This window comes from Platichthys flesus, chromosome 1 (genome assembly GCF_949316205.1).
Source record: "Platichthys flesus chromosome 1, fPlaFle2.1, whole genome shotgun sequence".
NCBI lineage: Eukaryota > Metazoa > Chordata > Actinopteri > Pleuronectiformes > Pleuronectidae > Platichthys > Platichthys flesus.
The window spans coordinates 4,102,222-4,160,468 of NC_084945.1; the positions used below are offsets into that span (position 1 = coordinate 4,102,222).

The window sequence follows — 58,247 nt, forward strand, 5'->3', positions numbered from 1 at the left end:
GACGTTCACTGTAGTGTACGTATGATATGACGGAATCACGTTAGTGCAAGCACTCCCGGAACCCATAGAGAATGCATTGCAGGGCTTGCAGTTTGAAAAAAAAAGCTTTTACATGAAAGTCAATGAGAGCGCTGGGGGCGATTTCCAGGCAGGCTGAAATCGCCCATAGCGCTCGGTTGGTATGAAACACAACTGCTCAGAGGAAAACAGGCTTAATTTTTTACAAAATGTATTGGTTAGCATCATTATCACTAAAAAATATATACATATGATATATTATTAAAAAAAAATATTAGGCATATTATCTTTTTTTTTTTTTTTTTTTTTTGACTCAAGGAGGGCGGCGCCCTATCGCCCTCTATTGGCCGGCCGCCCCTGGCTTTGAAGAAACACAAACAAGTCCAGTTTCCAGTGTTCACATTTACTTTAAACACCACTCTGATGACTGAGAATCTAAACAGTCACATCTTTGAAAGCCTCACTGGTCCCATGAGCTAAGACCTTCAAGTGTGTGATGCATGCTCTTTCTTTTGCGGTTGAGATTTAATGTTTATCAGATTTGTAATCAAGACAGAGGGGGTTTATTGAACTACTGAATGCACTCATTGGCTAATACTCAAAATGTCAACACATGTAATGTTTGTTAAATAAAGTCGTCAGCTCCACATTTCACTTCTGCAATATGCACGTGTGTGCAGCGAAGTATTTTAATCTCAACAATGTGCAGCGTGAACCACGGTGGTTCATATTGACAACGACTCCTGAGGCTCTGAGACCAGATGTGAACATGTGTTGTTTCTAAATTTCCAGCCTTCAGCTATTTAACCACTGGTTGTGTTTATGCAGATTTGACTTTTGTGTCGACAGATTTCTTAAAACTCTTTCTTTTGTCAGGTGTCATTTCACACGAATGGGGAAATGACTGTGCAGCATATTGTTTGCTTTTTGTAAAGTTTTGCACCGCATTTAAAGTTATCGACCAATCACTGTTGATATAGAACTTATAATTCACAAAGCAAAGCCAGAGAGTTCCTTTAGAAAGAGTATTTTGAATCTGCATGTTGTGTATTGGTCTTGCTCCTCGTGTGTAAACATTATTAGATATTCATTTGAAAGTTATTTGCAATGTTATTGTGTACAGATGACTTGCACATTTATTTTAGCAAATATTCAAACTCAGACACATGATTTGTTTGTTCTTGCTTTTTTTCCCCTCACTTTTTTTAGGGTTAAAATTTCATCTGACACTTTGTAAAATTGGTTTTGAAAACAAAACACGGTGATATTAACTTCACCAGGGATTTCATATTTGTGTTTGTCTGTTTATTTGATTTTCACAAAAGTTGAAGAAACTATTAAATTTAACTCAGATCTTGGCAGATCCAGGAATTTTAACATTATGTGATGTCGATGACATTTTCAAAACAGGGAATAATTCTTGAATATTTAAATTTGGGAATAGGTTTTTACATTTGTCCTTTCATCAACCCTCCGTTCTTTCCTAATGAGGATTATGATTTCATGATCTGCTTTGTTTTGTTGTTTTAGCTGCGAGGCTTGATTGAATTTAATTGGACGGTTGCACCTTGGTGGAGGTACGTGCTCCACTCTGTGTCGTTTTAGTTATTCTGAGATGTCTCGTTGACGGTATGGTGATGTGGCAGCATCATGCTATGGGAGCCCGGCGTCTCAGCAGCCAGAAGAAGAGAGGGACAGACAGGAACGGGCAGGAAACACACAGAGGACTTTGAAGAGAACCCGCTCCAGAACGGAACCCGAGAACGCTGGCGACCATAACGACTCAAAGCAGCAGCCGGGAGGAAACGCCCGGAGAGGCCTCAAGGTCAAGTCCCCATCTGTGACCGAGCGGCCCCCGGCCAAAGCCCGGACTTGAACCCCCGGAGAACATCTGTGTGGAGGCTTGAAGATGGCAGTTCGCAGCATCTCACATCCAGTCTGACGGAGCTTAAAGAGGATCTGCCGGGAAGAAAGGGATAAACTTCCCAAATCCGCGAGTGCTAAGCTCATCGAGACGTATTCAAGGAGAATCGAAGCTGTGACTGCTGCCAACCGGGATTCCACAAAGTCGGCTCTGATTAATGTAATTTTCGGTTTTAAATTTTTAATAAATCCTCATGCATTTGTAAAAGCGTTTTCACTTTGTCACGACGGGTTATTGAGTGAAGATTGATGGGCAGGCATTTCAGTTTTATTGGTTTAATATCTACAACTCTGTAAAGTGTGCAGAACGTGAACAGGTCTGAATACTTACAGCAGCAGCGAGTTGGGTTTGCAGCGATTTGTGATATAAGTGATTTATTAGTCATTTCCTGAAATAACTGAATAAGAATCCACCTGCAATCCATCACGCTGCAAATTTTTTCTGTGCAACCAGCGAAAGGAGAGATGTTCGGTTTGTGTTGTCTGACTCAAGATATCACATATTAGGGTTCAAGCAATAATGGATTTTTGAGGGAGAGATTTTAATGAGAATTCATCAGATGAGATATTCAGTTATTAACAAAAACACAAACTATTCGGATCATTTAAACCTATTAGACAAGACTGATGAAAGAATAATTTGAACACAGTTTGGAGAAAACCTGTTCCTGAATACAAAATGTCTGCTGGTACTTATGGGCCATTATATTTGACACCAAAGTAATTCAGTGTCAAATCCTCACAATTAAAAACCACAGTACAAAAGATCTTAATGAAATTCAGCCTCCTGGTCCCATGAGAAGATCAAGGAGCCAAGATCTCATGTGTCTTGAATCCTAATTGAGGGATATTAATGGATTAAGAACTTTTTTGGGGGTGAAACTTTGACTCGTCAAATCTTTCTTAATATGAGTCATTACAGATTATTACAAGAATTATTGACTAGACATAATCTTACCACTTAAATCACTGCTGCTCGGCCGCAACTCAAAAATTAACAATAAAAATATACGATAAACAGCTGCAGGAGATTTTAAAGTAAGAGTCATTTAAGGGAGGTTGTTAAAAATGAGTGAGTTAATGAACCACAGTCACAGTAGATTCATGGTCCGAGCGTTATTTCCACTTATCATGAATATCCTATATAATTTCCTGGCTTTTGAAAGTGAGTTTTAATATCACAGTCTCACCCGTGGAGAGAACGTCAGGTTACTCGTCAAGTGATCAGAGAAAGAACTCTAAATGTATTCAGAATCACAAGAGTATGGCCCAGAAAGAGATTGTTTAGCTTTTTTCACATTATAATACACGGATTCATGAACAGCACATTGGAGTTGCAGATGAGACAATTACCAACATTATTTTCCGACCCTATCTGTGTGTGTGTGTGTTTCAAATATTTCTCATGTTGTGGGGACCTACACCTGTTTACACCTTATTGGGACTTAAGGCAAGACCCTAACTAAATCCAGGTGAAGACTTTTTAAGTTGAGGGTAAAGTAAGGATACTACTACTAGTAAGTCTAAAGGAAATGAATATAAGTCAATGTCATGTCCTCTGAGGTAATTGAGACATGACTGTGTCTTTTTGATTCATTTAAATATCAAAATTTCTTTGATGGTTCAAAATGTGTTTTATAATAAACGGTTCCCACTTTGTAAATATTGTTTGTGTCAATATCCAAATGCATGAATTGAATATTTAAACCGTGAAACTACAATTGTTTTGGTGAAATCTCAATTCATCCAACTCAAACCCTTAATAAGACTGATGCAGAAATCAAGAAATGTCTGGTAATGAAACTAAAGATGTTTACAGACATGAACTCTGGAGAGTATCCGCACAACTGGGTCCAGACATTTTCTCTACTTTGACTTTCACATATGAGGAACTCAGCAGGAGATTTTCAGAGACAGATTTGTTTACCACAGGGAAAGTCTCTGGAGCTTTGTGGTGAGCGGTTGCTCCGTTTCTTGTTACAGTATATCGACACCAGCATCGGCAAATTTGAATCTCCTGTATCCAAGTTGACTTCATCATTTAGTGTCATTTACGTGTGAGGTTCCTCTTCTCTGTCCGGTGACATTTGTGTTCTTCATCTTTAAGTTTTGTGTTCATCGCATGTTGGAAATTGCATCAGCTCCAGTGAAAATCCTGTTATATATTCACAAGGGCTCACTCCAGACATCTTCACACTCGGGTCGCTCAAGATAATTTCCCTCAAAATACGATAATTCTAAGCTTCTGGTACAAAGCTTCAACATTTTGTCCAGCTCATCGTCAGTTGTGTAACTTTACTGCTTCACTCTCACCACTCACATTACATCAGATCTTTACGTCTGCAGCAGGAAGCTGTTTTAAAGCAGAACCTAGGAACTCCTGCCCAGCAGCAGCAGCAGACAGACTCAGTTAGCAGAGGACTCTGTTGTGAGGCAGCTAAAGAGACATATATTTCCCTCAGGATTTAGTGTGAACCCAACACACAGCTTAAGGAGAGCGAATATTGGTCTGAACAACAATGACAGGTTGTGAGGTGAGCACAACCACACTGTTCCAGCTCTATTCCCCTGAAAGCAGATACATTACTGTACAGAAAAGTACCCGCTGCACCGGAATGCATCTGCTGCTGCTGCACAGTGTTATCATCCAGCCCATTGAATCTGTTTAAGCTGAAATAACTTCAAGCCGAGCACAGCTGCCCGTGCTGCAGAAGCAACCCACCACCTTAATACCCGTCCTAACCGTCCACAGGCGTTATTTACTCTGAAAAAAAAGAAATAAAAACATCTGCATTTGAAAAAGAAACCGTCACAGAGAGGAAGCTCAGTTTATTTCTCTCTCGTCATCAAAACTAAAGAAAGGCACCGATTCCAAACAGCGCCTGGTCTGCCCCCTCTCCTCTTATCGCTCTGTACTTTCAGTTTGACCTGTGGGTGGAAAGGCTGAGACTCTTGAAGCTTTAAACTCTGTAATTCATTTTTCTATTTAGAGCAGCACTTTCCTAAAGCACAGATGAGTCCGGCTACACCTTCCAATAGCATGCAATGATACTGGAGATTGTTAGAAGTTCACAGATTTGGTTTGAATTAGGTTGTGAGAGCTTGAAACTATCAAACTTTTATATATATATCATATATCATTAATCGTCTGTATTTACTTTTTGTCAGTGCGAACTAATAATAAATCTTTAGCATTTTGCTCCTTTAGAGACTCAATCGTTCACAAGTTAAAGTTTGATTTTGATATAAAGGAACATCGTAGGTACTTTATTTGATCTTTAGAGAGATCTACTATTTTACTTTTAGGTTTTGGCCAATTCATGAGATTTTGATAAAGTCTCGGCGTCTCCTTTGCCCAAATTGCGACTCTAAATTACACCTCTCTTTCGTGTGGAGTCTTAGATTACAGTGATTTCTCTGAAACTGGCCTCGAGGTGCTCATGCGTTAAATTGTCGCCGCCCATCCGGCTCTTTGTGGTTCTCTCTCACCCGACTCACACTCACTGAGATGTTACTCACGCTGTCCTCACAGGGGTTACAGGGGAGCGCCTGCTTCTTCTGTGTTGTGAATGGTTTCCTCTCCTGATTATTTTTGGAAGTGTTCAGTCGTCTCGGATGACTTCATCACAACAATTAAAGCAACACCATGTAACTGTCAGTGAGCGACAGCGCCCTCTGCAGGCCCGTGGTGATTTAGTCTGACGTTGACATCGTCCCACTGACTGAACTGGAACACAACTGAACGCTGGATATTACCCATGATGCTCGACTTCCTGAACCAGAAGAGCTGCAGCTGGATCGTATCCAACAAACTCTGTGTAGAGTTCTTCAGGTTTCAAACGTTTCCTGCTGAACACTGGAGATAAACTCTGGTTTTTAATGACTTCCAACGGATTTTTAACTGAGCCACAGTTCAGATTTACAATTCAACTTGCTGGAGCTGATTCTGACAATTAAAGCTGAGACTATCGGTCAGTTCCACACAGGGGGTCGTAACCAGGAGGAGTGGGAATGAAAGAGGCAACGTTGCGTTGTGTTTGTGTTGTCGTGTTTTAAAAGTTGTGATGATTATGGGCTATTGCAAGGCCAGGAGGTGATTGGATGAAGCTGTTATAGTAACACACAGATTTTTCGTTTCCCTGTCAAGAAGCTCAAACATCCCAGTCACCACTGTAAAGTCTCTTTTTACTTTTAAAACTCTGTCTCAAAGAAAAGTGCACACAACCCTTTGAACACGTCAATCAAAGGAAGCCTCCGTCTGCTGGGAGTGAATTTGAAATAACTGAACTGACCTGAAACACGACCTCAGAGCTTCTCCTTTAACCTCACGACTCATCTCTTCATGCTGAAGGATAGAGGTGAAGAATTCCTTATTACTCCTGATAGAATTTTAAATTAGTGAAGTGAATACACTTTTCTGTTCACGACGGCTGCAGAATCAACAATGACTCTGATCCTCTCAGGCTCTGCTTCATGTCAATCAATCAATAAAATTTTATTTGTATAGCCCATATTCACAAATTACAATTCGTCTCATAGGGCTTTCACAGGGTGTGACATCCTCTGTCCTTCACCCTCAGCAAGAGTAAGGAAAAACTACTAAAAACCCTTTTACAGGGTAAAAATACGTAGAAACCTCAGAGAGAGCCACATGTGAGGGATCCCTCTCCCAGGACGGACAGAAGTGCAAATAGACGCCACGTGTAGCACTGAGCACTCACATAGTCCACCTAATCCATTAAGATGAATCAATATTAATTGACTTTATTCTTATATTCAATATTGATGTGTGTGTCTGCTCATTCATGGAATACTCTGGGTACTTCTCATGCCTCTCAAAAGTACAGAATTCTCTTTAAAGAAATTGTTTGTTGCTGAGCGAGATCTCCGGCTGATCTCATTTAAACACATGTTCAATTAAACTCAGGGATTCAGACTCTGCTTTTGTATTAACAAGAGCCTGTCACTCACTTATCTGCTGTAGCCTTGTTTGCTTAATTAGGCATTAGCCTCGCTGGTCAGTTTGCACAAAGAAAATTTGCATCGCTCTTACAAATACACTAATGAGGTGGGGAAACAAAAGCCTCCAGTTCTTTTGGTGATGAAGGAAAAACAAGATCTGCTCAGTACTGAACTGCAGAGTTTCAGCCGTGCTCCTGAGCTGCTTTCAGACGTGAACTGAGCTTTGAGGATCCTATAGAGTTTCGGTTTTCACTAAAAACAGCAGAGTGGTGCAGCCAAATACTTAAATACGACAAAATTATAACAGTAAGACTGAATCAGAACGAGTCTGACAGGGAAAGCAAAAGGTCTGAAACTCTGTGCAACACTCAAGGCTGTGGGGAGTTGCAGATTCAGGTACGTTAATAACTGTGAGCGACGCCTTTCACATTGTCATTTGATACGTCATTATAAAAAATAGTGATTTAACACTTTGAGCAAACGAATGGGAACAAAACAAGCATGTAGTAAAAAACTTCTCTGAGTATGAATTCATCTAGATGTTCATATCATATCGATGTTTAATCATAGTCTTGTAAAATGTGCTTAAATACAGTTGATTCACAAACTGGAGGATGTTTGCAGTGAACTAATTTACAGGAAATTAAAACACTTGCTCTCATTATTACAAATCTAATTTTAAAAACTGTAAACAAGTGTCTTGACAAGGGGGGGGAACAAAAAGAAGGTCAATCCTCAACACAATACAGAATAATCACAAATAATTAAGATGGGAAACAAACAATTAAATGGGATAATAGAATCCAAACGACAATAGAAAGCAGCACATTTAAGTTTGGTATAACAACAGATTGCATAAAGTGCCACGCAAGAGCAGCTAAACAGATTTGAAAACCCCTGATGCGGAAAATTAAATCACATGGCACGTGTGTTTGTGGGTGGGTGTGTGTTTGTGAGTGTGGGAGGCCGAGTGTGTTGATTATAATTCAATCTTCCATCGAATTCATTTGCATTTCGTGTTTATCATGGAAGTCTTGTTTCTTTCTGCGTTCAACATGAGATGCTTTGACAATGACTATACATGCACACAGAGGAAATCACAGCCAGGAGCTCGTCTCCTCTGTAATCACAGTGACTTCAGTAGAGAAACAGGCAAACGTGAAAACAGAAACATGTGGAAGACCCGATCGCAGAGAGAGGCTTCAAGATCTAAAGGTGCTCAATCAAAAAGAGAACCGGAACAAACAACAATCTCATCAAAACATGAGGTTTGTGTGGGAGGCGGCTCCTGGTGGATGAATGTGGGGGACGTCGGACGGCTCAGGCACTAACAAGTAATTACACGTCCACAAAAGACAGAGTAGCCGAGGGAACCACAAGTCTCTACTCCTGGAGGTCAATGAGGTCGATGCTCAGCAGCCTCCACCACCGAGCATGAACCAGATGGAAAAAGGCTCAGAGCCGGGGCAGGTCTTTTCATGCAATTCCTGGAGGGGACACTGAGGGGACAGCAGGACGTACTGTTTATTATATATATTCACACTGTGTATATATATATAGAGAGAGAGATTGAGACCAAACCACTGCAAGGAGAGGAGGGGGGGTGCAATCTGTCAAAGTTTAAGAATGCTCTAGTTTGTGTCTGTAATTAGGAAAAAAGCTTTCAGTGTAAATTGTATTACTATTTAAAATGATGTAGGCTCTATCATAGCTTGTGTTTGCAGTGACATTTGGGTGTGGAGGGGGGGGGGGTCGACTCTCTGGACTCTTAGAAATACTTCATGGTGAATGACCCACTGTCGTCATGGATTATTAGAAAAACGATTTCATGTGTTATTCTCTTTGACAAAATGGCAGAGTCCTTGGTCAAGTGGGCTCCTCAGCATTAATGTTCTCCCCTCCACTTATCCAGGCTCCTGTTGGGTGCAGGTCAGCTGATCGGAGAATTTCACGGCAAACCGCACACTGAGGGTTTCGCAGGGCTCTTGTGTCGTTCACCTGCTGGGGGCAATCTGCGTCTACCTGATGAGGTAACCGTAGCCTTCAGCCAGTGGCGGTACTTGAGTGTTTGGACCCTTAAAAGCAACACGCTCCAGTTGATAAGTCGGCAGCGGTGACAAATCACTGCCCATCGGCTCCCGGCTCCCACCGTCCCTCCTCCAGCCTCCTCCACAACCAGCGTGGGCTCGGCCTGCCTCCGCCCCATGAGCTGCGTGATTCTAGTTCCTTTTTGTCCTCAGAGAAATAGCCACCATGTGGACGTGGCCAGGAGGCCTCTGCAGCTCATCAGGTCGGCCATCAGGTCGGCCATCAGGTCGGCCATCGCTCGCACTCTACTAGCAGAGGCTGATCGGGCCATCTTCTCATGAGCTGTCCCCAAATGTCTTGCTGTGACTAAAGCTGCTGTCAAACAGCCTGTATGAGAACGAGAAGTCACTGCCTACATTTCCTGGAACATTATCCTGCCAGGCCCTAACTAGAATGAGTGACTTCATGTGAGAAGCAGGAAGACGTCCAGAAAAATTCAAATGTGCTTGTTTGGAGACGTTTTTAACACAAGGAAGGAACCAACTCATAATAATACAAAAACCTGAAGATGGAATAGTGGTGGCATACACGTAGAGGACGCCAACGGAGATGTCAAACTGGACAGACAACAACATTTGAGAGTTTCCCATGTTGGCTGATGACGTGAATTCCACAGTGAAATTATACATCATGTCCTGCCTCCTGCGTATTTGAACGCATCGGACCAAGACAATCTCCGGAAAAAGTTCATGTCTGAAAACAGCTCACAAGAGCAAGACCAAAAGCTTTTTGCAAATAATTCATATTAAATTCAACGATGAAAAATCGGCGCGGGATCACAGGTTCAAAAGTTCAATTTATTCATCCATAAAAAAATCATGGGTATTAGAGTGCTACCATTCAACAAACAGGGAAGTGCAGGAGAGAGAGAGAGTGTCACTTAAACAGCAGAGGTGTGTTCCATAACCAGGGAAACAGCATCAGCGTGGACACGGTTCCATCCCCGAGATTAACTGACTCATCATCTTAGCCATTAAATAACTAATCATTCCGCAGCTATTAAAAAAGTCTGATGCATGTTCGGAGGCAGCGTCTCATCTGCTACTTCCTGATTGTAATCAACTGATTATTACTTATTACTCACAGAAGAAGTAATAACATGTCCTATTAGAATTACTCAGCTCCGGCGTGTTCACTAAAACACAAAGACTAAATAAATATCCGTCCTAATGTTCAGCTCCTGGCAAGAGGACAAAGAGACAACGTGGATTTATTCCAGGTATAAAGTATGTTGATGATCTAAAGGGGGAAATGAATCATTAACAAGTAGTTTAAGGATATGAAGCTTCCTGTGTTCAGACGCGTTGTCTTGTAGTCCTGGATCTGACATCGAGAGACACAAAACAATCCGGGTGATCATTAAATATTTATGTACAAATCAAAGTTTCAGCCCTGACGACTCAAAAAACCACTCCATAAAAACTCATTGTAGGATTTCTTGATGAAGATAGTGTGCAGCGTAGGTCTTAGATCCACACCACCTCCTCCATGGTAGTGGATGAGACACAGAGCAAATTACACCAGTAAACCATCATGATTGACAACTCGAACACACAACTGGTCGAGCTGGTGTATCGGCTCCAGGATATTGTGCTTTCAATTCGGTATGGTGTTAGGAAACGTGTATTTATATAAAGTCTATGCTATGGACGGTTCCAGTTTGTTGTAGATGTATAACTGAACCACTAAGTTAAATAAAAGACTCTACAGGTCCTATGTGAAGTCTCTGCCACGTGAATAAACCCTTTTTATTATTAGCGTTGTGTTAACATAATATTCAGTTTATCCAGACATTTGTCCTACATTAAAAAAACACCACAGTAATCGCCCTCATCACGGTAAATAATGATTTGACTCATTTATAATCATCTGTTAAGTCCGGTAAATATAAATGTAATCGCTCGGAGGAATCAGACCTAACTGAGGGAAACAATATTAGCGCCGTCACTTCCTCCGTCATAATCCGCTGCCCACATGTTTGAGGTTAAAGTGGATTTAAACTCGAATAACATTCACTGCCATTCTCTCCATGTGCATCACCATTAGGGTAATGGTGTTCAGCTCATATGGACAAAAAATGGATTTAGCATCCATTAGCTTATTAGGTGCAAAATGACATTATCTCGCCTCAATGTGAACTCTGCAGACGCCACGCGGGGATAAATTATCCCGTCGAGCGGCGCCCGCTGATCTGTCAATCAATCCTCTTATCAGTCTGTCGTCCCCAGAGATGGAAATCAGCCGTTCAGTTAATGCTGTAAAGGAATGGAGGTTTTCAGTCTGATCTGGGCAGCGTGCTGCAGGAAGGCTTCGTATAAATGAGAGAGATATGCTCAAGTATTCTGGAAAAAAGATAAAAACCGTGCAAGGACTGTAGATGTGACTTTTGGTCAAGTGGTCCGGAGTTCAGCCTCAGTTTGCAAAGACCAGACACTGAGCTCAGAACTCTATGTTTCTTGAGTGTTATTGGGACTTCATCAAAGGAATTATTATAATTATTATCAAGTCAAATGTGATATTTATCTTAAGGACTCATCGATTAATCTGCACCTGCCATGAAGTGTCTTCTCCAAACAGTCAAACTCAACTGAATTCCTTTTTAAATGATAAAACGACTAATTAAAAAAGTTGTTATCTTGTTTTAACTATTTCACTTTAGTTGTTATCATTTATTCAGTTTTAATTTGTAGGTAATTTCATAATTTATTTTTGCAAAGCCTCTTTAATGAATCATGTTGTGCAGTTGCGATAGCTGCATCAGATGGACTCTGGCCTGTTGCAGAGCTTGTGGGACGGACAGAGTTTACTCGTCCACTTACAGTGTCCCTGTCCCCGCGCTGCAGTAAACAACACCCCGACTGTCCTCGGTTAATCCGGCTGTTGTGATAAACTGTGGCTGTTTGAACAGAACCTGCTGCTGTTGATGCTCACCCAGCATTACCACAGCCACGTGTTCTCCCCACTGCAGAGCGGGGGAGTTACTCAGACGCAGGTTTCACTCTCTGGTTCACTGTTCAGTGTCTTGTTCACAGACTGTAAATAAAAGATGGACGACACGTCGACACTCCACCGTCCAGAAAGTGAAGCCCAAATATCCCGGGTACAAACGCTGCCATCTTGCACCGAAGACGTAATTTGGAGTCTTCGGTGTTCAGCAGATGGAGCCGCGGTAATGTCCCATCTGCTAACATGGAGGAGGCAGCGTTTATGATCTGTAATGCAGCAAGCCACCAGGGGGCAATCAAGAAGCCTGTTTGTGGTTTAGCTTCTTAAGAAAGTTACATTATAATAATTATATTTCCTGAGGGGAAGATCAAGATTGTTGATAAACTGTTTTTTTTGGGATTCTCAGAGCTCGTCTTGGTTTAAATTCTCTATTTAACCTTTAAAAATACGAGTTTAGATTATAAGTACGACGTGCTTTCATTATTCCATCCCACAGTTAATGGGTTTTGTAAATTTGGTATTTTATGGCTGCAGATTTTCCACTGAATCCAAGCATGTGAGGGATGGTTCGACTGCGTGGCCTTGAAAGGATGAATGAGGGAAGGGAACGTGAGTCTCTGAAGAGTTAGCTCCTCGCCAAATTGGAATCTCCTCTCTCCTTGCTTCATTATCACAACTTTCTCTTGGAGGTTAATTAAGGGGTGGGGTGGGGTGGGGGGGGTTGGCAGAGGGAGAGAGAGGGAACAAGACCCCACTGATGGAAATCAAATGAGAATGACAGGAGTGGGAGAATGGAGGAATAATCGGTTGTCTGATGAATGCTTACAGTGCCCTTGATGAATGGCGCCAGTGCCTTGGCAAAATGGACGAGGGGCGAGCGAGACAAGTGCCAGGGACAAACCAGGGGAGAAAGGGAGTAAGCCGAGTGTAGGAAGAGCTGGGAGTAAGTAGAATGAGCTTAATTTACTGTCCTGAGTCGAGGCCCCCCACTCCTTCACTGGAAAACCACACAGCACAAATCAGCCTGTGCAGGAATTGATTCTCTCTCTCTCTTTTCGCTCAGGCCCACTAAGTTTTGTTTGTCCACTGTACACGAGGAGTTCACTGAATCAAGCAAGGTAGAGGTCAATGCTTTATTTTCATCTCTGATTAATCTGCTTTTTAAGTTAATCAATTAATCTCCTTATCTGGAAAAATACATTAATTTCCTAACTGTGAACTAGGTGACGTGTTCAGATGACAAATAAAAACCTAAAGGTTCTTAAATAACGATATTTACAAATCAAAAAGGGAAATAAAAAAAAAATTTTAACATCTGAAAGACGGACACATGATTATTTACCAATTAATCAATTAATTTCTAGTAACTATTTTATCGAGTTAAATCATAACAGACCAAAACAAACATTTGTTTTTTGATGGTAAAATAAAATGAAGATGAAATAGCAAATGTAAATCATTGACAGATTACAAACTGGAGTAGCAATCAGTAAAACTTACACCTCCTCCAAGGCCCGACTTTAACCTCCAACCCCCTTAGATCCAATCGAGCCGCACCAAATTGCACACGGTCATAAATATCAGTCCCCAAAACATGTCATCAAGATCCATGAATTATTTCCCTGGCAAAAATAGTGAGATTGTTGAAAAGTCCCACGTGTCACAATGTGATCTCCTGCTAACTAACACAACACAGAGGGAAACACAGCATCACCGTGATGGAGGTGAAGAATTACAATTTAATCTTTGTTGATGATCAGTTAAATAAAAAATGCCATAACCATATGGGATGTTTATAAATTGCTCAAATGCCAAAAAAACAAAGAGGCAACCCACTGTGACCTCACCCACTGGTTTGTGAGCTGTGCGTTGTGTAGTCTTGAGCTTTGTGCAGCGCCATCTTGTTTTTTTTTGTTAAACCAGAAGTAGCCACATTTGGAGAAGTGGGGGTGGAGCCTGACAGAGAGCTGGACCACCTCCATCACCTGCCAGCTGCACCCATTGGACGATACTAGCTGTCAATCACATGATATCCACACCAGAAAGCTTTATCGCCTCTTTGACTCTAATTTAGATTTTAATTAACTAAATGAAAAACATGATGTACTGAGTAAGACTTGAAACTAGAGATTGAGACCAGAACCTCATTCGGAAAATGTTTACTGACGTCTGAATTGTTTTCTCCCAGACTTTTATAGATGCTGGTCATTCAAGAAAATAAAGGAGACATTAAATCCTCACGACTAAGTGGGTAGAAGTATTTACTGAGTAAGTAAGTACGTGTTTCGGTATTTTTGACTGGAAAATAATCCTTAGTATTCATTAAACTGACAGAAAATACACACGTACAAAGTTTATTATCAACCCCTTCAGCCGCACGTTCTCCCAGTTAGTCAAACAGCAGGAGTGGAGAACAATGTTTGTCTCTCTCTCTCTCACGCTCCACCCACTCTCGGAGGTCAATCAATCACTTTGAGTTTCCCTTTAAATCCTTTGTGACAGGTGACCTTGCAAAACGGCTTTTGTCAACATCTCTGCATTGTAATTCATGCTAAACGCCACGGCCAGGACTGCCAGTGGAGCATCATTCAAATAAGCCATCTAATCTAATACAAAGGTCCACTTTATTAAATAAACCATGTCTCAGGGCTTTGTCTGAATGGAATAAATTCTCTATAGCAAAGAAAGGGGGGTTGTTTGAGGACACTGGTTTCAATGCAGCGGTTTTAGGAGTCCGCTCAGGCCTCAGGGTGAAGCTACGCCGGGTTCGAGGACATGATAAAAAGTCCATCGTGGCACAAGTCCAGGAGGGACACCGGCAAAGTGTCAATGCCTCCGGGGTTGGACATTCAGGGGAAAGAACCAAGGTTTATACAACGGGGCTCGGTGGTCACATTTACATTTCCTAGTTGAAACGTGATAATAATAAAAGGGTTGTTTGTCATCGTGAGGGAGGGAGGACGAGAAAGAGAGAATGAAAGAGAGGGAGGAAACAAAGCAGTGGCTTTTGTCCATGATAACAAACGTGTCCCCCCCCCCCCCCCCCCCCCCCCGGAGACACAATGCCGTTTGAATGGCATCACAGCTCTGTTTACTCGCACTTTTCCATAGATTGGATTTCGAGGTATTATTCTAATCTCCCCGCGGCGCAGATCTACAGAAACGCACAATCGCTGATCAAACGGCAGCTGTCACGGAGACACAGAGGCGTTTGCAAACTTGAGGAAACACAATAAGAAAAGAGAGAAAACACGCAGGAATTAAATGGGCATAATGTTTACAACAGATGAAAGAGAAAGAGAATACAAAGAATAAAAAAGGTGAAGACAGTTGCATCTAAGAGGACGGTTTATTCAAAGACTGGAGAAATTACTTAACAAGCACCTGTGATTCCCAGGAAACTGCTTCTCTGTCCACGTTTAGTATTTTCTATCTGAAATAAATACACGTCCAAATTGTGAAGTTTATCTTTGATACTAAATAGCTGTTATTATAAAGCTGTCGTGCAATTTCATGCCAAGTGTTCAGCCTGCGCTCTCATATCAGTTTTTGGCATGTGCATCATCTCTGCAGCATCTATGCGGTATCACTGCAATCCTGGATAAATGTATATTTCCCTGCAACATAATGGCAGATGTACTGTAAAGTCTTCTTTATTTTGAAATTGAAAAACCCTGAGGGAGACGTCGGTGCTTTTCAGCGCCAACCGCGTCACCTGCTCCCAATTCCCTAATCAGCTCTCGGTACACACATCATCATTTCCTCTCCGTCCCTGTTTCTATTGTGCTTTTCCCCGGCTGCAGCTTTTCAGCCTCTCTTTGTCGTTTGCTTTGCCTGTCCCTTTTTGGGATTTGGTCTTTTGCCCGCCTCACGTGTCCAGGCCCTGACTTCACCTGTCATTTCTCTTAACCTGGCCCTGACCGAGCAGAAGGGCTGTCAGTTTTTCCAAAAATCAAGTTGGAACGGATTTGACGCGACACACAACGCTCCAGGGATTTGAACCCTTGACTTTGCTCTGCTCCTCGGCTGCTGCAGGTGAGCCCACAGATCTGTAACACTCATCACTTTCTCAATCAAGCTTCGGTGTCGTGATCGTCTGCTCGGGACGGCTTTGCCTCCTAGCTTCATCCTTTCTCATAGAAAAACAACGTGGAATTACCGACTTTCTTTATTGATCGGTTACGAGACCACGCAGGGGGTAAAGCTGACAGTGATCGCCCCCTGCTGGAGATCAGGAGACACACCACGATCAGACGGTTTGATTCGCTTCCAACCGTATAGTCGAGCGTTTCATTTGAGGTCAAATACGTGTTTTTATCCCCCAAGTTTGGATGAATATTTCAAAAGTGACGACCCCACCGCATCAATGAATTATTAGTTTTGAACAATTTGGAGTTGTCTTAAACAGTGGAGCAAACAAAAGACAAACCAACTGTAAGTAGACACTACACCAATACAGAAACTGCAAGTAACTCGACATCCATAACTTCAGTAAATATTGAACTACATGTGTGTCCTTTGCAGGGTTCATTATTATTTTTGTGTCTTTTGGAAATGTCTTTGTTGTCATCGTGTTGCTGTTTATTTTTTTGTGTTATTGTGCTTGTGTGTATTTGCAGCACATGTTTCCTTAATGTGCTTCTTTTGTTTGTCGTGTTTGAGATCCGATACACTGAGCTCTTGGGGCCAGCGTGGAGTTTTCATGATAGAAGTAAAACACACCAACAATATCAAGTATTTATGTCTATCAGTTGCAAACCTCCTCGATTATGAGAAATTTATGAGGAAGGAGTTTGTAACAAAACGTAAAAACAAGCAGATAAATGTTCCTGTGTCAACTTGAACCTCAGAGAACTAATGTCCAGAAACTTTCCCAGAAGTAAAAACTCCTCCTGCGTTTTGTGATTTGTGTTTCGTCCGCTGCGCAAAAGCCCCGAGAAGATTAGACAAATAAGTGAACTGACATATCAAAAACACACAAAGCTGGTTCCTCGTGTTATTTGTACACACAACCCTCGAGTGTGATGACAGCGGCACTACAGGGTTTTTCTTTTGGGCCGCTCCACCTCCATTATTATCGGTCCCCCAGTCTGCGAAGCAAAACACAGCTGCTGCTGGTTGCAGATCACAAACACATCACAGGGGGATGGTATTAATATTTCTGTGTTGTTTTATGAGGCAGGAAAAATAAGAACAACTATGTAGAATCTAATTTTTTTCAGCAGGTCACAGAGACGGGCCCCGAGTGTCCCACTTACAAATGGTGGAAAATTATTAAATGCCACTTTGTGAATCATCATTAGTCGGAGCTGAAGCCGTGACTCATTCAGGTGCCTTACAATAACAATGCTTTTCAGGTCACTATCCCCCCCCCCACCCCCCCACCCCACCCCACCCCCCCCGCAGGATGAGATTGCAATTTGTTGCACCGCTGGTTTGAGTTGAACAAAGAAACGCTCAGATGCATAGATCAAAATGAAAGACATCAAAGGGGAACATCTGAAGTTGGGCCTTTTAAAACATTTCATCAAATTTCATCAAAAGAAACTTCAGCAGCTGAAGCTCACACACACACACACACACACACACACACACACACACACATACACACACACACACACACACACACAGATGCAGGAAGACACCGGGAAAATGACAGCACTGCAAAATTGTAATAATGGAGACTTTTTAATGGTCTCACAGCCCATAATGATCATCATTCATCTTGGGGGGGGGGGGGGGGGGGGGGTTAATGAGTATAAATCACCCAGCTGTTAATTTGCCATGAGCCGAGACGTCTCCTTTAAAACGTCTATTTTCAACCGATAGTTAAGATGAAACCACTGATCTCTGATGAGGACTATTAAAGATAAAAATAACATGAATCAGTCAGAAGATGAGACTGATTCCAAAGTGTCCATCAAACCCTCATGACTTAGGTTAGAGAGGCTGGATATTTAACAGCCAGAGCCCAACAGCCCCCTTGTGAAACATATTCACAAGATCCAGATGTTGGACCAAAAATAAGAGACACTCAAATCAGTGTCTGACTTATTTTTTTTTAAATCAAGATCCGGGAATTGATCTCAAGGAAGATGTCAGGTCCTTCTTTTATTTGTGGAATTAAAATCCAGTCGTTTTTACGTAGTCTTTCTTTCAAACAGATCGGTGAAAACAATACAAATGAAAAAAAAAAAAAATGCAACCAGGTTTATAGGAATTCAATTAAAAACTTAAAATAAGTGCACAACTTTTCTTCACTAATTATTCTGTAAAAGAGAAAATGTCATATCAAGAACATAAACGCAGATACCGATATGTGAGAGGCTGATTATGACCAATATTATCCAACAATCAATAATCTGGCTCCACTGATTAGGTGGGTACAGATTCAGGCTTAGTAGTGGGAAGTTTAACATTAGTCCTATTTAAACAAATGTAGTTTGACCATGGGAGTGAACAGGGAGGTTCTGTGGATGATGTGGATAACCAGTTGGAATCTCTGTCGCGTCACTGGGGAACAGAGGGTTGTACTTGTATTGTGTCGTCGCGTTGGAGCCGTAAAGAGAAACACAAAGCTGCCTCTGCTGCTCAGATACAGGAATCTTCTCTTTCTCCAGAGATCCCAGTGGATGAGCCTCAGCCCACTCAACGTGCACCAGTCACTTACATCCTTTACTGGGAACTATGGTAACAGCTAAAGCAAGTCACCTGCCCTTTGCTATGAGACCCTCCATTAAGGATAAAGAGCAGGAAACAGCCTGGAATCATTATCATCATCATCATCATCATCATCATCATCGAATAGAAGCTGAGTCATTTCCCTGGAATCTTAGCACGACAGTGTTTATTTGTTTTTTAAACAAATAAACCAAAAGCACAGTTTTTATGTTTTTATTTGAGGAAACTCTTCTCTGCTCATTTGGAGACCGAGCTGCTGCTGGAGAGTCTTTATCTGAAAGTTCAGCTGATCCTCTGGGGACGGAGCCGGTGTCTCTTGGCTGCTGATGCCAGTGTGACCTTTAGCAGCAGGTTAACTGCAGCGTAGATTGCAGCACTTTACTGGTGGTCTCTGACAAACTCAAATGTGGAGGAAAAACCCCACATGCATTGTTTTAGATAATAAAACATGCATTTATCATTTTATATCAAATATTCCTATTAACTTGAAGACATCTCCTCCTCGGAGGGCAGGGTCTTTTCAGTATTGGCCCACATTTTAATTCTATAAGAGCAGTGCTCATCGATCCAACACAAGAGACACAGTAAGTTGTATTGGTTCAACTCTCATCTGTTCCTCGAGTAAAGACTGATCAATATTAAACTAACAAAGGAATCCTGCAGTTCTGTAAAGAAACCTGCAACCAGCGGGTCCAGAAAAGAGCCTGTTCCACACAGCCGGGTTCAGAACAGGCACAACACAAGGTTAATCAAATCTTAATCCAATAGGAAATCCCCTTAAATACATGATGTCTTTATTGTATCTGTTAATTCTTTTAAATCTTGAAACATGAGATGAGATGAGCAGAGAGAATGAACCAACAAAGTTTCAGTGCAGCGTTACAGAATTAACATGAATTAGCCACAGTCGATATCATCTAATCCATGAGGCGTGAGCAACAGTCAGCGTCGGCTATACATGACAAACCTAACAATAAGGCGACCTGCAGGTTCTCAACACTGCCTGTTGCTCACAGTAAAATAACCAGAAGATAGATATGATCGGAACATTTAGTCGACCAGTAACCGGATCTGGAATAAAACCCAGTTAAATCGGGTTTGTTGTGTCTTTCTTCAGACTCTTGTGTGTGAGGAAGGCAGGCGTCGCACAACAGGTCGCACAACAGGTCGCACAACAGGCGCATGACACCGACAGAAGCGACAGTCAGGCCTCATCACCTCCTGAAATCTGCCACTTCTGGAGAAAACATGTGATATGACAGCTGCTTCGTTTGGAGCACACAAATGAAAAAATGAAATGGAAAAAGTACACGTCTTCATTTGTAATCTTTCATTTACCTTCCGGTGATAGTGAGGTCTTGTATTTCTTCTCTATAGAACTCCACCACCGGGGCAGATCCATTCAGCTGTACCATCTGCAGGTGAAGGCGCTGGTGAGAGCTTCTCCACCACATCGTTATGCTGGGAAGTTTTAACATTGAGGTAAGGACCAGGACAAAAATCTGACATGTCTGTTTACTTTATAAGCATGACACAGTTTCCATGTGATCGAACTCACAACCCTAAACCAACTAAAATGTGTTTGAGTTAACTCCACGACAAGAAGGGGAACTGGCTGGTTTTTTATAAATTGATTCACTCATTTCATTTCAAAGCTTAACCAAAAAGCTCATACTGGGGCCGTGGTTATAGATCCAGCTAATGAGTGAGTCCACATCAGAGCATCAGCAGGAGGTTTAAGTTAATCTCCACCGTTATCGGTCTGATCACAGTCGCTGATGCAAACAACACAGAGCTGCTGACAAACATCCAGCTGTGCAGAGTCCAACCTTAAACTAACCTCCAACTCAACACGCACTCTTATCACAGCAGCTTCAGCAGCAGCAGGAAACGGGGGGGGCCAACCTCTTTCTGTTTGGTGCTGTGTCACCTGAACCAGACGTCAGCCTAATGCTTCTCATCCTATGACAGGTGAAGGTCTAAAGTCTGTTCAGGCCCAATGTTTGACCTTTACTAAGGTCACGGATACAAATACATCAAAATAAAATAGTGAATAAACAGTAAATAAATACAATCATTGGGTAAAACAATATGTACACAAGTCTGAGACCACTTTCCCATTCATGTGACCCTGCTAAATGTACTAAGATGGAATGCCACTCAGTAGAGAACAGACCTCTGCACAGTCTTCTTGATTTCCAACATGCTGCACCAAATTACACTTTGACAGAGTGTCACCCAAATATGCCGAAGGGTGAAGATCCAAAATTGAATGGGTTCTTTCTTGGGTTATGTCCTAGCCTTCCAAAAGATTTCACGTAAATCAGCTCAGTAGATTTTTGAAGTTCTCCTTCAGATAAACCACAAAGAAAACATACCCCCCCCCAGGCGAAGTCAAAGGTACATTACAAAGAACCATCTGATACGGGAGCAGGAAAAAAACACAACCGGACCTCTAAGGAAAACATTTTTAAAAGACTGAAAATCCTTTAAAAAGTAAATTCCTTTTCAGTTTGTTTTTGTTCCTCACAGTCGTATTAGATTGCTCGCCGCCCTCCTCTCGTCCAACAGAAGAGAATGGCTGATTGCTTTGGGCCGGACCAAGTCCCACAGAGTAGCTCAATTATTGACTTTGCTAAGTCAACCTTTAACGTGCAAATCCAGCTCAGAGTCTCGTCCTCGCGGTGGCCGAGGCCCCGGTGAAGACACGCGTCCGGCTCCCGGTCCAGCAGACATTAATTCCTCTCAAGCTTCACACTCAATTTAGCCTTGAATGTTCCTGTCAATACGGCTGAGCCCTGGAATGAGAAGTGGTAAATTATACAAATAACCCCTTTAATAGCATGAAGTGAACCCGCATGGAGTGAACCCGCCAAGTGAGCTGGAAGGGCAAGTCCAATCATTTGTTTGTCACTATTATAAGTTCCTCATCCACAAAGGAACAATAACAGAGCTGGTTGAGACATAATAAACTCAATATGTGTCTGCAGCAGGAAAAAAGGAATATCCAGGGATTGTGTCAATACTCAACTGATGTGAAATGAAAAATAAAATGTAGGTCAGGGTTAAATCACAAGCTGCTGTGACAAGAACGTCCTGCGTGAATCACTTCCACCGTCCTTCAAACTCAAGAATCTTAAAAATGATTGTGTATATTTTCTGTGGATTTTTTTGTCCCAGGCATCAAACTCCAGCTGAACCGATTCACTGCAGGAACACAAGTTCAGAGATGATATTTGGTGTCAGACGCTGAGCTCGTCGGTCGCCACAAGCAAACTCCAACCTCGGCACAGCAGCCGCCATGGAGCCACAATCTGGGAGCTTAGACTCGGAGGGGCCCTACTTGTGGAGGCCGGGCTGCTGAGGTTCGGGGGGGGGGGCGGGGGGGGAGGGTGTGTTCTTGCAGCAGAGTTGGCAAACTTGCCCGGCGGCGTCCAAACCACCGTGCGGTCATTCCCCAGCTGGGAACCTGAGACCCCAGGGGGAATAAACTCTTCAGTGAGCTGGGATGGATACACAACAAAATCAAACTAACCCCAGCCATCCAGCTGATAACGCAGCGGCAGGCCGAGGCACATCAGCTGTGGTGTGGATAATCAGGAACTAATACATATTAAAATCCCAGCACCTCGGGCTCGGTGCAGGCAAACTCCTCGGGTGAAATATGGCGACGAGCAGCAGACACCAGGAGGAGGAGCCGAGCATCAGGAGCACGCTGGAGAACAGCAGCTCAGCAGCGAGGAGGTGATGATGACGTGAAGAATACTCGACATTTGTCACAAGGAGCCGTTCTGCTGAGTTTTTAATAGTTCTGCACTCGTGGCTGGATTGTGAGGAGAAAATAATGAATGTGACAAGCTAATTTGTGTGCGTGACAGAAGCGCGCTCAGTTTCGCGATGAAGCAAATATGAATTATGTTAATAGGGCAATGCGGGCGTCATGTTTACATCCCTGAAGCTGAGTGAACGCCTCTGTCTGTGCAGGACCCCAGTGTCTGCAGGAGGGGGGGGGGGGGGGGGCACACGCTCTGAAAGCAACAGCAACAATTCGCTCAGAATTAAAAACCTAATTATTCAGATTTCATTACAACATTAATGAAACGATAAATAGTGCTGATGATTGCTCCCCATCAGGAGGAAGTTGAGGGAAACACAAGTTATAATGTGTGTTTGAATCTTTGTGTAGACTTTGGTGTTGTCTGGATTGTGGGGGTGAGCAGGTTTGAGGATAATTGAGGTTTCACAAACCGGAAATTTGTGTTAAATTGGGTTTTTTAATCAAGTCTAAAAATAAAGATTGTTTTTTTTTTTTAATCAGGCTTTTACGTGATGTGGTCTGAATGTGAAAAAAAATCAATAAACTTCATTTAGTACAGTAACACAAGGTCAGTTCCCCAAAGATGCCGGAGTTTTTTCATCCTGATCCAAGAATTATTCTCTTGGAAATCACTTCATACTCGAACTACTGACCTCACATAGAAGAAGACATAATGAGTCCTATTAAATGATTCCATTCACATTGCTGTTCTCATGTTTAAGAGCACGGTCGGATGATGACTCAGCACATCCTCCTGCTTGAATCCACGACTAGCATCAGGGAGCAGCTGGTCTGAGTCCGGAGAGAATCCAGAAGCTGGTGAGTGATTCCAACTTGGTGCAGATCCCAAATCAAAATCTGGATCTAGTGAATTTAAATATGGTTTAGATAATAGACTGTTGGACCTTGGTGGAGAAATGAACTCCACAGAGTGGGATTGTAGTTTGATTATTACTTTTACCAAATAACATTATTTGGGTTCATTAAAAATGCAGTTTACATGATGGTTTATTATGCAGACTAATGACTTAATCTGGTTAAAATCTGATTAATGGTGGGGAGGGGAGAGGAGTGAGAACATCTGGGACCTGAACAGGTTCCAGTTTCATTCGGTAAAGACCCTTAGATAAAGTTTAGCGACTGTTTAATGTCAAAATGGCTGCCGTGACAAGGGTCCAACAGAAATGACTGTAACTCCAACAACATGATCAGTTTATGTGTGTCAAACGGCAACCTCAAGACAATGAATCTCCACCACTGAGACCAGTACAAGTTGGAAGACAGTCGTCCCTAACTAAAAGCATTGAGAGGTCACAAACAACATGGCCGTCGACTTTAGTGCCAAGAGAAAAAAGAACTCACCTGTGACACAAACTGAAGCAGAGGTGGGTGAACATGTGTTTCTGAAGCTTTCCATGTGAGCGGCTGTGATGTGGAAGCTCCTGTTGGATCTGGAGTTTCCTCTCATCATGTGAGGACCACGAGCAACAGGTGAGTGTGACCCGCACTCTGCACTGAAGTCGAGTTCAGGTTGGATGGGCTTTAGGGGCCGTTGATAAATCCCACTTCCAATAAATCAGACCGCTGCATTAACTGCTTCAATGTGTCGGGACCCACAGACTCCAGATCAGATATCATCGCTCCCCTGGACAAATAGCTCATATCTCGTTTATTGGATTTTCTTATAAGGATATGAATATATTTTTTAATTATATTTTCTCATTAGCTCCTAAGTCACGCCTCCATGTCCACTGACTCTAAACAAATATTGATCTGTATCATTACCCTAGATAGGTCAAAGGTCAAAGGTCAGTCCATGGCTGCTACCTGTGCTGATTATCTTTTCGATTTGTATGTAAAACATAGTGAAAACACAAGGATGGGACCATTCAATATGTGACTGTTTTGCTTTAAAGTCAGCAGACATATGCATTTATCATTTTTTAATTTTGTAAATTCAATATTAATAAAACAAATGATTTCAGCTCTGATCTTCACCTTAGAAATAAAAAAAAAAGTCCTTTTCATCCAATCTTTGCAGAACTTTCAAAACGTTGGCTGATGAAACTAAGCTTCAATGAATGATTCATTCAAATTATTGATGAATGCGTCAATCGCTTTTTCGAATTCAGCCTTTAGAAAATACACGATAATGTTTCCCACAGATTCCCATTATGCAGCTTAATTAAGAAGTGGTATATAACGCAATAAACTCACATGAGCGTCTAGTTTATCTGGATATTAACACAGAGGCAAAGGGCACATAGTTAAACTTATACAATTAGAAATCAATCCATTGATACTTTTATTTATCCCTCAAAATATATATAAAATGCTGAATAATGTATTTAACTTACAGATTATTTAAACATTTATTCCAACATGGATTTACAATTAAAGAATTTCAGTAATTTTCTTACAGTCTCCTAAATCCCAAGAGTATATGGGTACAGAGATGAATATTAAAAATATGAATATAAATATCATGATAGAAAAATACAAAAGTTTCAAAAGTTGTATTTGAATTCAAATAGCTGTGTTTTAGATGTACTTACTTGTTTTGAATTATCTTTTACCTGTGATTATCCAAACTTATAATCTAAACTCTATCAGATAAAAAAAAGACATGTTGAGAAAATATATTATGTCAAAAAAGTTAGTTTATTCATTAGTGAATAACATTTTGATTATATTCGTATAAACAATTAAACAAAATAGTGTCGGACTGAATGAAAGAAAACAGAAGTGTTGTTCTCATGAATGCACTTATTTTTTGAAGCTCAGATAGAAGAACAGAAATCTAAACAAACACAAGTCAAACCAGCTGCAGCTGGTGCACAGTGTCTGGAATCCAGTTTATTTATGCAGCAGACATCTGTACGGCGTATTTCTGAGAAATTTGTTTTCCTATTTTTCTGTAAATGATCAAAAACACATCCAACATTAAAACAGCTGTTCATTCATCCTGCTTCTTAATGCTCTGTATCTGCTTTGTGAGCACAGATGACGAGAGAAAGTGACTTGATGACAGTAAACAAGGTTGAAGGACCTGGTCATTGGAGGACAAAATGTGTAAGAAATCCACAAAAGTCAAGGGGGGGGCGGGTTGTTGTTGTCCCTGCAGGACCCAGGGAGGGAGCCGCACAACAGGCTGCAGGATGTGTTATTGTCGGCTGCTGCTTCGGCCTCATGATTCACCAGCGTGTCTTTCGTTTGTTTCTCGGAAACAATCACGGCTAAATCAGATTTCATTCACAGTTGAATCCTATCAGGGGTTAGTTTCAGGAGTGCAGGTGCTAATATGCGTGTGGGGGCTGGAGCAGGAGGGGGGGGGGGGGGCTGTTTTGCGTTGCACTGCACAGTTTGTGCTGTTTGTCTCACAAGAAAGTGTATCAATAGTGCCACCACATGGAAACTCAGTAAAGTCTGATGTGTTCCTGCAAACCAACATTTCCCCCCCGGAACAAAACACGGATTCTACCATTGGACTTGAATTAAAATGAAAAGGAAACCTACTGTATGAAGTTTGTTTGAGTTGTCAACGTTATTTTCTTTAAGTAAAAGAGAAGACAGACCCAAAAAAGTGCTATAACATCAGGTTTATGTATCGTAGCAGCAGGCAAAGCAATCGATGCATCAATACAATAACAAGTTTACAGAAAATCATCCTTTGCAGAAAATCTCTACAAATAAAAGCAAATTCGCTTCGTAAACAGGAAGAAAGCAGCGTTCCAGTGCCAGCAGCTTTCGACTGTTATTCGCTCCATCACAGTTCTGAGGGTCCTGACTCAGCTTGGTCTCATCCAGCGCCTCCCACAGAGGTTCCTCAGTCAGCACAGTCTGCATCCGTGATACCTCGGACATCTGCCGGTCTCTGAACTGGTTTTTGCAGGGAAGCCAAAAGGGTCGGAAGTGTCAGCGTGGTGCCAGAGCTTCATCTGGAGGAGCTCATCTGGTGCTCCTCCTCAGGCTCTCCACGGTCTGCAGGAAGGAGCGCTGGGCTTGGTCCTCCTCCAGGGTGGAGCAGTCCTCCTCCTCCTCCTCCTCCTCGATGATGCCACACTGCACGCAGCGGAGGCGTGGCTCCCGCCGTCCGGCCCTGCACACGCACGCCGTGGCCAGAGACTGGGGGAACTCCTCCATCACCAAGGACAGCAGATGGGCAGGGAGCGTGTCCATGCTGGTCGCCATGATGAACGGTGGAAACAAATGATGAGCTGTCGACAGTGAAGGATTTAAAGCCCTTATGTTTGAAAGATCTGCTGTTTCCTGTCAGCTGCTCCTTTGCTGTGGGACAGATTATGCAAAAAAAAAGTTGAAAAATGTATAAAAGATTAAATCAGAGCTGTTTAATATTCAGTTCTGAGGGTTCTGCTCGATTTGAAAGATCCTGTTTTGCTCCTTTTATCCAATTTGCTCTTCGCACAGTGTGTGTGTGTGTGTGTGTGTGTGTGAGTCTGATCGAGCTGTGGACTCCAGCACCACTGAGCTCCTCTTTATATACATCTCTGCAACCCACTCCCTTCTTCCTTTGGGCATCCCTCCACACACAGAGCTCCTCTTCCCTCCCACAGCCTCGGCGATGACACATTTCCGTAGATTCCAAACCAGCGCGCCGGAATGATCTCCCAGAAACTGTTGGCATGGGAACTGGATGGTGATGCTGGGGAGGGAGGAGGCGGAGGAGAGACGAGGAGGCAACACATTTGTGGGAGCTGTGAAAAAGCACCGTAAGAATCCCTGGAGGAGGTTGTGGACTTTGGTTTGTGTTTGGCTACATCACAAAGATGACACTTGAGATTAATACAAGTTAAACACTTTTTATAGTTTATATATGACTCTAAATTCAGTTCCAAATTAAAACTAGCACTGGTTTCTTACACGGTTTCTGCAAGTTTCAACAAGTTTAACTTTTTAAGACCAAGATATGAAGGTGTCCTATCCAGGTCCCTGGATTACCTACACTTCCTCATAAGTGAAGATAAGGGGAAGTAGCCGAGTACAGAGTATCCCTTGTTACGCCACGTTATCTCCCAAACCACAGGCTAAGACAGTATCCGTAGTTTTTCCAACATCCAGATTCATTTTGCAGGTGTTTGTTTGTAGTTCTATTACAGCGTTGTAATAGACTGCATGGCTGAGAATAAACTACAACACACAGAAATGTTTCAAACTATACACACAAGTAGCTTTAAATGAACATTAACCATAGTCAGATGGACGACATGACAACTCCTCAACTAGATCACCACCTAGTGGCTGGCAGCAGGATGGCTCATAAGTCCCGCCTCCTCCAGGTTATTGACAGCTAAGACTGACTCACTATTGGTCGAGCGTATACATCAACAAGATGCAGACACCACAGCGTCAAACCCTGATTGCAACTGAGCAAACTCCAAATACACAAGATGGCGACGGCTGTATCTGGGGTAATTTAGCTTCATTTCTGGAAAAAGGGAGACACGTCGTCCATCTTGAGTCTTTGACAACAACATGATTAAGACTTGAAGATATTTAGGACCTAGTCTCAAATGTTTCATCATATTTAGGACATTTTAAGACCTAAAATTCAATGATTGAAATGTAGACTTTTTACAGCCCCTTGGAAAACCCTATCTTATCAGGCCTCAGTGCAAAACGGCCTAAAAGTCGCCCCTTACAAACTGATTTAAAACACAATAGGTGACAATAAGAAGGCAGATGACGGCGTGAGGTTATTTGAAAAGCATATTTATTGTAGACTGGATGGACAAATGCAATTTTCCAATCGTCAGTACATAACAATAGCATCCAGATATTCAGCTTTTCTGCTTCCCGGCTTTAAGGAATCAACTCTAATGTCACTGCTCCAAGAGAAAAACAATAATAATAAAACTGACTTCCCCAGCTGCTGCACTTTAACAGTAGTATAAGCAAAACGTTAGGTACAAAGTGTCCATTCGGATTAATACAGAATAACTTAAGAGTTGATATCTGAGCCCAAGCAAGTGAAGCATGAGACTAAACTACTGACGAACACCGACAGACACTGTAGATGTAGATTTTAAAACACAAAGTCAAAAGGTAAAACATCATTTCATTGTTCTCATCTGCAGATTTGGTCGTTGGAATTAATTTGAAAATCGAGTTTGTAAACACATCACATCTTAATAACCCGTCTCACCCTCCTTTATAACACTTAGCCCAAGTCATTTAGAAAGAGTCGACAGTTCAAGCCTCCGTCCATCGTCCTACGAGTCTCAAACACACACACAAGCAAACACACACGTTTTCTACAACCTTCTCCTGTAGATTGAATTGTTGATAACAATTTAGCGCCAGAGGATTAGTCTTTAGTATTGGTTTTAGTTTCCCTGTTAATGCGTCTTTTGGATCAATCGTTAAAAAAACAATATTTTATTTTACACACTATTGCCAACTGTGGCCAGATACTGCTTCACATCATCTGTGAATAGATGTTGGATTAGATTCCCTCTTCCTGGTCCAAGATGAAGATGATGATGATGATGATGTTTGGACGAGTCGTTACCACGTGGTCCCCTCCGTCTGCCGCTGCCACTCGATCTAACCCTGCTTCTGTTTCTTGAGGTAACGAGCGCGCTGGGACAACCCCATCGACATCACGTACATGTTGAGGATCTTGGTAGGCAGCAGAGCCGTGGTCACCCAGCCCTTCAGATTAGAAGATTACATGGTCAGCCGGTGGCATTTACAAATAACAGATGAGCATTCATTATTTATTTCCACACCCAGAGGAGCCACGGCTGTCGAGAAAGGCGAGTTTGTGCTCCCTGTTAAAACCTGTGCTCTTCTCGAATTATGCATGAGTGAAGTTACACCCTCTGATTTACAAATCTCTACAGCAGCTGCACCTCCTGAATACAAATCACATGAACATTTCCATTCCTGCACGTTTTCCCCTCGGGCGTTTTCACAAAACAACTTTCTAGTTGTCAGCTGGAAAATAAGGAAAACTTATCTCCCTGAACTTATTCACCAGATTTACATTTGCTTTTTTCGTTTACAGTATTGGTCAATAGTAAGCAGTTTAAAAAGCAGCAATAAAATGGCTTTATGTTTTAACTGTAGTGTCAATTCAGCAGCCTCCACAGTGTGGCAGTTAAAACAGCTGATTGTGTTCCGAGGAAACCCCCCACGGTCTTTAATCCTCCTCTTAAGTGAGGAGCGGTTTTATGGTTCATCCATTGACTTATTATTTCCACTTTAAATTCATTACAGATAGATTTCCTCTTAATTGTATTATCTCCATTCCTCATGCTAATTTACTTAAAAGCTTTGTTCTTTTTTTAATTATGGAAAATGGTTGAATGTTGATGAAAACACTGAGGAAGTCTTCTACTGGGAGATGACGACAATGTTTTGCTTCCTGGTTTGAAATTCGACCAAACAGGAAACACTTTTCCAACATCACTAAAAAAAGTGTTAGTGAAGCTTTAGTCAAGCTTCTAAATGTAAAGGAGAAATCTGGAAGTTTCAACTTTTCACAGCTACACAATCAAATCTCTTTAATCTTCTCTTCAAGGGCAAGATTTTTGAGAATGTCATTTTTAATCAAATCAATAATGTTCTGGAAGATGAATTTATGATAGATTTCATTCGGGTTTCCTTCCACATCATATCCCTAAGGCTTTATATGACACTCTAAATAATGATTCCCACATTTGGAGTCCCACACGGATCCATTCTTGGCCCCCTCCTATTCATCCCTTTCCTGTTTCCTCTTGGTTAAATTCTGTAATCCATAAGGATGCCTTCCATGGCCACGCAGATGACACCCAGATCTATGCAGCACTTTCATTAAATGACTCTGGTTCCATCAACTCACTGTGTCGGGGCCTTGAGATGGAAAAATAAAACAAACCACCCCTCTATTAATAAAGATAAGACCAAAAATATGCTTGAAAAAACCGAGCATCTACTAGTATCAAGTAACACCCAGGATTAAAATCTTGATGTTATCTTAGATTTGTATTTATTTTTGAGTGCCCACATCAAAGCTGTGTCAAAATCATAACTCCAGGATTCTTAAAAGCACATTTTAATCGAGACACTTTGTACCCAGGCGAGATTTAGAAAAACTAAAGTATTTATCTCCTGAATGCTGAAATACACCTATAACTGGCCTCCCCACTAAAACCATTAGAGGGTTGCAACTCGTTCAAGATGCTGCTACTCGCTTTGAATTCCAACCAACATCAGAAGACAGAGACACAATTCTCAGATTTACACTCTGGCTCCAATTTAAACACAGACTTCTGTTCAAGGCCTTTACGTATTTTCTCCAAGTGACTCAGCGCTCTGGGCTCAAAACATTAGGTTTGCTGAGTGTAACATCTGCAGGGAGGTGTCAGATAGTGGTGACCAGTGTTCAAAGTTGGAAGGTTCCTTTGGAGCTAAGATACTCTGTAGTTATTTAAGAAAGACTTGGTAATTTTATTTATCTTAATACATTTTGGGTTTAATCTTGCCTGCATCTTTTGCTTGTGCCTAGATTTGAATTAATTCCCATTTGGGTTGAGGCCTTTTTTAGTTCCTAACTTCTACATACATTTAATTGTATTACTACTTTAGGTCTATGGTGTAAAAACTAATAATGTACAGTAAAGGTGACCGAATAAATATTCAGAAGGTTCCAGACTGCAGTTGGATAACTGTAAGAATTAGAGGCCGGTGAGCGGTGGATTATTACTGGGAAACAGGCCGAGCTGCACAGTCTGAGGGGATTATCGGATCTTAATGACGGACACAGCTCATCTGCAGCCGCTGGTTCAGTGAAACACAGGGAAGTGATGACGGGAGAGAACTGTGCCGAGTTTACCTTATCGACACTGGACTGCACAGGAACAACGAAAGCTCTGTGTATGATTTATTGACCTCGTGAATATTGTAATCCATGCTGCTGCTGTTGATATGTATAATAAACACGATCATTGACATTCAGGTCGCACAGTTCATGGCTTCAAAGGCAAGATCTCGGGGGGGGGGGGCGTGAAAAAAATGGTTCTGTGTGACCTCTGCTTCCTGAGAAACGGGGACAAGGTTTTTTCCGTCTCATTTCTGATGCTCTGATGTCTCCACAGAGAAAGAACAGTGTGAGGATGCAGGCAGTGCTGCAAGGTGCTGGAACATCCCACTCCATTACTTCAGAGGATGTTTACCTTTTGACAGACACGTGAGCAACTGTTGACACTAGATTAATTCAGTGAATGGAGATGAGCCGCTCCGAGGCTCTTTTGTATCAAGCGGAGTTGCAGCCTGATGAGGTTCTCGGTGCCGTTGTCATTACAGACCTCCGCTGCCTTTGATTAGTGCAACGCTGCACCACATCTATAACGGCAGAGACACCAGGTGTGTTTGATTAAATCACTCTATGATGCGGTCGTGCTGGCTTTACCTCAAACAGCCATTCAGGGTTGTTCAAGAGTTCAAGGTTAATTTCAGTTGTTTTAGGCCACAATAGACTTCAGTGTACAAATGAATAATTGTCCCGCGGCTGAGGCACCGTCAGCAGATCTCGAGTCAGTTTCCAATCAGATGTCAAGGCTCTTAACAACAGTCGTCACAAAGACATTTGATAAAAAGCCTAAAAGGTCGGAACTACAATGAGCTTCTGTCGGAACTTTAAGTGTTTCTTTGAAGAAACAACATGCAGCTTGAAGTACATCAAGGGAGTTGAATAATGGAACAACTGCAGTGACAAATTGGAAAACATGTGTCACATTGATCAAATTTAAAATGTTCTTTTGAAAAGATAAGTATAAATATTTATGGGATGTCGCTGTGATGTTTTGTTTTCTCGTTCATGTCGTGTTTAAACATGTTTTTCGAAAAGACTGAATATGACTTCTGCTGTTTAAAATAGACCGTGATAGACGACTAGTTCATTTTTTCTTCTTCTCATTTACTCCCACGACTTCATATGCAGACTTACTAAGATGGCGTGGGGCAGGTATCCATTGGTCTGGGTCTGGAGCCCCACGGTGTTGAGCTCGGCTGCGACGTAGCGTTCTGGAGTCGGCTTGTCCAGCGTAGCCCGACGGATTTTACTCAGCTTGGTCACAACGTAAAATGGCAGAACGCTCTGAGACAAAAAAAAAAAAGGAATCAATGTGGTTACATCAAATGTGTTTCGCGTCAAATGAAGGACTTTTTCTTCAAATCACATTTTGAATTACAGTTATGAGCCAGCTACCATGTGAGGGGTTTGAGAGGAGCTGAAGTTGGTTCATGGTTTACCTGGATGATGATGCCTTTGCCCTTGTATTCAGCTTGCAGTCCTTGTGAGAAGAAGTCCACAAATGCCTATTTAAGACACAGGCAGGTCATTAGGACAAAAGTATGACTATACACCTTACGACAAATAAGTGATTTGAATTCTTAGAGAAAGAGAGGAGAAGATATTCAACACAAAAACTGTCAAAAAGGAAATATGTGCAAACAGAGCTCATGTACATTTGTAGAGAACATTAAATTGAGCATTAAACCAGAGGTTCACCCTGGACATTCTTTAGATGCACTTTTCAACCAAAGTGGGATTTAGTGGGTAAACATGACCCAGTATTAAGACACCAGCACATTAATCAGCTGAAAGTGTGAACAGCAGGTTGTTTTTTAAGATAACAAACACACATAAGACGATTATAAAACATTATGCTGCCACATGCTCCCTATAAATACTTTTAATAGGTTGTATACCTCGGGACACAAGCTAGTCACCGACTTGTTTATAGTCAATTCAGCAATTAAAGCAGCAGATATGAAAAGGAACCATCCCTCACTGTGTCCATACATCTAAATAAATGTTGAACTAACATCTGCCCACAACGGTAGTTCGCTTCTGCCTCGATGCATGCTGGTGAATTACACAGAATAATTCACAACATAAGTACAAAGATAGATTTCCCCTAGTGGACCATATACATATATATATATATATATATATGCTGTGATGTAAATCCCTAATGATGCAGGGAGGCATCTATATATTACAGTTGAAGAAAAGGTCATCAGCAATGTGTGGAAATTACCTTGGAGGCAGAGTACACAGAGAGAAGGGGAACAGGGTACATCCCACTGGCGGAGGAGATGTTGAGGATGGCCCCCTTCTTCCTGCAAGACACAGGGAAACAAGGCAAATGTTGTTTTATGCTGGCAAAAAAAAATCTAGTAAGAAAGACAAGGGGGACATGCAACAAACACTTCACTCTGAAATCAATCCCTGGATGAAAAGAGGAATCGGTGCTGTGTGCGCTGGCAAGCTGAGCCCAAACTGCCCGTGTTGCACATCAAAGAGGAGCTGGTAGATATTGATATGATAGAACACACAGGAACATCAATACTTAAATATTTACACTTTGATGATATTTTTTGCTTCGGCCCGTGGAGCCGCCAGACAATATTCCATCCAAACCCAAGGAGGAATATACTAGAAATAAATCCTTTGGTAGGGGTACGACGGCCCAGAGAGGGAAGGCTACTGCTATCAGCTACTAAAATTTAAAATCCATCAGACAGAAGGACAATTTGGTATAATGATATTTACTTCATACTTAATTACAATTACTATAAGTGCAGATGTTTTATTTCCCTAAAACTACAAATAAATCTCACATTTTTAACCCCTCACTGCAAAAATAAACAATTAAGAAGCCAGTTATGATATTAGATTTTCATCCAAGCATAGTCAAGCATTAAACATTGTGTGGTGAGTAGCATGTGCACCTTCCTCAAATCGTTACTGTGATTTAACTTAGTCAAACGCATAGTACAGTCATATACAAGGTAATTTGGACATGTGCAAACGTTTTTTGGGGGATAGGACTGAGCCATATGACTTCAAATCAATATCCCGATTCTTTTTCCAAGTTTTACCTCGATTACAATGAGTCATGGTTAATTATATCTTTTTTACAAACTCACCTCTCCACCATCTGAGGCAAAACGAGCCGAGTCATCTGGAAACGAGGAGAGAGGGAAGGAAGAGAGAGAGATAGTGTGAGAACCAGAGTAAAAGCATTAGAGGGACGGAAAATTCTATTAACGTGTGTGGGTTGTCGACAAGTGTGTCAAAGAGTGCGTGTACATTTGTAAACTTGTGTGTGTGTGTGTGGGGGGGGGGGGGGGGGGGGGTGTGAAGAGGTGGTTGGGGATGGAAGACAAAGAGCGGTAGGGACCCATAATGATAGCAGAGGGAGCCGTTTAAAGAAATATTGAATGACATAAATTAAGTATTAAGAGAGTGGGTGGACTTCAGCGGTTTCTCTGGGAGCAGGCGAACATGGAGGAGGGAGAGAAGTGACTTACTACCCTTCGGTCATTGTGTGTGTGTGTGTGTGTGTGTGTGTGTGTGTGTGTGTGTGTGTGTGTGTGTAACAGCGACAGTGGATCCTAAACATGGACCAGCATTACTCATGGGCAACCCAGAAATCACTGAGAGACATGACAAAGTACATGTTGTACAGACTGAATCACTTACTCAAGATCATCTCCGCTCTACTTCATTTTCACACCTTACACTCGACCACTTGCTTAATATTTCTGGACACGGACGAGACTTCGATCAATGCCAAATTGCCTCTACTAATTATAAACGTGACGGGGGAAATTCTAACGTAGTTATTAAGTTTGATTTTCTCTAAAATCTATTATTTTGTGGCTCAGTCTCAAAAAAACATTAATTCTAAAAAATAACGACACTTACCTGGCAAACTGATGTTATGTTAATGTTGACCATGTTGTCGATGAACTGAAACAAGAAGAACAGGAGCATTAACACAATTAGGAAAGGTGTGTTTATACATTTACTAACACGAGTCATAGCTAAGAACCTGGAGAATATATTTATTCCAACAGTAGATATTAGAGCTGTTATCTTCTGGTTTGTTAAAGCACAACATGGTTTTTGAATTATCTGCTGAAAATGTAAAGCATGTTCATAATGTCACTTCTGAGAAGAACATACATTTTAATAAAAAACTAATGTTTAACATCTGAGAAGTAAAATGAACAATAACATCAGATTCTGCTCCATAGTCCAATATGACCAGTAGCTTATTGTGGCTAATGTTAACTGTAAGATAGACCTACAGCATATTGTTAGTTCAATGTAAGAAATTTGATAATGTATTATTAAAGCAACACTATGCAACATTTACTGGGCGACAGCGCCCTCTGCAGTCACACATGATTAATTCTGATAATTCTAATAGAGCAACAAACGTCACTGATACCATCAAACTCATTTTTTAAGGTAAAAAAGTTTAAAGCTTCTTTAATCTGCCTATCAGCAGGCAAATATTTTTCTGGAGATTGACTCTATCTATATTCTCTATAAGCCTGTGTGACATAATTAATTATACATTCATAGAAAAGGGAAAAAGCGATAAACCTTCAACTTACAGTGTCGAGATTGGGAACGTTCAGGAAGAATTCAGGGTAAGAGTAAGATACTCCAACATTGTTCACTGTTAACAGGAGAAAGAACACAGCCATGTGTCATTTCAAATACAATATCATTTGACAAAGTGATGGATGAGAGTGAGATTACATTGATTTAAATGAGAAACTCAGAGTGGAATACCTCTTTCCAATCTAAAGAGGGCAGCAGAGGGCTAAACAAGTCAGTCCACCTTTATGATAATATGAAAAACTAGAGCATTCCTGATTTCTAAGTGACCTTGGTTCAAAATCAATTCTCTATTTCACATGACAGACTTCATATGACATAATGCCAGGTGAGGTGGCCCAAACACCTGCTGCATTCTTACCCAGTACACCGATCTCCAGCCCTGCGAGTCCTTCTTCAATCTTAGGGTAGATGTCGACGGCACTGAAGTCTGCTGCGATCGTTTTAGTCTCCACGCCACATTTGCTTGCTGAGGGCACGAATGTACATAAAGATTTTTATTTAGCTTGTTTATATGAATATATGAGAAACAATAAAAGATACCAGAAACCTATTAGCGAGAAAGAGTCGCTTAGAGAAAGGTAAGAGCAGGGCGAAGGAAAACGATTAAATCCTGCAATAATTCCTCTTCATCAATGAGGAAATCCGTCCCATAGGAGAAAGCGTTTATTTAATTGGACAGATTCACTTTCGGCTACAGCAGGAGGCTTTACTGCATCATTGCCAAAAGCATAAGGGTCCTGCTGAAACTCCATTCAGTGAAGGATCACTTGTGCAAAACACGCAATTCAATGCAATATCATTTATTCGCCAGTCATTTAGCTCTGCTGGACTATTACACAGTGCAATATGGATGCGACAATTCAAGTTGAGGATAGATGAGACTGTACGGCTGCATGGATCATTAAGACTGAACTCCAGTCAAGCTGCTGTCATACTTAACACACAAACTATATTAGTCTTGTGCCTCCGGACCACAGGTACTGTTCATTTCCCTTGACTGCAGGAGGTGGGATTACTTCAACTGATGGATTAAACTGGGTAATATTGAAGTACACACTGTATATCACAGTGATTTATATGAAACCTTGCCTTCATTTGCCATGTCTGCCAACATGTTTGTCTGTTATTTACGCAACAAACAAAAAAAGAATAAATAAAACTAATAAAATAATGAAAAATAAAAAATCAGCACGTGTAAAACTCACAGATAAACTTGGATACTTCATCCAGCTTCTCCTGAGTGCGGCTGATCAGCACGATTCCAAAGCCTCTGCGGGCGAGCTGCAAACACAAAGATCAGGTCAACGTGAGGTGATGCATGTGCTTCCACACATATTGAACAGAGGGACCAGAGCAACACGTGTCATTAACTTGCACTTTAGTCCTTCTTCCTTTTTACACTCAGAAGAATCAGAACTCAGAAGCAATTGTGCTGTTCTGCCATTGCTCTGGTATCAGAGCAGGCCTCGTCATCCGCTGACACAAAGTCCACTTATCGGAATCAGTGTCGAGTGGGAGAAATATTATATTGAAACATCCCTTATACTCAGAAAGACTAATAAGCAGCTGTGGCACTAAATGAAGGGGGGGGTGCTTGACTGGAACAGAAACTGAAAACTGCCCGACTCCGTCTTGTGTCGCTGCTGCAGGTGAAGACTCTCACCTCCTCTGCGTAAGCTTTCCCAATCCCATCTGTGGCTCCTGTCACAACTAGAGGGGGGGGGGCAGAGAGATAGAAACTGGATTAGTGTGATTTAAGTTTGTGAAGTTAACATTGGAGCTGATTTGGCTCAAAGGAAGATATGTTGCCCTTGTATAATCTTAGATTTCTACATTATTTTTCTTCTATTGGGTTGGAACCTTACTGTAGGAGGAGAATATTAACATATATTATAACTTAGATGAAAAACAGACAAAACCTTTGAACGGACATTATGTCCAATATGATATCCTCAAATTGTTGTTTGTACTGGATCAATATACTGAATGCAAAAGACATCTATACACAGTGAATACTGAGAGTCTGCCACAAGAACATAAGTCTTCTGGTCTATGGTCAAAAGTATGTGGACACAAAGACATTACACCTGAATGCAACTGCAGGACCATTCCATAAAGTATTTATCTGTTGCTACAACAGGCTTTGCTTTCCAGGAAAGTTTTCCTACTATATATCATGGAGTTGGCTTCAGGGGTTTGCTGGACGTATCCTTTACGAAAACATAAAGAGCGCTAGATATTATTTACAATATGAAATAAATGGCCACATGTTTAATGAATGTCTGTATTTGTCCTTGATATTGGCTGTAAACACAGACTATGTTTGAACATGTGTTCCTGACCACACCTTCCTAATAAGAGTTAGGTGTTCAGCTGATTTCCACAGGAGAGAATATTAAAAAATATGAGGCAAGGGATGTTTTTCATTTCCTGCTCTAGGCGCATAAAAATAGATTTTATTAATAAGGTTTTCTTTTTATTTTCCTCGGTGTGAAGTCAAAACAAACGACCAGGGGACATTTTCAACACCGCAAAAGCTGCAGGAAAACAAAGCAGTGCAAGCCACCGTGGAGGAATAGATAAACAGCGCCACCTACAGGAACATTGTCTCCAGAGAAAACCCGGTGATAAAGATGTCAGGGTTGAAGAAAATTCTTCTCTCGAGCGATACCGGCGGAATGCGGCATTAAAAAAAAAAAAAAAACTTCCCACAATCTGTGAGCACAAAGGGGTTTAGACAAATAAAACACATCGGGTGTCAAGGGAAGAAGGCAGAACGCACACAGACGCACCGCAATACGAGGCACAGAGAGCAGCTGAGGTGAAGGGGGAGGACAAACAGAGGGAGGGAGGGAGGAGAGGAGAGGAGAGGAGAGGAGAGGAAGTGAGGTCCTCTCTGTCATCGGCAGCAGTCGAGCGAACGGATGCCCTGGAACTGCATGGCACAAAAAGCAGCAGCGGCAGCAGAGGTCTATTTATAGCAATTCCCATCTCTCAGAAGCAACTATTCATCACATCTCGGGCTAAAGATAACACAAAACGTGGATGGGGAATGGGATGGAGAGACAGAACAATATGTCCCAGTGTAACCTGCTCTGATTGGATACGCGGTGCTCTGTCCTCTTTTACCCCTGCAGTGTTTAGACTTGTGTCTGCGTGTTGTTGCCCGATGTAAATTAGAATTCTTGCTAGAATCTGGAAAATTTAACATGTAGTGTTTTTATACTGATATTCATTAACATGCTCTGTCCCCATCAAATATATAAAGAAATGAGTAAAGCTTGTTTTAACTCATGTGTTGTTCTGCCATGTTTGTTTTAAGGAGGCATCAGTTGTGTGTTATTATTACTCTGCTCCCATTTTATGTTATCTGATTGTGTTTAGCATTGTGGTTAAGGCCGACTTCTGAGAGTGAAGTGCACTTAAGATGGGAATACTTGTGGGTCGGTTGGGTCAAACCACATCAGTCTGAGTGGCAGCGCTAAACAGTGGCACCTGAAAGGTTTGCTCGTGGAGCTTTTAGGCTCTTGGCTTTATTAAATAGTGAATGTGACGTTTAGAAAAGTCAGAGCAATCGAGTTCCAATCTGACACCGAAGGCTTTATGAGATCACTTCTGATGTAATTGTGAAAACACCAGTTAAAAGCCATATTACATACGGTATTGGTGGTACCTCTATTAGAACATCTCTGTGTAATATCATGTTTGCAATGTTAAAAACCTTTTCAACTCTTGTTTAACTCTGACGCACCAACCGGGAGGTTCACTCATAATTCTCTTCTATTTTTGTACAATGACAATTAAGGTTTTGTATTTTATTTTATTCCAGAGATTACGAAGAGTTCTGCTAAGAGGCTCAGTAGAGAGGCCGTTTTTAATGTGAACTACTCACATCAAGGCAAACATCTGATCTGCTTAAAAGGGTCAGAATCAGCCACAATGTGTCAATCAATACCGACGATTTAGTGCATCCATAAATAAGTTAAACGCCGTATTCAAATTTGTTTAATTAAAATCATTGAAGCGACACAGTATAAGATGTAGGTTTATATCGTGGATTATAAATTCTCATTGCTGAGTGTTACACGTGACTGTTATAAAATCTGCTGCATCTACCACAATCAACACAGCAGAAATAACTCATTTTAAGCAAATATTAGATTTTTCAACAATGCTATTCTTCCTCCTCTTACTCATCCGCCTCTACCCTTTGCTGTACCCATCTCTCTTTCATGTGATCTTCCTGCGTACAGATGATGCCGAGGTGCCAGGCTTCCTCTGGGGCTTCAGCAGAGCCAAACAGAAGGGAGCGGGGAGGGGGGGGGGGGGGGGGGGGAAATGACAAACACGAACATGGGGGATCCTGGGGGCAACTATAAATAGCACAGAGAAGAGAAGAGGAGGGTGGGGAGTGAGGGAGAGTCTGCAGGCACAATGATGAAGAGAACATGAGCCGGGTTATTTTTAGTCGTTTTAAGAATGAACTCTTTTTGCAGTCAGAGCAGGGAGGGGGGGAAAAAGCTTCTACAGCTGAGTGCATGATCCCTTCACTCTAATAAAACAAGGTCTATTTTAGGATCTGCCATCTTTTGCAAATGTAGGTTAGGTTTGCTAGGTGCTCTGACGACACCGCTAATTCACGCAGTTGGGGGATGGAGTTGATACCAAACGTCCACATGGTTTAATTGTTAAACAAGATTGAAGGAAGAGGACAAGGTCACGTGATGACATTTTGCCAGGTTGCAGATTCTTCTCTGTACGAGCAGTTATATAATAAACCCTGTCTTTGGGGAAAGACCTAAAGTAAACTAAACTAATCAATAAGTTACTGACAGAATATTAAGTAGCAACTAGTTTGATAATTGATTTGATAATTTTTCAAGCATAGAATGTCAAAAACCGTCTGGTGCAAACTTGGAAAAGTTTGGACTTTTCCCATCTGGCTTCAGGGAAGATCAGCATGAAATTCAAAGACATATTATTATTAATAACTTGATTCATTATAAACTAACTCCATTATTATTATTGCTATATACTCCAGCATCTATGGTATTACCTGATGGATAAAAAGGTGCCATTTAAGTATGATACTACCACAAAGGCTCTCTGCAATAATACCACACACCCACTCTTTCTAACACACACACACACACGAGTTTTGGGCGTCAGTGAACCAGAATCCTGAGGATCCTGTGTCTCATGTGAAACTCCTTCATGAATGGCTCCGGTCCTGTTACATAATCAGGCTGGCCACCCAATCCAGTTCACTTCAGCGACACAAAGTTTGTGAATGAAAATAGCAACCGGGGCGAACCAGCTCCTCTGGCTCGCTGCTTATTCTGTTTCAATTTTCACACTTAATCCAAAAATGCCCCCCCCCAGGACTTTTCACTTTGGGCTGCGTACATAAAAAGATCAGAGACAACTTCTGTTCGCAATATTCAATATACATTTGGATTTTTCTCTCAGACTAATGAGACGACAAAGGCTGAAACACACTGCACAGAATTTATCATAATGATTCAAACCCTCTCGTTTTAGTGGTGAATCTTGATAAAACATAAAAGAAAAATTAAATATTGAGGAGCCAGGTCTAGTAAAAAAAAAAGGAAAAAGATTCTCTCACACACACACAGACATACGATTCAGGACTGGGAAATATACACTGCAGAATAACCCCCCAAAAAGACATATTCTTATTTTACAGAATAAACAATGCACAAATGATGTTCATTTATATTTTACTTTAAAAATGATCATGTTAATTTTCTTGATTCAAGTTCTATGTATTTGATGAATATGTATGTTTAAAGCACAAGTCAGTAGTAGATGTAAATGTGTAAAAAGGCAAATGAACTTGCTTGTGTTCAAACACAGTTATCTAATTTCCAAATATGGACGTCAGCCTAAAACAAATCCACAACTAACTGTCTCTACTATTCACAAGTATTTTGCTCTGAACCTTTTGATTTCCACAGTATCTGATTCAGTTAAAGTGGCTACGGCCCAAAACACTAAATCTAAACTCTAGTACAGGGGTCACCAACTGGCGGACTCCGGTCTTTTTGTGTATGTGAGATTTTACCACGCAGAGAAGACCTATTTCTGTGAGGACATTTCAGGCATCACAACACTTACAACGCACACCAGAGGGGAAGACATATACTTCACTATAAAAGAAAATGTTAACACGGGGAAGTATCAATATGAAAGATTTGTCCATCACCACCGATGGAACTCCCTCTACAATGGGTAAAGAAAAAGGAGCATTAACTCGAATGAGAGAGGACAATCCAGACCTCTCCTCATATCACTGCATGATCCACTAGTCTGTTCTGTGCTCTACTCTTTCAGAACACTATGCAGAGGTTATGAATACTGTGAGGAAACTTATCAACTTTCTCTGGGCATCGTCATCACATAAAAATATATTATTTTTTTACGGCCTTCTTAGTTCACATAACCTCACACCTAAATGACATCAACTTAAAACTGCAGGGCGAGATCAGCTCTGTGTGTGATTGGGTAGCAGCTGTCCCGTCTCTCCAGCGTGTAAAGTTCTGAGAGAACTTTACACATTTTCCAGCAATGAAGCAAATTCAGGGTGAGAGAGAGAGAGAGAGATATTTTTTCTCATGTTGAGTTCATACACAAACTGATTGGAAACTTCAGTGATCGATTTTGATGACTTCATCCTGGAAGAACAGGTCCTCCTTGGCTCAGCATAAGTTGCAAATCTGCATTCTCAACACTTAACATCATCAAGGCCATATACCGTTTCAAGAAGGACACTCTTATATTTACAATCCTGTTTGAGAAAGACACCGAGTCATCCAGTTCAACCTAAAGCACTTTACGTTTGTCTTTGAGTCTGTTACATCTTTGAAAGTTAAAAGGAATGTAGGCCTATATGTAGGAATGTAGGAATGTAGGCCTAAACATTCTGCCTATATAAGACAGAATGTTTATTGCACTTTGTTTCATGTTTGACGAGAATAGGAATTGTATTTTTGCTGGTTTGTGTTTGATTTTGTATTATTACAAAAGCAACCTTGTGCAATAAAAATGTTCATTCAGATGATTTAGTCAGAGCCCATATTTGTATGTCTCTAATTATCCGGACCCCAGAAGGAGAGGAGGGTTGATGTCTTGCTGTTTTAGTTGAACACCCCTGCTCTAGTCTGATAAGTTTCTGCTCTTTTTTATTATGACGTGAACGTTGAACGTCACACCGGCCGACATCAAATCCATCGCGGGGGTTTGTTCAAATCTCAAGATTCAGTGGGCGAGCAGGAAGGACAGATGGATGCTATTACGTCTGATTTGATAATCCCCTCGAGCCATAATCCACTGACAATGTTTCCCTACAGTTGGCATGCAACGACAAGGTGCTGATCATTCTTTATGTCTTGTCACACAAACCCAACGACCTTTGCTGGGACAAAGAAGACGTGGGGTGTTGAAACAAGTGCTTCAGACTGCAGGGCATTGCTGTTATCAGTTTGAACTGTGAAATACTCTCAAACAGTCAGAGCAAACTTATTATGCAACAGCAAAACTACTGCACAAGTTACTGCCGATTTGTTGGCTCAGTTTACACTTGCGATTACACAAACTGTCATAATTTCACATTGTATAGAACTATAATAGAGTTCCAACTTAAAAAAAAAAAAAAAATCTACAGAGATGTTATGGGTAGTAATAGAAGTGTTATGGTTTTAAAGTCTTTCCTTATCCCAGTCCATCAGGCATGCTGGTTAAACCCTCAGACCTTCATTGCTCAATGGTCCGTTATCTCTGGCTAATAAAAGAGAGATTTGTATTAAATGATTTTTGGACCATGAAATTGAAATACTAAAAGTTACATTATGTATCTGACAGCTATGTTTGCAAATTTTTGATAGGAACTCAATGCTGTTGGAAACTAAGTATAAACAGTAGAATACCTGTTGAATGATAGATCCGATACTACACGTTATTCTGAATTATGTGAATTAGACGAGTTATTAACGAGTAATAACTGAATTCATTTCAGCTCTTAAACAAACACTTGTGAGACTTGAGATATGACTTCACCTGCAATGGACTGTTTGAACGGAGACTTTGGAAAAAGCTCATTAACAAACCCTTTATTAGGAATTTTGCTTTTGGCCGACTGTTTGTTACAAACTGAGGAATCCATTCACCTTACTTTCACATTGACATTATCACATTTACAACTAGAGACATGAAATTGTCTTAATGAATATAAGTGGCATAATGAAGGAGACTTAAATTTCCACAACCACCAACCCAAAACTATTGTTATTAATATTTTATAATAATTATAATATATAATGTTTTATTCACTATTCCTTTTATTGACCTTTTTAAATACAATGGGGCTTTCTTTTGTTCTGTTTTTATCTCTGCCTTGTAAGGTTACCTTGAGTGTTGTGAAATAATAAAATCTATTATTATTTTTGAATTGACCATAAAGCAATACCAGTAGTTTTACAAATATAATTTGTATCGGTAGCAATAACACAAGTTCTAACAAAAACAAACGTTTATCATGAATATTTATTATCATGCTAAGTAAATTGAGTTTCTTATAATTGACACCAGCAGGGCTAACTGTTAGCATGCTAGCTTCAGCAGCATAAAGTTATTATTTCCCACTGAGTAAAAGAGATCAAGTTTGAAGCTAGTCATGCTAACCTCCACTGTGTATCTGAAGCAGAAACCTGCACGTTTAGATTAACTGAGTGTAAATGTCAGTGGAGAATCTGATGCCGAGGCGCTCCAGTGTCTCACCTGCCCACTTCCCCAGCTGGGTGGGGGACACCAGGCGCCCGTTGCCCAGGACCCAGAGCCTGAAGCCGGTCAGCAGCCGACACACGGTGCACACAGAGAACCAGGCCGCGGTCACAGCCCCGAGGCAGAGCAGCGGCGTCTCCAGGGCCCGGAACACGACTTCACCGCTGGACGACATGTCTGCAAACTGCGGAGCTAAAGAGCCGAGAAGAAGTCAAAGTGCACAAATGTGGGAGAATAATCTCAGTGACAGGATCCCGGATATCCGCATCGGCGCTGGGGGCTGCTCCTGATTGGCCGCTTTATCTTCTTCGCTCTGCTGCACCGAGCAGAATTGTGTCAAATCGAAGCGTCACTGCCACCTGGTGTTGGAGCAAGGTCACTGTTTCAGCTGTCATCTGTCATATTCTGAAGAAATTAAATATACAAAAATAAAATGTACTTAACGTGGCGCCGGTTGAGTTGTTATTTTGTTTAAGACTTGATTAATTTCTTACCACATTTCTCTGTTTTTCGTTATTTGCCACTAAATTTTCATTTAATGTGCTGTGGAATTTGTGCTTATATAAGAATAAGTAATGTTTTTGTTGTTTTTCCCAAAGTCCATTACATATCCATTGTTAAAATAAAGAGAAGAACGTGTAGATAATTGTTATATTTGTTGATAAAGTACCCAAAATTAAACTACCGATACATGAAATATGTGCTGAAGTACAGTGACACAGAACATATACTTCATCACAACATGGATATTGTGTTTGACATTTACTAAGCCTGACCAAAGTAATGTCTCACAGGTGGTTGGTCTGAGGTGTGAAGGCCTCAGCAGGAATGCTGTAGATCTCATGTTTAATGTTTTGTTCATGGAGTTAGGATCCTGTCCCTGACGGTAAGAGGAACCTTGAGTCTGCATTCTTAATAATAACAATCCTGATTTAACTTCCAGTGACACACACTCATTATCTGCTCTGCAAGTTTATTTTGTGCTTCAAGCTTTCTGGTTTGTTCACATGCACGTTATAAACCAAGAGTCTTCCCTGATCCGCATTGTAAGAAAGTCATATATTCAAATGAGGGCAATTGAGGCTCATCAGGTAAATCGTTTTATTCCTCAAGGTGAAAACGGTTTAGAAATTCAGACGTCTTTCATCCGAGGAGTTTTCTTCACTGGGCGAGTTGCAGAGTGTCTCAGATCAACCACAGGTCCTGTCGAGGTTGAAGGACAGGGGAGATATTATCTTTGAAGTTTTCTCTGAATGTTAGATTTGCCCCTTCACAGTTTTTAATCTCATGTTAATGTAACTATATTCCTTGGTTTTCAACTGAGAATGAGAGCCCGTTTTTATGCTTATTGTTGTTTTGATAGATAGTTTTCATTTTATTTTGCTCAATACATTTATATTTCTGTTGTTATGTGTTGGTTTAGTTGTTTTTTGCTCTTTTGAATTTGGCAACATGTTTTTTTAAAGGTGCTTTTTATAACCACGTTTAACTTGAGTTTGTGTTCAGCCGACAGCTGTTTATAACCTTTTGGGAAAATGATTGACTCATTGTAGGTATTTTTGCCTGTTTTGCTATGTTTTATTTTGTTTATTTTTCTCCAATTGAGTAGGTTGAAAATAAAACCACAAAAATCTAATTTAAATTCCAGGGATTAGTGTTTTGTTTTTTATCCAAACCTGAGTCCTGTATTTGTTCACATGAAAACTAGAAGACAATATTTGAAACACTGAGATTGTTTTCCTTTGTGTTTTTTCTATGGATACAAGAACTGTATTAACTGAAGTACGGTCAAATAATATATAAATTGTAGATCAGGCTCACATTTTTGGAAATAAGATACAGATTTTTGTTTCCTTATAAAAACAATAATTTATGAAATATAACAAGGATTTATAAAAATCCATTAACACACCAAATTACAACAATAATCATCTTGAGAATTTATTTTGAATTTGAAAGAATTATTTTAAGAAAGGCTTTTAATAGTACAACTGCCCAAAAACACTTCACCACACCGGATTTTTCTAACATTAGATATTTTGTGTTTGTTGTGAAATGTTTGTTTGTGTGTTTAGTTTCTTCAACCACCTGCATGACCGAGGCTCAGTTTTAAATATTGCATATGTGTATATATAAATATACAGTGGATGTAAAAGATCTACACACCCCTGTTAAAATGCGAGGGTTTTGACGTGAACAATTCAATTGAAAAAATAAACTGAATCTCATTCAAACTCATGTTAAATAGTAGTCAGTACACACCTGCCATCATTTACAGTGACTCTGATTAATCCCAAATAAAGTTCAGCGGTTTTAGTAGGATTTTCTTGACATTCTCTTAGTTGCAACTTACAGCAAGAGACATTGTCCATATTATTCATATGTTTGGGCTGTGGGGTGGGGTGGCAAGACAGATCCTTTTCTCACCAATAAAAACATCCAAGCCCGGCAAAATTTTGCAAAAACATGCATGAAGTCTCCAAAAAGCATGGGGGAAAATGTGTTGTGGTCTGATTAAACCAAGGTTGAACTCTTTGGCCATAATTCCAAAAGGTATGTTTGGTGCAAAAACAACACTGCACCCAAAGATCACCGTACAATCAGTGGAGCATGGGGGTGGCAGCCTCATGCTTTTGGGCTGTTTTACTTCAGCTGAAACCGGGGCCTTAGTGGAGGGACTTATTAACATTTTAAAAATACCAGTCAGCTTCCGTTAGAAAGCTGAAGATGAAAAGAAATTTCACCTGTCAGCATGGCAACGACCCAAAGCACACATCCAAATCAACAAGAGCACGGCTTTACCAGAAAAAGATTCATGTTTTGGAATGGCCCAGCCAGACCCCAGACCTGATTCCAATTGAACACCTGTGGGCTGATCTGAAGAGGGCTGTGCACAGGAGATGCCCTCGCAATCTGACTGGTGATCTGATTTGGAGCCCTTTTGCAAAGAAGAGTGGGCAAATATTGCCTCGTCACAATTTGTCATGCTAATAGATTCCTACCCCTAGAATTCAAAGGTGCTTCAACAGAGTATTAGGTTAAGGGTGTGCACACTTATGCAACCAGGTTATTGTAAGTTTTGTATTTTTTATTTTTGTTTGTTAATCAACTGAATTGTTCACGTTATAAGTCACATTAAAGGTGGAAAAAGTTTGGACAGGATTTATCTCTGTCTCATTTGTTTACATCACAAAAACCTTGCATTTTAACAGGGGTGTGTAGACTTTTGATATACACTGTATAACTATAACACAATCATTTTTCATTTATTTATTTTTTATATCATAGAAGTTACAGTCACATTTGAATCCAACTCCGTGTACAGACACACTCGGCGAACACGGTTCAGTCAAGTGGAGCAGACAGCAGTGGTCCATAATGTGCAAGTGAGCGTTATATAAGAGCATTGCATCTAAAAATAGAAATGCAGCAATGGTAAACAGGAGTCTGAACTGTTGGCTCTGAGCTTTCAAAGGAACCTGAATGAAATCTGTATTAAAGTGTCTACTCCGACGTTAGTGGACCGGCTGCAGATCATGACCACGAGAGGCTGCGGGCGAGTGGAGGCCTGAAGTCCACGTGCGAGTGAGTGTGAGAGTTTAAACTGTTGCACTTCATCATGATGGACAGACAATAATGGTTAAACGTCATATTTGAAGTATGTGGACGTCTTTTTATCCTACAATATCCCACCAAAGATTCAGCACCACATGTCTATGGACAGCTCCACGTCATCATTTTCTGTTTATTTTTGAGAATCGATCTGAAACGTCGGAGATTTACAACAATGAACATTGAGAGAAATGTGTCTTTTATTGGACAGAACACACACACACACTCACACAAACACACAAACACACACACAGAACACCACATTCATAAAGCAACAAACAATAAACTTAGTAAATTATGTTTTTTGTGAATTTTACAGGATAAAAACCCATATTTTATTCTGTAACTTCCCTGCTGTCATATCTAACTTTCACTTTCTTTTCTGCCTTTTAATTATTTATTTCTCTCTCTTTCTCTCTCTCACTCACACACACACACAACACACACAACACACACAGAAGAAGACAAAACACTATACACTAATGTTTACTAACACATTTTTATTGTTAAGACAAAGCTGTAATTTGAAGATCTTTATTATTATTTTCTCACACATCATACAGAGACAGACAGAGACAGACAGTGCCTCATAGAGCAGATATTAAAATCGGGTGTCAAGCGGACTGTACATGAACTGAAACAAAGGTGAAATTAGATAGAAACACTTTTTGAAACACTAGAGCCGATAATGCATTAGTGTAATTTACTTAGGATTCGTGAAAGTTCATACTATGAAACATGTCGGCTGCAAAATGTGGAAAGTATCATAAAATGAAAACACAGAACCTGCTGAAACAAAACACACACAGTCAATAATAAACTAAACTGACTAAATAAATCAAAATCACAGCAAGTGAGATCAATCTATCAAAACTACATTCAGACATTCAAAGCATTTGACTGAGAGATTTTTATATTTTATTAGCTTCATTGCTTATAACAAAGATAGTATGTTATATTTAGACGAGGGGGGGGGAACAGACAGAATAAGACGTTAAGATTAGAATGGAAACAAAATGAAAAAAAAATGTATGTACAATAAATACATTTCAACAAACAGGGAGGAGAAGAAAGGAAGGTATAAAATAAAAGGTGAATAAAGTGTTACACACACACACACTGTCAGGCTTTATCAAGTATGTACAAGGACACACAACTTACTCTGTGACTTCACTGTTCATATGTACGGTACACCTGTAATTATTTGGATTGTAATTTAAAAATAAGAGACACAAACACACACACACACACACACACACACACACACACACAAAAGAGATGACAAAATACAAATCCAAATACATTAAAAATGACTCACAAAAACGACCCGGTAGAAAGAAAAGGACACAACATCTTTACTCCCTGGTTCTAAACTCCCAATACATCTCTGTAAAGTGAATTGTATGATGATTTTAAAGTAGTGGATTCCCTGTGGACAGCTCATTACCTTTTTTCATTCATTATTTGTCTTTTACATGTTATTGTTTCCATCCTCACTCCTCAAAATAAAGGCGGACCACAGAAACAGCCTGTCTTCTAGCCAGTGTGTGAATCCTGACTGGTTGTTCCCTCTCCTTTAAGCAGATGAGCTGATTAAGATAACGATGGCCTGAAGGGGAAACTGCATTTAGAAGGAGCTCAGCATCAAACCAGGCGTGGAGCTTCTGGGAGGGGTTCACTGTGGGTGAGACCCCAGGACGCGAGGGCCTCCGAAACCACTGCTTCCATATGAAATATTCCAAAATGCAGATTTAAGATTTAATGCAGGGGCCCGTCATTCACGTCCATATCATTTCAACTTGTGAAACTGAAATCTCCCTTCAACATTCACTCTGAGGATTTTGCAAGAAAGAGGACGTGTCACTTCAGATTTACTGACGGATGTTGAGGTCTATAAATTTTTATTAACAAAATTAGCAATAATCTGAGGACTTGAAGACTCTGCAGAGATTTGATCAAACAGCTGCTTTCCACACGACAGCGTGAGGCTTTTAAAGTTACCACGAGTAATGGCAGCTGAAGTGTTTCCCCATTCAAATATTTTGAATGTTTCAGAGTCAACATGATGTCATGTGGTGACACTTGAGCTCTGTTTTCAGAGCTGAGCCTGAAAAGGAGGAAATAAAATTACTTGCATGGTTGATAACTCTTAAGATGTGAGCTCGCCCTCAGCTTAAAATAAGAACAAGTTCCTTTCTATTGCAGATTATCCGGCCGGGGAAGCCGATAACCTACACACTGTTTGAAAAGACGTATCAGGTCGAGTTGACAAAATAAAGATTCTTGAATCGGCTGCAAAATAAGAAGAATGGGAAAAAGGAGAATTCAAATCAAAGGGTCACACACAAGACACAAATGAAAGGAAGTGAGGAGGATGGGGGGGGGGGGGGGGGGGGTCACAAGCACGTCAGCGGCTGATGTTACTCAACATGACGAGAACCTTGTTTACTTCCCGACTCACAGAGTGGATTTCTCCTTCTGGCCTCGCTGTGGACGCTGATGTGGACTCCCAACGGTGTGTGTGTGTGTGTGTTTGTGTGTGTGTGTGTCTGATATGAAGAACCTGTAAAATTCCGAAAAAAAAATATATAACATTAGATCTCAAATACTTTTGCAGAGGACAGAAAACTGATTTGAAATTGGTATTAATTGAAAACAGTGAATGTAAGAGTAATTGAACAAAATGCAAACGACTCAAAACATCAGGAGCATCCTCATGTCATTTGCTGTCAGGACACACAATACGAGTTGTCTCACTTTACAAATGGCATTTTGTTCACTGAGGAACATTCACAGCTGAGATTCAGGTTTCACCGATTGAATGATTTCAAGAATATTATTATTTAATTGACACCAAAAACAATAGGTTACGATTTCTCTGTAACATTGTTGAGGAGCTGCTTTGAGTAAATAGACAACAACAGCTGATTCACGCTCGTCCTCCTGACACGTGTCGGTCCAGTGCTGGGTCTATACGTCCCGAATGTGTGTGTGTGTGTGTGTGTGTGTGTGTGTGTGAGTGTTCCTCATGTAGTGGTGACCTATCTGTTAATCCCATCATAAAGATCCTTACACGTTAAGGACAAGACTTACTATGGTTAAGGTTATATTATATACTGTAGTAATGGAGACATAACTGTGTGTGTGTGTGTGAGTGTGTGTGGAAGGGATGGGTCACACACTTGTCCGCTTTCTGTTTATTACAACACATCTTCTTTGTTTATCTTCACAGTAGCATCAGTGTGTTTGTGTGTGACTGTGTAGGCGTGTGTGAGTGTGGGTTTGTGTGTCTGTGGTGTGTATGTGTGTGTGTGTGTGTGTGTGTGTGTGTGTGTCTGTGTGTGTGTGTCTCTGTGTGTGTGTGTGAGTGTGTGTGGTATGGTGTGATGTGGTGTGGTGTGTGTGTGTGTGTGTGACTCCTCAGCATCCCAACAAAAACAACACGAGCGACGTGTACATCCTCCACAAATGCTTTTTGGGGTAAGGGCTTCCCAGAGTCATGTATGCACAGCAAGCCCAGACCGCAAAAAGATTCGTGACGGACAAATCCATCTCCCGAATCCACTTCAGTCCCCTCCGCGTCTCCTCCGGGTCTCCCAGGTGTTCCCAGATGGGTGCGCTGTGTACGAGGACGGTTGTGTTGTGTGGGTTTTTTGTCTCCGCTGGATCGTCTCTGCTGTTGCTTTGCAGCATCATCATTAAAAAAGAGCGGCGGCGAGGAGAGGCGGCATCTCGTCGCCGTTCCAGACTTTAACGCGCAGCGGAGGGATCAGCTGCGATCTGGTTGGACGGGAAGACTCGTCATCCACCAATGGGAAGGCGGAGGAGAAGAGCACCTAAGCAGGAGGCCGAGGCACCTGACGGTTTCATTGCTACCCCTCCTACATGCACCTTTACACTGGAGCAGCAGAGGACCCTCACATGCAAACACAAGAGGCTGCAGAGACAGATGTGGACAGATGTGAGTTTCCTTCAAGACTACGAGAGAAAATAAAACTCAAGCTTCAGAAGCATCAGCGCGTCCGGTTGCGTTATTGCAAAGTTCCCCTGATCTGCCAAACGGGTTAATGTGGCTCCAGAACCTCCAGCTGCCGAGGAACCAGGGGCCCCACCCTCGCTCCGTTTTCATTGGGCCGTGCAGCCTCTCATCCGTGGACGCGTCTCCCCCCCTCAGCCGGTCACGATTGCCCCCCCAATCTGTCTCGAGCGCACCGGAGCCAGACGCCACTGACGCAGCACGCGCCTTACTCACTTTTAGCAGTCACGACTCCGAGCCTCGTCGTGCACGAACGGGGATGTTGGGGGAAAAAAATAGACCACGAGAGAGGGAATCGCAGGATTTGCATGTGAGCCGCTTCGCCCTTCAGCTCCTGCAGCGGGAAATCTGTGAAAACCTTCCGGGCTGAGGCGGAGATGTGCACGATTCACCTGAAGAGGAGCGAGGGCTCAGCACTACAGATCTTATTGGTGTGAAATCTGCGGCATCAAACTTGGAAATGGTGTAAAAAGGACGCCGAGTGGAGAAAGAGCTAAAAAACCTTGGAAGATTTCAGCACCACAGCGAGAGGACAGCTCCCCGGTGCACTCGCTATAAAACCATCCAGACATTTTTCAACACAACAGAAACAACAATCGTCAATTAACCAGAACAGATAGAACATCCACTGCTCATTGTTCGAACTGAGGGAGATTCCCGTGTAGCTGCGGAGACACAGGTTTGATTCCCCCTCGTGCCAAAAAAAAAAAAAAAAAACACCCAGCAGAAACCCCAGCCTCCACAACGACCACATTTCCACTTTTGCACTTGATAAAAAAAAGACACAAACACATTTACAGCGAAGCCACGACAGAATAAAACGATCACGATGAGAGAAAGACACACAAAAGGAGCAGGAGGAGGTGTGGAGACTCACCGTGACAGCGGAGCCTCCTCAGCCGACACCAAACGTTGCCTTGCACAAAAAAAAAAAACGGACCCACACAAAAAGAGGAAGAATCTTCATCTTTTTCCTCCACAAAGAAGCAGCCGGAGCTTCCCTCCTCTTCACACCGTGCACACACTGTACTCTTGAATGGTGAGCCTTTTATAGGAGTGATGCCCCTTATCTATTTCTGGATCACGATCCAACCCCGTTTCTATTTTTAGCCCTTGTGATGGAGAGAGCGAGAGAGAGAGAGAGAGAAAAAAACGAGAAAAGCTCGCAGAGGTTCCTTGGAGGAATTTCGTGCGTGCGGCGTTTTGAGAAGCGGCACGAGCTCCCCCTCCCTCCCTAGTCGTGCGCGGCTGAGGCGCGTGCACGACGCAGAGCAAGAGCATCCTCGACCGTATGTAGCCCGATGTAATGATGCTGGTGCTGGTGGAGATCAAGCGTTTAAATGGAAACTGTGAGACATTATTTATTTGGTTGTCATGACACACATATGCACACGCACTATGCATGAAATCACGCACACGCACACGCACACTCGTCCCCACCCTTTCAAATTATTAAAAAAATCCCTCAAGCAAACCTCTAATTCTGGCCATGATCGTGATATCTCCACTGCCTGTTTCCTATTTGAAAGAGATGGAGAATTCAAACAGAGCCAGTCTCAGGGGAGCTGCGTCAGTCACCAGGCATTGACGTCAGGTGAAGAATCTCCCACTTTGAAGGTGGAGGCAGGAGGCTCCGGTGCATGCACGGGGGTTAGAAACCAGTGAAGCATCAGCTGGAAGCGTAAACCAGCAGAGGACAGGCTGATGAGGAAGGCGCAGCCTCCTCCTCCTCCTCATCCACTCTGGAGTGTATAGTGAAACACATATTTACAAAGGAGTGTGGTGTAGATTAAATAAAACTGGAGACAATGGGAGCATGTAGTTTGGATCCCTCTCCCTTATTAAAACCACAAGGCCTGCGGATGTGGAGGAGAGGTTGCAGGTTCCACCCCCAGAGAAGAGGCCCTCGGTGTGGGGATGCAGAGGTGGGAGTGTGATTCCAGGCTCCGTCCTGCAGACTCCCCCCTGCACAGGGCAGAATGCTGAAACGCGTAGTAACGGAGCGGCTCTTGGCCGAGCCATGATGCTATTTTTAACTCCCGTGCTCAACATGCCTGGCGCTGCGGGTTTCTCTGCTCAAGGTGGCCCACTACTGCACGAGAGGCAAAACATAAACACACGACTGCTTCCAGGAGCACGACTGGATCTGGTTCCACCTTTAATACACGAAATATAAGATTTAAAAATAACCCTCATTACATTCTGAGACTTTCTGTTCTTGATCTCTGTCCCTTTAAGAACGAGACCCTGCCTCATTCATTAAAGCTGCAACCTGTAGGATTCAAACGGTAGTTGCAGGAGATTCAACGTCATTTTCTTAATTTAGACGTTACGTTGTCACAACAATTGATGCACGATGACACAATTACTTTACATTTAGATTTATAATCAGGTTTATACACGCACACATGATTAATCCTTGAAAAACAGACTCAGGTCTATTTATAAATGATAATACAGTCACCGCTCACACACTGGAGGGTGATTGCGCTGTAACAGTACATTGATCTAGGATTGTGTTACTGAACGAGAAGCAAAGACCAACAACCAGATCCCACTGAGATGCAGAACTGACACATGGGTTTGTGACGTCCTCTCAGATCACGTAGAGGACATTTTTATTCTTTCCATCATAAATACACTCTTCCTGTTCATCTTTTAAAAAGGAAACAAAAGCATTTTGCTGTGAAAAGACTTCACCCTGAGTCTGGTCTGACTATCATAATCATTTTAGAATGACTATGTTTTTTGTTGTTGATTATTTTCTATTTCTTCCCCAATCTTTGTGATCTTAAAATTAGTATTTAATTATTTCCTATTATTTGTCAGCAGTTCTTTATGTGTGTTGTGTGATAAACTGAAAGATAGAAAGATGCTGTATTAATAAAGTTGAACATTATGTGTCATTGAGAGACTAGCGTGATTACACTGGAGCTGTCCATGGTACTGGAAAACACTTACCACAGCCGGGAGTGAGGAGTTCACATCATGACCTTTAAAATAAATACAAACATCTGTAAAAAATATCATGTGATACATAAGCTTCGTCATTGCAGTGATTCTTCATGAAAGAACGTCAAACCTTTGCTTTTTCCAGATTTTAAAATGTGAAATGTTCCTGTTTTTCTTTTCTCTTCATCATATGATATTAATACAATTCAATGACGGCTTCTCCATTGGACAAAAAAAGACATTTAAAGTCGTCACTTTGGGAAATGGAAAACATCTTTTTCCACATATTTCTTTTAAATGTTTCAGACTAAAAACAAATTGATAAATGTTTGAAATACCAACATAGCTGTGTTGTTAATAGGGGCAGCAGTCAGCACTGTCGACTCACAGCAAGAAGGTTCTGGGTTCGAAGCTTGAGTTCACATGTTCCCAACTTGTCCGTGCATGTCTTTTCCTCCTAGGTTAATTGGAGACTTTAAATTGAGAAGAAACAGAAATCTCTTTACCAATCTCAGCTGGGATTGGCACCAGCAACCTTCAAAGGAGAAACAATACAGACAATACAGATAAGGATGAATTGTCGCCCATCCAAGTAAAATATAGTAGATTTAAGTAGCTACAGAAACAAACTGACGCTGCAGGAAGAGGGTTATAGGGTTAGAATCCCACACACACATAAGATTCTTATTGAACTGAACTTAAAAACAGAAACACACTGAATATCCCTAACCACCAAGACTCTGTGAATGTGAGCAGGGGCATTTAGATGAAATCGGGCAAAAGGGGAACAAGTGCAAATGGAGAAAATAGGATTTTACCTCATGAGGCCTCCAGATACACGTCTTCAACCACAAATACAAAAATCTAGACAATATGCAGACTTGTATGTTTAGTGAGATGAAAACTCACATGTACATACAATACTCATCCTGCCTACTTTACATGATGTTCTATTGTTTAGTGTACATCATACAAATATATTTTATTTTCTCATTCTGGTTTTATACTATTAAGAATTTTTGAAGGAATAATATGTAATATCAGGTCCAGTATTATTCTGGTGCAGCAGCCGAGGAGCCAGCTTCCCAACATCACATGATCACACGTCAACACACACGGATGTTTGTGCTGCAAGTCGACACCACAAATGAGACGCCGCCTCATTCACATAAACTCACATTCCTTCCCCTGCGTGTGCGTTTCAATCTTGATCCAGTCTTACATCACTATGGATTCAAATAGTCTCCTCCTTTCATGCCCATGTAGGAAATTCACTACTATTATATAACATCCTGCAACAACATCCATTCAGTGTTATTATATATTTAGCCCTGGTGAGTTTGCCTGACCGGCACAAACACACATAGAGTTGTTGACTTGAATATGTCAACACAAGGCTCTACAGAGGAAAGGAAACTTTAAGAAAGTGTGTTTCACAAAAACATTTGCCTATTATTTACAAGCGATAGTATGGGATGTTATGGTGTCTCACGGTATTTTACAACACCAGGTCTACATCAACAGCAATATTTGCTTGTCTAGTATCATGTAAATCAATAATAGAGACATTAATACATATTAACAGCTCAATTGTGTTGTGATGATGCTGGTTTGTCGACGTGAAACTGTTTATTCAGTCGATATTTAACAGCAACACAATGAGCTTTACCAAAGGACCAGTGAGTCTACTATCACTCTACTATCACTCTGAAAACACTCAATGGGAGCATCACACACACACACACACACACACACACACACACACACACACACACACACACACACACACAGCAGTGTCTCAGTGGTGTGCCAACTCACATGCCTATTACATAACAGGGCTCCTACTCCCAGGCCCCCGACGCCCCTGGCAAATCCATGCACGCTCTGCTACACATGAGCTATTTATAAACTGCACCCAAGACGGGGCCGGTCCAAAATACTGCTCCAGTCAATTATTCATTGAGAAACATTCCCAAACAGAGCTGGGAGTGGGGCTCGGCTGCACAGGAATAGACCAAAGGAGCTCACGATAAATAATGTCCATTAGCGATGCAGCAGTAGCAGCAGCAGCAGCGTTTGTCCTCAGTGGTGGAGGATATGGGGGGGTGGGGGGGGTATGGTGGGCTGCAAATTTGCTCTCTCATGTGTTGTGCTTGTATTTATAGGAGTCTGTGCATACACGTCAGCTCCTCTGCATCCATCTTGTTCCTTCACGGGAGGCTAAAAATAGCCCGCTGCACTGTGCGTGGGCCATTTTTAGTTCTTGCAATTTAAAGAGCAAGAAAAAAAGAAAACAGGCTGCAGAATAAAAAAAAAGAAAGTGCTGTTTCACACGGGTACTATGGGGTCGCACTTTCTTTTTTTTGTGTGAACGGATGGACACAGTGTTCCATCTTCAGTTAGCTGCTGCTGCTGCTCCGAGCCGAGTCGCCAATCTCATTAAAATAAACAGCTTCGAACTGCAAGGCTTTAATTAATGTGTCCCGCGTTTATTGCTTTAAACATTTATGAGACAGGAAGTAAATCCACTTGTTTTGTAAAGTGCTGTGAAAGCAAAGATAATATCACATTTCAGGGCAATAGTTGTCAAAAAGCTGTAGAATTAAAAAGGTATAAAACTGTTCTTTTGCATGTTTCTCATGTTCTTAAGGTGAGGAAACAAAAAACATCGACAACTTCACCTTCAGATTGACGTGTTGTCATGTTTAACTCTTTGGGGAAGCTCATCTGTGAGTAGAAGCAGATTTTGGACAAAATGTTATTTCACATGTGAATATAGTTGAGATTAGATTTGGCAGAAGGGGATAAGTTTTGATCGTAGCCTTTAAAAAATGAACTCTCTGGACTAAGGTGTAAAAATCCATGAGTATCTGGTTGTCGATTGTGCTGCAGCATCACAGTTGCTGAATTGCTTCGGTCGTGTGCGCTCATTGTCTGCAGGCTCCACCTCACTGCAGGCACAGTCGATTCAAGCTGCAGTTTCT

At 41.4% G+C, this 58,247-nt stretch overlaps 2 protein-coding genes across 2 annotated transcripts in view; both read right to left on the reverse strand.

Annotated features, from left to right (window-relative positions):
• Nucleotides 1-338, reverse strand: part of LOC133958875 (zinc finger MYM-type protein 1-like) — a 3,621-nt gene extending 3,283 nt beyond the window's left edge. Inside the window, exon 1 of the mRNA XM_062393933.1 lies at nt 1-338. This exon is cut by the window's left edge and continues 1,559 nt beyond it. Coding sequence (XP_062249917.1) covers nt 1-66 — 66 coding nt within the window. The 5' untranslated portion in view covers nt 67-338.
• Nucleotides 339-28,149: 27,811 nt separating this feature from the next.
• Nucleotides 28,150-44,939, reverse strand: hsd17b12b (hydroxysteroid (17-beta) dehydrogenase 12b). The gene is made up of 11 exons (XM_062394047.1): nt 44,661-44,939; nt 37,528-37,574; nt 37,070-37,145; nt 36,223-36,330; nt 35,855-35,919; nt 35,157-35,201; nt 34,376-34,410; nt 33,484-33,565; nt 32,693-32,758; nt 32,388-32,537; nt 28,150-29,107 (listed from the first exon to the last, which is right to left on the reverse strand). Exons 1-11 carry the CDS (start codon nt 44,836-44,838, stop codon nt 29,000-29,002), a joined length of 960 nt encoding a protein of 319 aa, XP_062250031.1. The 5' UTR covers nt 44,839-44,939; the 3' UTR covers nt 28,150-28,999.
• Between the last annotated feature and the right edge of the window lie 13,308 nt (nt 44,940-58,247).

Excerpts from the sequence above, each read along its gene's own strand:
- hsd17b12b (XM_062394047.1), bottom strand. The coding sequence starts at position 44,838 with ATGTCGTCCAGCGGTGAAGTCGTGTTCCGGGCCCTGGAGACGCCGCTG. Across the intron at positions 37,146-37,527 it reads GGAAAGCTTACGCAGAGGAG|CTCGCCCGCAGAGGCTTTGG; the intron begins GTGAGAGTCTTC and ends TTGTGTTTGCAG. Across the intron at positions 33,566-34,375 it reads TTGCCTCAGATGGTGGAGAG|GAAGAAGGGGGCCATCCTCA; the intron begins GTGAGTTTGTAA and ends TGTGTCTTGCAG.